General features: G+C 44.5%; 4 protein-coding genes across 5 annotated transcripts; 2 read left to right on the top strand and 2 right to left on the bottom strand.

The window, feature by feature from the left end:
• On the bottom strand, positions 5,663-6,104 carry LOC8054119. The gene is made up of 2 exons (XM_002441900.2): positions 5,807-6,104; positions 5,663-5,688 (listed from the first exon to the last, which is right to left on the bottom strand). Exons 1-2 carry the CDS (start codon positions 6,102-6,104, stop codon positions 5,663-5,665), a joined length of 324 nt encoding a protein of 107 aa, XP_002441945.2.
• LOC8082778 (zinc finger BED domain-containing protein RICESLEEPER 2) lies at positions 37,738-40,321 on the top strand. Its single transcript, XM_002442903.2, has one exon. The coding sequence runs from the start codon at positions 37,749-37,751 to the stop codon at positions 40,035-40,037; it is 2,289 nt and encodes a 762-aa protein (XP_002442948.1). The 5' UTR covers positions 37,738-37,748; the 3' UTR covers positions 40,038-40,321.
• LOC8082777 (probable alpha-galactosidase B) lies at positions 40,540-47,320 on the bottom strand. 2 transcript variants are annotated; one of them, XM_021446460.1, is made up of 14 exons: positions 47,154-47,320; positions 46,104-46,251; positions 45,733-45,990; positions 44,775-44,949; positions 44,577-44,638; positions 44,331-44,494; positions 44,095-44,192; positions 43,402-43,460; positions 43,181-43,315; positions 42,845-43,095; positions 42,629-42,770; positions 42,205-42,286; positions 42,096-42,137; positions 40,540-40,945 (listed from the first exon to the last, which is right to left on the bottom strand). In XM_021446460.1, the coding sequence occupies exons 1-14, from the start codon at positions 47,222-47,224 to the stop codon at positions 40,728-40,730; spliced, it is 1,905 nt and encodes a 634-aa protein (XP_021302135.1). In that variant the 5' UTR covers positions 47,225-47,320; the 3' UTR covers positions 40,540-40,727. The 2 variants fall into 2 exon arrangements, with proteins under 2 accessions (XP_021302135.1, XP_021302136.1); XM_021446461.1 differs by having other exon boundaries at positions 45,733-45,983; positions 47,154-47,295.
• On the top strand, positions 47,223-53,064 carry LOC110437492 (vegetative cell wall protein gp1-like). Its single transcript, XM_021465955.1, has 3 exons — positions 47,223-47,325; positions 52,209-52,823; positions 53,042-53,064. Exons 1-3 carry the CDS (start codon positions 47,223-47,225, stop codon positions 53,062-53,064), a joined length of 741 nt encoding a protein of 246 aa, XP_021321630.1.

Raw genomic sequence — 71,789 nt, 5'->3', positions numbered from 1 at the left:
GTCAACAAATTCTCATTCACAATTGTTTGTTCATTGTTTATCGTTGAGGGTAATATTACATAATCTTATACGGACAAAGCTTTTCTCTGTACATCCGAGCTAAATAAAGTACACGCTAGACAAGTTGCAGGTTCTACTGTCATCAGTGTAACGACCTTGTAAACATCTGGCATGCAGCAACAAGTTCACTAATCTCTCACAGCGAAAGTCCAAACTACAAAACTGCACACCTTATTAGTATTCAAGATAGTAAATTCATCAAATTTCACTTAGCGCACATACCTGCATTGGTATAATGAAGTTTTGCTTCCAAGTTATCTGATGCAATGCTGACTATGGCAAAAAGAAAATTCTAGTTTTACTACCATCACCATCGTTAAAAAAACATGCTTCCTGGTCCATGTGTTGCTCCATTAGCTGTGTTTTGCTACAATGGGAGGGTTAGAAAAAATGCCACTCCAAGGTGCAGAAATAGGAAACAATAATAGATACACACAATCACAGCTATGTCTAACAAAACTTGTTGCACCAGGACCAACAACAGGGCCCAGGGCCATAATAAGGGATACAGATAGTTCATAGGCTTAGTATGGCTCTTGCTAAGTGTGAACTCTGACAGCCTAGCATGGACCCATATGTAGGCCCCAAAGCATGGAAAGTAGTAGACTGCTGATTACCTTGGGTTAATTATGCCAAGAGCAGGAACTATAGATTTCACTACTACACAAAAAATTAACCGAGGCAGGCAAAAATGATTAACCGAGGCGGACAATGCAACCGCCTCGAACGAAAGGTCACACTAAATGAAACCTTTTCCGAGGCGGTTAAAGTGCCCGCCTCGGTTAATCAAACAAAAAACAAAAAAATAGAAAACCCATAGACAGGCCCGACAAGCCCATCAAGTCACCTGCCAAGCCCATCCACGGGCCGTTGTTGTCACTCGTTGCCACTGACAACCTCGCTGGATCCATGAGCACCGAGGCCAGATACGCGAGCCCCGAGACCGCCGACGTGTGACCTAGAGGTGGAGGAATCGTTGGGCGCGTGAGCATCGAGCAGAGCCATGGCCGCCACCGCTGCTGCTCCACGCTGCCAGGATGGTCGAGCCACCCTGCATTGCAGCCGGGAGGCGCTGGGCCGCCCCACGCACGGCCAGGAGGAGCCCCCGCTCCATGGCCGCCCCATGCGCCACCTTGAAGGACCCCCGTGCGTGGGCCTAGGCCATGGCCATCCTCGTGCGCCGCTGAATCCAAAGAGAGTAGGAAAGAAGGGGAGGGGAGGGGAGGCCGGGAGGGGGAGCCGCTGAATCTAGAGAGGAGGGGAGGGGAAGGGGCCGGCGCTGCTGGATCTAATGAGAGAAGGGGAGGGGAAGGGGCCGGCGTTGGTCTGAGGGAGGGAGTGAGAGGGAGAAGAAACCCTTGCTCTACGTTTATATATGATGAGTGATACTGGGCTAAGATGGGCTGCCTGTTGGGCCACTATTTTCTCAAACGGGCCGTATAGCGCGCCCGCCTCGGTTAATAGATTTACGAAGGCGGTTGTTATAAGACAACCGCCTCCTAAAATATACTATTTTTGGAGACGGTTGTCTTAAGGTGACCGCCTTGGTAAATCGATTTTGCGAGGCGGTTTTTTATGACCGTCTCGGTTAATAAGAATCGGTTAATCGGAGACATTATCCGACGCGGTTGAAAAATCTGCCCGCCTCCGAGGCTGTTTTGAAAAATCTGCCCGCCTCCCTTGGTCATGCAAAATATTTTATGTAGTAGTGTTCTCCCAACAAAAGAATAATTGACCATGTTGATTATTCTTTATTGAAATCAAAGTAAAGCTAGGAAGCAACATCAATTCAAACAGCTAGATCATGATATAAACTTCCACATAAATGTCTTAGGGAATTTTTTTCTAACATATGTTTTGGCAGAGATGAAATGCGTTAATCCCAAAAAAAATAACATTACGTGTTATCTAAGTTGAATTTCGCCGATGCATGCTACATACACAATGATATCATTTAGTTCCTTAAACCAAGGGCAGAGCATTGGGGGTGGATCAAGAAGGCTATATAGATGAATTGTGAGGAAGCAGTCTAAAGTAGGAACTATGGCATCAATAGCATCTATAGAAAAATCAGAGGATGTGCAAGTGTGCTACAGTGCAAAGAAAAGTGAACGAATCAAGCTACCACAATCCTGATATTCATTCTTCCAAAGAGAAATCTTGATATGAAATTCCCAAATTAATTATATCAATTAGTATTCCATAATCAAACACAAGTTATCTCTAAGAGTATGTTTATATAATTAGTGCAGCAAACTGATCACACATAAAATTTAATGTGAATAAAAAATCAGCTACACCGTACATGCAACTGAAAGTTTCAGTAAAGTAAAACCTGAAACCTGAGCTTGGTTCATAATACATCTGAAGCACACAACCATCGTTAAAGCAGGGGCTGCAGCAGACAAGGAACTGAACCTATGGTTGGAGGACGCTGCAAACAGAAGACAACAGTAGTCAGCCAATCTCAAGCTTTGCCCAGCAGTTGACACCAAAGATATCTTCCTTTCCTGCAAGTCAAAGTAGAATATTAGCCACCACATCTGAGCGGTGAGGTAAAACCTAGCTGACACATCTCTCCAACTCACATAAATTAGAAATCTAGAAGCAAGGCATTTAATTTCCATAGAACTCGGACAGTGCGGCAAGACTACAACTAATAAACATATATAACCAGATAATATGACAAATCTTTTGTACACATGCCATAAAACTAAAGCCAAAAAATACATCCGGTGAACAACAGGAGCAAAACAAATATAGAAGCACAACCTAGCCAGTATTAGATATATTCTCTACTATGCATGCTATAGAGTAGGGAAACTCATAGTCCACCAGAATATTTTGACTAAACAAAGAGGACATTATATAGTACTAATGTCCAAAGATCCACAGAATCTCACGAACACATCATGAGCTCCTCTACCGCTGACGCATATGAGGCAGCTCGCCGGAGCCGAACGCCATGCCTTTAGATCCACGCCATATTCGAAGCACCTAGATCAGAATCGAGGTAAAGAGAGGATGGATGGATTGAATAGGGATGCATTGCGTGTAGGAGGGATGACACTTACCAAACCAACGAGTTCAAGATGGACACGACATAAATCGGATTTGGTGGAAGCAGTCGTCATCACCATCACGCCAGATCTGGAGGAAGAGGTGTTGATGGGGCCTAGAGGAATGTGAGATGCTGCTTCTCATTGCGAACGGGGAGCCCGGCTGCCTGCCTTTGGGGTGGTGGAGACAAGCGTGTGCGCCGCGGAGGCTCCCTGCTTGTGTGCCAAACATAACTGAGTAATTGGACACATCCACACGCTCTGAGTGGCGGAAGCGAGAAGGGCGAGCATTGGAAAGCACATGGTGCGGCGGCGGTGGGAAGAGAGAAAAAGAGAGGGAGTGGGAAGGAGGCGCAGGGCGCAGCGCCTAGGGCTAGGGACGCTGCTGCAGGGGGCTCTTTGAAAAGCTTTGAAGGGGTTTCTGCAAAATGTGATAACTGTGTAGAAATGATATATTCATTCATATATTGGACGGCGGGTTGATTTCCTAAAGATAGAGGGCTTTTTTGTAAAACATCTAGTGACGCGTGTCACACGCGGAGGAGGAGCCAGCAATGCTTCGAATTCTCTGGTGCCAGCAATCCAGAGCAGTCTTTAATCAACCCTGATGCATGCATCTAGTGTGGGTACACTGATCAATGCTGTAATTTGTTAGGTTCTACGCGCATAGACTTTCTCGGCTTATTGCCAGAGATATATCTCTTCTTTCTCAACGCGTACCTTGACAAGGGCGCCAAAATCACAAACGACATCAACTTCCCCGTAGCCATTGATGCCACGCAGCAGCGCTCGCGAAGAGAGGGGCCATTGTCCTACACACCGACAGCTCTGCAAGAAGGATTTCTTCTTTTTTCTTTTTTTGCGGGGACTGCAAGAAGGATTTCAACAATGCCAACAACAGGTCCTTGCAAACGCAAATCTGGTTGACAAGATTGTCGACAATGACTAAAGGTCCAAGCATGGTGGTAACCACACGACACAACGTGCAGTAGAGTTTATGTTTTTGTTCTGTTGCAACACCATCATATCATATTTGCTATGAGTTAAAATCACTAATAATATGTATCCTAATTAATTTTGTTTGCTTTGACACCAACTTTGTGTTATAAACATTAGTGTTTTTCTACAAAATTTTGTTAAACTTAAAATAGTTTGGCTTAGGACACCTTTATAAGTTTATTAATATTGGGATGAAGGTAGTAACACTACTATACAAAAAAAATTTAGGTGACAGTGCCCAAATATTAGTGGAGACGAGCACAAAATTCAACCGCCTCCTAAAATACTAGGCTATAATTAACGGAGGTGGTTAATTTTATTTACCGAGGCAGTCACATTTGTCCGCCTTGTAAAATCGTAAAATCGATTAATAGAGGCAGGCAACAAAGTAACTGCCTTCTAAAATAGATTTATAGTGGAGGGCCTTCTCCAAAGATCAAGCCATTTTTGGAGTACCCAAGCCAACTCATAGTCCTTCTTAACCCATCTTGGCTCAACAACAACATCCTAGTATATATATCAAATAAAACCTAGCCCATCTCCAATCCCTCACTCATCTCTCTCTCACTCAGCACCTCCCCTCGCTCCCTCAGTGTCTGAAGCACGGTGATCTCCCTCCCGAGCCACGTGCTCCTCTCCCTCCCTCCACTGAGCTGCACACCCCTCTCCCTCCCTCCAGCGACCACTCTCCCTCTTCCCCTCTCTTTGCCCTAGCTGACGCGGGCGGCTGGCCCAGGCGACGTGGACGTGGCTAGCCCCTGCGGGACGAGCTCTAAGTGTAATGCCGAGCGGAGATGATCTAGAGGCCAAGGGGACAAGCTCAAAGCATGGACAGAGGTGGCCCCGGTGGTGCAGACAGAGGCGGTGTGAACGTGTCTCAGTGGTGGCTAGCCCCGGCGGCGTGTTGCTCCCCCACCCGACGGAGGGCTGCTCTCCCTTCCCCACCACCTCTAAATCCAACAGCAGGCATCTTGATTCGGCAGTGGGAGGCCGGATCACGGCGGTGGCGTCTCGATCCAGCAGCAGGAGGCCGGATCCAGGCAGCGGGCATCTTGATCCGGCAGCGGGAGGTCGGATCCCGACGGTGCGTGCAATCTAGGTTCCGGTGAATGGCTGCGGCAACGGCAGTCCATGGATGGGCTCGGCGGGCCTGTTCACGTGTTTTTGTTTTTTATTCTTTCTGTTTGATTTACGAAGACATACAAAGCAACCGCCTCCGTTAATCGACGATTAACCAAGGACATCAATTGGAGGCTGTTGTATTGCCCGTCTCCATTAACCCTTTTTGCCCACCTCCATGATTTATGCAGTAGTGTAAATTATTAATGCAGCCCCACGTTGTATCACATAGAATTCTTCCATAAAAAAAGCAAGACCAAGGAAGCAGTAAGATAAAAGCCAAACATTATCAATTCTCCAACGCTTTTCATACAAAGTACTCGATACACATTATTCTCCTCAACATAGTCCCTCACTCCCTCACATGTTACAAATCTCAAATGCAAGCTTCAGTATAGAGTACCATGCATGTCCAAATGCTCTATTTAGAGGCTTTTAGGAACCGTATAACCTGCAAAAACCAACCAATATACAAAATCAGTCACGCTTGGAGTAGTCATGTACACCATACAACAATAATCCGCATCAACTTGGATAACAGTATGTATATATGCTAAGTGTTAACTTACTCCCGCACTTGTAGCCAGGTGTAAAAGGCTTCTTGCAGTAGTTGGCGACATACACGACCTTCTCCATGCACCACACCTTCTCTACTTCCGGGGTGACCCTTTTGCATAGGCATGGGATGTCTGCCCTCTGCCACACAGCGCAGCATGCCGGCGACGGTTGCAACTTTGGGTTCGCGGGGAACACCTCGAACTTCTTGCACTCTTGCTTCATGGCTTCCGCATCTTTATCACAGTTATCGGCCGATGCTGTCCCTATAATGACAAGGACAAGGAGCAAACCCAAGAGTAGTTTTGCCATGGTTAAAGCTTGTGTTTTATGGTTTAATAGCAAGCCCGGCCTCTCCTTCACCTCCTGATTGAATGTTTCGACAAAGCGAGATGTGTGGTTTAGGTGTGACAGGTGAGAACTTTTAGTGGGGATGGCTAGTGTAACACCCTAGGTGTTAAGCATGCACTTAGTCTCATAAACTCTCTCATAAACATTCTCATCAAGCATGGCATAAGCATAACATCACATGAGCATAGTAGTAATTCAAGTGTGATTTCATGTGCTTAATTTACATGACTTAAATATGATAAAAATAGTATGCTTGCTTCCAAATTTCTTGAAATGACCAAAATAGATTGAAATATGTTTTAGAAGAATTAAGAATAATTTTGTGAAATTTTTGGAGCTATAGAATTTGAGAAATGGATTTAATACAAAAATTCCCAAAATAGATTTATTTAAAAACCTATAACTCATTTTGAGCTGTATTTCAAATTCTATTTGGAATTTGGGATTTCAACTTATAACAAAGTTGTAGAACTTTTTATTTGTAACAACTTTTGTTTTGGGAGCCAAGGGTGAAAAGGGTTTTAAAATAGTCCAAATGAATTTAGAAAAAAAAAAGAAATTGAGAAAACAAATTTAAAAAAATGAAAAAAAAAGAAAGGCGGGCGCTAGCAGGCCGCGGCCTCACTTCTGGCCCACTGGCCGAAGCCGGCTCAGCCCGCCCGCGCTCGCCCCCTTCCCCGCGCTCGCGCCCGCGCCGCGTCCGCGCGCGGACGGCCGAGCCGTGCCGCCGTGGCGAGCCGGCAGAGCTCGACCGCCGCGTGGCGCGCATGCGACGGCTTGGACGCGCCCTGGTCGGCCACCAGGAGCTCCCGGCCGCGTCCGCCTCCGTCCCCGCTGCCAGACGCGCCCCTCTGCTCGCGCTCTCGCCCTCTCTCTCGCTCGCGTGCAGCAGCAGCCGCTCCGCCGCGCGCCATCGCCGCCGATGCTTGGAGCTTCTCTCCCTGCCAGCTCCGGCCTCCTCCCTCTCCTCCGCGAGCGCCAACGGCTCCGCCTCGTCCTTCCGCACCCCGTGCTCGCGCTCAGTCGTGCTCGGTGAGTCTCGCGCGCCCGGTAGAGCTCACCGGAGTGAGTCGGAGCTCCGGCGACCTCTCAGTCCACACGGTTCTCCCTCTCCTCTCCACCATTGCTTGCGTTTTTAGGCGCGTTAGCTCCGCCTTGGCATTGCGCACCCGTTCCAATCGCTAGCGCACGCTCTATCGCCGCGAGGTGGTCGGACCACGGCGAGCAGTGCCGCCGCGTCCGCCATTCTCGACGACGAGGTAGTTCCGGTGCTCGTCAGGCGCCAAAAAGGGCACGCCAGATTCGTCTCGCGTCCGTGAAGCCGGTGTCGCCGGAGACCTCACCGGCGGTGAGATTCTGGCGGGTCTTTGGCCGCGGGAACTCGGGGTGGCCGACAAGTGGGGTCGGGTGACCTACGGGACCCGCCTGTCAGTGGCTCTACGGGTTTGAATCCGGGTGCACTTAGCATTTTGAGTCGATTTTCGTTTTAAAAGGTTTTCCAGAAAATGATTTAAATGGTATAAAATCCATATCTTGAGATATATGGCTCCAAAAATGATGAAGTAAATTTTGGTGTGTTCTATAATTCTAGATCTACCAATTGGTATGATTGCATGTTATGTTTGAACCACTTCTCTGTACAAATATATTTAATCCATGTTTTTGCTGAAAATTGGAAAATGCATAGTAATTAAAATATAACTCAAAAAATATGAAACTTGTTTTATTGGCTCTGCATGGATGATTAGTCTCCGGGAAAAATATGTCACATATTAGTTGCTGTATAAATTAATTTATGATGATTTAAATGATTGCATGGCAGCGGTTTATGATTTTTAATAAATAATTGGATCATGCAATTAATATGGAAATTTTTGTGGGTGTTTCTTTTGTTAACAAGTAATTTATAAAAATATGAAATCTGTTGTTTGACACTTAGTCAACAGTAGGGTATTTATACTTAATTATATTGAGTAGTTTGGAAATTATTGTAGCCCAAACTAAGTGTCCAAATATTATGAAAAATTTATGGTAGGCTTGATGCTTGGCCAGTGATCTACTGTAATTTTTATGGAATTTGTTGATAATCAAAAATATATGCAACTGTTGTAGGTCCAATAATAATTAAAATAAATTATGAATTGTTATGCATAAGTTAAATAGAATAAAGGGGTGTTTGGTGTATCTTTGAAGCATCATGTTAGCTTGTTGGTTAACCATGAAAGCAACTTATAGAAGAGAATGCAATAGATGCTTAATTTAAGTACATGTTCTTGAATGATGTTGACTACCTTATAGAAATAACCACCTGTGTCATCTATGCACCATGTCATGATCATCTGGTATCCACTTGCATAAGCATTGCACCCCGGGCATCTCGCACTCCACTCATGAGCACACATGCATCATACAGGCTCGCAGGAGAACGAGGTGGGACCCGAGGAGCAGGAGGAGACCCAGGAGCAGGAACTTCTGGGAGGACCAGAGCCGGGAGAAGAGCTGCAGGAGTGCCCAGACCACAAGCCGAGCACGTTTGAGAAAGGCAAGCCCCGGAGCATTCTAAGTCTCTCTATTCTCGCTAACTTAATTAGTATATCATGCTTGTTCTACTATGTTGCATTTAAGTGATAGGAATTTTTTGATACCGTTCATGCATACCTACTCCTTGATATCACCATTTGTTTATCTACCTTGTCCTATGTAGATAGGCTCGGAGTCTATGCTTAGCTTGCTTAGTACAGTAGAAGTCATGTGATTTCCTGTCACCTGCGAGATATAGGTGGACACCTTCTTGATTAGCTGTTAATGCTATGAGGAAAAGTAGCCAAGTGTGGGAATGAACTTGAGACCAGGTAGGGTCTTATGGTGGAGTTGACCGTAGTGCCCCTGCCTGTGTCGATTAAGGACCGATCGTTGATGGCCCTCTTGTCATGTTGAACGCATGCCCCACACTTAGCTGGAAGGATAAGTCATTCCGACCGCGAAGCCTGAACACTATCCGGGCCGGGAGTCGAGCCGTCATGCGCTGTATTGGTGATGGTTGAGGAGAACGACGAGGGCGCGACGCGCAACCTTGGTATACCTTGGATACCTCGGTCGCCGAAACGGTCCTCGGGTACTGGCGGTGCCTGCCGAACCCACGATTTGGTCCTGGATAGTGTAATACGGTGATCTGTAGCTCACTTGATCAGTGAGTGTGGTTTGTGTGGGGAATAACTCGCCAGCTGGTCAGAAATCGATTCGAATCGCCATCGCTCCTGGATAGTGAGCACTTGATATGAGCCCTGTCCTCGTAGCAAGGAGTATGGAACACTTGGGTTATGATGATAAATGATTTCTGAATGCTATGATGAGGTACCATCATATCACCACACTTGTTTGAAATAGTACAGGTGCAAATCTAGATGATAGGTAATAATACCTAACCTGAGCTAATTAAAAGAAGAGGGAGTACTGTTAGGATGTACTTCTAGTTGAGTAGTGCTTTTACGTAAAAAGTCTCAGCTACCCCACTATACAGCCTTCATGATTCTTGAAGAGTCTTTATTTTTGGTTTATGACGGGTAAGTCTTGCTGAGTACATTCCCGTACTCAGGGTTCTATTCCCATGTTGTTTTACAGATGGGCAGATGTACTATGGTTATTGCATTCTCTACTTGTACCCAGCAATGGGTGATGACTAGACCAAGGGCGATGGTCACTCTATCTTCTCTTTGCTTTTGTGGGAATGACCGAACTATGGCACTGTATCAGACTAAATGTGTGTGTGTGTTATTTTCAAACTATGAAGCTTCCGCTACTTGAGAACTTGGCTTGTAATAACTTTAAGTAACTCCGATGTATGTGATGAATGTTGCGAACTGGATGTAATTGTGAATGGTGACCGCTGAACTTATTACGATCTTGGCTGTATGTACGATTCGTAGTTTGAAATCCTTCAAGATTTCACGGACTACCGAGATTATATGGACTTAAGCTCGATGGTTCGACTGTGCAAATGGTCACCATTAGGCTTAATCTCTTATAATTTGGGTGGTTCTGTTACAGCTGGCATCGAAGCAAAGTTTAGCGAGTTACTGTTCATAAGTACAAAAAAAAGTACGTTCTAAACTAAACCTAAACTGGTTAAAAAAGTTAACTATACAATTAATGATAATCAAGGTGTTAAAATAAGTTTTTGGAAAAACTACATAGTGTGCCATGGTCATATCCTTTATGCCCAGCTAAGGACTCTAAGGTGGCTAGTTAAGTACTGACTTGGGGGTTATGCATCATATTTCTATTTTCATCGCTCATACGCGTGCAATAGTATGAGTGCCATTCATTTGAGTGGTAATGTATGGATCAATTTTTTCTCTACGCCTCGGTAAGTGGGAGCTGTGAGAGCATCATCAGATACACTGCCAATCTAGGGAAGTGATTTTAGGTGCTGTGCCATGCACACATGTTTGGTGTGCCTAGGAACAGTACCGCATGTTGGGAGATTTCGTCCTGAGAGGCGATGCCGTCACTAGGGCGATGATGTGGGTAGAAACACACCATATGCATGGATGGGGTGTCTATGTATGTGGGGTGTATAGCTTTAAATTCTTGTTTTGCATGTTCATACGGTGGTTGGGCTGAAATGAGTTTTCTGCAGGTACGCTAACCACGTTCTCGCCTAGAACGCTAGTTACGTTATGAGAGAACGTTGTGTGCCACCGTATATACCGATTAGTGTTAACTTTCTTTTTTAAGTTTGTGAGATCGTAAGTTCGTGCATGCATCATGTTCATTCCATATCATTGCTTACTTCCTCCCCTTAATTAAATCTGTCCCAATTTTAATTAAGATAATAAAAGATAATCCTCAGTCTTACCCAAGGTATTCTATTTGCAGCAGATGGCACGCACTAGGCTCACCGCTCGCAAGTCCACTGGTGGGCGGGCCCCTCGCCATCAGTTGGCAGCTAGGAGCTCGCGTCATAAGAGCAAGTTCCAGAAGGAGTTTGGGATTCCCACCTTGCTTTGGAGAGTGCTCAGTTCGATGGGGTATCCCGAAGGAAGGGAACCTCGCTACTATTGGAGCAAGGAGCATCTTGTGACGAGACCCTGGTGGGGATCGAGGCAGTGGTCCCTACCAGTGGAGGTGACCCCGCGTGGGATGGCTGGGTGTACGAGTCCTGAGGTACCATGCCTTTCTAGGGTGCCAGCAGGGCTGCTTTTGCGGTCCTAAGGGATATCATGGAGAGGTTTCCGCAGGAGCTGGCTCACGCCTTCGCTGGGGTGTTTTCTCGGGGTGAACCCTACACTTTGGTGTGGGATCAGTCTGAGGTGAATGCTCTAGAGAGGAGTGCGGATGAGGATCAGCACAGTGACAGCGCAGCTAAGAGTGCTATGTTCGCCTTGATGAAGACCTATGGGGGTCTAGAGCATTGTTTGGGACGCCTGTCTGGGTCTCTTCTCATAGTTCAGGATGAGAAGCGCCAGCTACAGCGTGAGTTTGACAGTGAGGTTGAGAGGCTGCAGGTAGAGTTGGCCCGTGTGACTCTCGAGAGGGACCAGGCAGTCCAGAAGAACAGTGAGCTGAGTCAGGATCTGCTCGCCGTGAGGGAGCAGAGGGACAGGGTGACCACCGCTCACAGCAACTGCGAGCGCATGCTAGTTCATGTGCTTGGTCAGAAGAATGAAGCCTGGCACGAGGAGGACGCTTTGAGGACCCGACAGCTAGAGCTTGAGCAGCAGCTAGCTAATGCTGAGGAGTACAATGAGAACCTACATGAGGAGATCCACCAGCTGCATAACCAGCTCCACCCTCACCACCTGCCTGGAGCAGCTGAGTTAGATTCTGAGGATGAGATGGATGAGGACCCAGAGATGGAGGCAGCCGCTAGTGGAAATGAGGACGAGGAAGGCTCTGGCATGGACAGCGACCATAGAGAGTAGATGTTAGGGCTCTAGAGCTAGTCTTTCTTCTTTTGCTGTTGTTGGTGCATGGCATGTCATGTAATATGTGGGTCTTGGATGTGTAAAACTTTATGTGATGACGCTGAAAGTCCAGTGTATGTATGCTAGCAATTTTGGATGTATGCGAACCTTGTTGCTCAAATGTTAAGTAATCCGTTAGTGATGTTGTGTGTGGATGATGAATTGTTGTGCCTCTGCTTATTGTGCGAATTTATTTTCCTTAGTAAATTCAGTACGGCATAATTCTACATATATCTACCCGTTGATAGCAACTCCTAACGACTGTTTATCATTGACGCATGCAGATGGTGCAAACACGTGGCGGGGGTAACAGTAACCCCGGTCTTGGAGTAGGTTCCTCCGGAGGTGGGACTCACAGGAATGAGGAAAGAGTACCATCACCGCCACCACCACCACCTCCTCCATACACTGCGGACGTGTTTTTCACACAGTTTCTGGGGAGCCAACGCAACATGGAGCAGATGCAGCACAACATGGAAGAAGCCCTGCGCAATATCGCTGACAACACCCGCCGTGGGGACAACCAGGGCAGCCGTGAAGTAAATCAGTACAACTCTTTCAAGGACTTCATGGATACTAAACCACCGGTCTTTAAGGAGGCCTTGGAACCGCTCGAGGCAGATGAGTGGATTAACACCATGGAGCAAAAGTTTTGTCTCCTTCGAATGACCGAAGAGCTTAAGGCTGAGTACGTAGCACATCAGTTGCAGGGGCCTGCTGGGATTTGCTGGTCCCATCATCATACCACCTACCTAGAGGGGACCCCGATCACCTGGAACCGCTTCACCACCGCCTTTCGGGGAAATTATATTCCTCCGGGTGTGGTGGAAATGAAGGTTGGAGAGTTCATGAGGCTGTCCCAGGGAACAAAGTCTGTGAAAGAGTATCTGCACGCTTTCAACAATCTCACTCATTACGCTCCCGAGTTCGTGAACACGGAGGCCAAGAAGATCGCTAGTTTCCAGAGAGGCTTGAGCCCAAAGATGCTGAAGACCATGGGTACGGGAACCCGGGCTACCTTCAATGCCTACATCAGTGACTGTCTGACCCAGGAGAACAATAATAACAACTATAGTGCATCCAAGTCTCGCAAGAGGGCTTTTGAAGTCGGATCGTCTCAGTCCAGGGCACCAGTGGCAGGACATCAGCAGTATCGTCCTCCTGCCCCAGGTGCTAGGTTCCGACCGCCGCAGAGAAGGAACACAGGGCATCCAACGCAGCAGAAGCCGTACAAGGTTGCAATAGCTCCCGCCAAGCCAAAGGCAATTCAAGCTGCAGCACCTGCTGCCAACAACATGACCAAGGGGCCATGCTACAACTGCCACAAGATGGGACATTTTGCTAAAGAATGTCCCTACCCCAAGAAGCAGCAGACAACCTACCCAGCCCGAGTGCACCATACCTCGATAGAGGAGATCCCGGAAGGCACTACAAGAGATGGGTGGCTTTTTGACGTATTTAGCATGACAAAGTCCATAATGTCATTATATTATCTATTTTATGACATTATATTTTAGACACCTTGACTTAATGACAAAAAAAATGTATGTCACAACAAATGTCATATAACTAATCCAATTTCATCTAGTGACGATATTTGATATGTCATAAGGTCTATTTATATGTCACAACATCTAGTGACTATATTTGATATGTCATAAGGTATATCTATATGTCACAAAATATTTATTGAATTATTTTTAGATAATTTACAAAGAACATTGCCACGTCACTAATACGAATTCTGTGACGTGTCTCTTTAGAGCCTAGTCAGTCTATGATTGGATAATATTTGTCAAATACAAACGAAAGTGCTACAGTATCTAAAGCCAAAAATTTTACCCAACTAACACTACAAGAAATACATGGCTTTTTAACGTTTTTAGTATGACAATTGTAAGAATGTTACTATATCATCAATTTTGTGACATTATATGTTAGGCATAGTGACTTAGTGACAATTAAAAGTTGTATGTCAAAAAAAATTCTAAGTTTTGTCAAAAAAATTCTATAATTTTCAATTGTTCAAATATAGTTGGATGGAGAAACGACCAATATTACTATGCAGACCATGGCCCAAATCGGCCCATCTAAAAACCCTAGACTATATAACCCATTCCTCTCTCTCCCTATCTTCCATCTCCCTTACCCTCCCTCAGCCGCACAACTCTCTCTCTCTCTGCCCTTATCCCCAGCACAAAATGGACGCCACCACCGCCGCAGCTGCGAGGCGCCTCCTCCTCCCGCTCCGCGCCGGGCCCCCGGCGGCGACACGGTCCGAGGAGGAGAGTCCGTGCCGCCCCGGCGCGCGCGTCCCTGGACAGCGCCGCGGTCCTGCTCGACGCCGCGGCCGCGGTGGCCGCCGGCGGGACAGGGTACTCGCAGGCGAGCTACTACACGTCGATGGGGCTGTTCGTTCTCTCCGTGTCGGGGCTGTGGTCCCTCATCAAGCGCTCCGTCAAGTCCAAGGTCTCGGATCCATCCCTGTGCCCCTCTCCCCTCTTCCGTTTTCCGTTGCTGCTTGCCTCCGTCTTTGTTCGCCCCCGCATGCGCGCACCGCACCCACGTCTTGGTGCGCTGTGCTCGTGCCAGACTTGCTGGTGCCTGCTTGCTGATCTGAATTGGGTAACTCTGGCTCCTGGATGAGCTTATCTTGTGTCTCGGCGAGCGTACACACGGGTTTGATCTCCCTATTTTCCGAATGCCTGGTATAACTGAATGGCTCTCTGGCAGATGGCGCTTTGTTGCAACCCTGCTGCACCTGGGATTATGGTAGCTTCTGTTGCTACCAAACTGACATGCTAAAGAATGACAATGAGAATGACAAGAGAGGGGCGTCGCTATATGGAATGTTGTATGCACACTGTTCGCTATCATTCTTATTCTATATTTTTTCAGTGAATTTGTGAATATGTTGATTGTTATTCAGTAGTGTGAATCTGTTCCTAGTGTGCATATATGTCTCATCATTTATGTTTCTGCACTAGCAACACAATGGTATATACAGAAATGGTATTCATAGTTGATCATAGATTAATATGAGCATTAAATAATTTATAGACAACCAAATAGACAGCCTCTGTCTATGGGTTGTATGAGTTGTCTATTTAACTGTCTCTATTGTAAATTCCAAGAATATATAGGCAGCAACTGTCTATAGATTGTACGTAAGCCTTTGTGTATTATGATATTCAAATACTTTGCACATTATGTGAGCAAGTGTGTTACCTGACTCTACATTTCTTTGATCCTGTTTAAAGAATTTGGAATTATGTCAATTCTGGCTCTGTTATTTTAAGGTCAGGCATATTTTATAGTCTATAGCTGATGCCTGCATCAGGCAAGAATAGAAGGAATATGTTGATTTTACAGCTAATTGGCAGTCCTGCTATTGTTCTCATTATATCTAACTCTAGATATTCTCTCTACAGACTAGAACTGACAAGAAGTATGGTGGACTGAGTTTATCATATGAAGATGTTGGGTCAAGTTCTTGCAGTCACAGGTAAATTTTCTCATTGTTAGCCTTATTAACATGCTATGCATGGTTGTAAACAAACGAGTTTTCAGAACATAGTGGTCATGCCCATCTTCAGTCAGTGTATCTTCTAGGGTAACCTTTTAATTTGGTAACCTTTTAACTTAATTCGGTAACCTTTTAACTTCTATCACAAATCTAAAATTTGAACTTACAACAATATTGACAAGCAACATTTTCTTCTACTGAAATAATTTCTTGTCTTGTCTTAGTAAAGAATCAAGACATTTTCTTAGTAAAGAATTAAGACCTTTTCTTAAGCTATAGCTGAATATTCCTTGCTGCTGTCTTTTTGCTTGCTTCTGGTAGGGAGAAATTATTAATGTGTTGCCTGGCATATTATTCAGCTAGACAGCCAACTGTAGAAGAATGAAGTTAGATCAACATAGTTACAATTTAGTTACAATTTTTGAATTGAATAAGGCACCTGATGAGGGTACAAGTTGTCAATGTTTTGATCAGCTATCCTGGTGCCATGGTTGCAGGTTTATGTTAAGAGCACGTTTTTTACTCACTCCATCTACAAGCCTCAAGTAACCCTTCTTCATTGACCAACTATTTCTACTGTTTATTGGCTTTTCTATATAGTTAGGATACAATGGTTCACAAATGTTGTATAGTCTCAATGTCAGATAAATGGACAATATTTTAAAATTATAACCAGGGAGCTTGTTTCACGGTACATCCTAGTTGTAGTATTATCTTTGTGGATAGATTTGTTTCGTTAACTGTTATATGTTGACCAGGGAGCTTGGTTTTGTCCAATAGATATGCATGAACCTAGAGCTAACTCTAATATTTATATCTTTGACTAATTTGGCTACCATTTGCTTCTTTCAGATTGGTTAATAGTGTGGTATGGAGGATGTCTCAGTAAAGTGAAAAGCCTCAGTAATGTTTAGGGGTAGCTACAGCTCTTTTTGTTAGCTTGATGAATATTCAAGATGTTGAAATGGCTATGTTCTTTGTCATTTTGGACATGTGACTTAGATGTAGCGTGATGTATGTTGCTACCTGGATGTATGAGTTTGACAATATAATTTTTTCCAACCTGGGATTTTGTCAAGATTGTGTAATTGTTGAGTGAGTGGGCTGAAAAACAATTGCGGGCTCTAGCAAGCCAAATTTAATTTGTGACGTTTTTCTCCATCCTGCCATGTCAGCAATTCATCCTACGTGGCATTGCCTATATGGCAAGGCTAGGATTTAATGACAGTAAACTAGTGTCATAAGATTATATGACACTGAAATCACACGTCATAAACTTATGACATTTAGCAAAACAGATGTCATAAAATCATTTTGTGACAGTGGCTTTTGACATTACAGTTTATGTCACCTTGATGTCATAAAACTCAATTTGTGACATAAATTGCATATATTATGACATAATAGAATGTCAAAAAGCCACACACTTCTTGTAGTGAGGAGAACCAGTAACAGCTGGTATGTTTCCTGTCAACCAACATCTTGCAGTTGTTTTGATTGATTCTGGATCATCGCATTCATTCATGAGCCAAGCATTTGCACAAAAGCATGACCAAGCAGTTACAGATCTCGGTTATGGCTATCGCATCAGCTCAGCAGGGGCAGATGTGTTGACAAATAGAGTGGTCCGAGGGGCAACCCTGGATATAAGTAACCGGGTGTTTCGAGTAAATCTGGTAGTCATGCCTGGGTTAGTTTTGGATGTTATCTTGGGCATGAACTGGATGAAGGAGTGGGATGCTGTCATAGATGTTGGGAAAAGGGTGTTATCTCTTAGAGAACCTCAGGGTAGTGGCTCCTTTCAAGTACCTCTGCCCCGTCGATTTGACTTTGCTAGCATCTCTTGTGCTACGCAAGTGGTTCCTTTGCCACAAATCCCAGTGGTCTTTCAGTCCCTGATGTTTTTCCTGAGGAATTGCCAGGACTTCCCCCGGATAGGGAAGTAGAGTTTGCAATAGAGTTGATACCAGGTACAGCACCAATCTCTAGAAGGCCGTACCGGATGCCGCCTAATGAGCTCGCTGAATTGAAGAATCAACTAAAGGAGTTGCTGGATAAAGGTTTTATCCAGCCTCGTTCATCAGAATGGGGTTGTCCAGCGTTATTTGTGAAAAAGAAGGATCAATCGCTGCGCATGCGCGTGGACTATCGTCCCCTTAATGCGGTAACGATGAAGAATAAGTATCCTTTGTCGCGGATTGATATCTTATTTGACCAGTTGTCCAAGGCAAAAGTGTTCTCTAAGATAGATTTGAGGTCCGGGTATCATCAAATCAAGATCCGTCCGCAAGATACACCGAAGACTGCTTTTTCCACCAGATACGGATTGTATGAGTATCTTGTCATGTCCTTGGGGTTGACAAATGCTCCTGCGTACTTTATGTATCTGATGAACTCAGTCTTCATGCCCGAGTTAGACAAGTTTGTTGTGGTGTTCATCGACGACATTCTAGTCTATTCAGAGAATGAACAAGATCACGTCGAGCATCTGAGAGTCGTGCTAACACGACTACGAGAGCATCAGTTGTATGCAAAGTTCAGCAAGTGCGAGTTCTGGCTGAATAAAGTTCCTTTCCTCGGGCACATTCTGTCAGAAGAAGGGATTGCTGTGGATCCGTCAAAGGTACAGGAAGTTATGGACTGGAAGGCACCAACTTCTGTCTCAGAAGTACGAAGCTTTCTTGGTCTAGCCGGGTATTATCGTCGTTTCATACCCGACTTCTCCAAGATTGCTAAGCCAATGACCAGTTTGCTACAAAAGGATCATAAGTTTGTATGGACGGAAGGGTGTGAAGTAGCCTTCCACACCTTGCGAAAGTTGCTGACCACCGCTCCCGTGCTGGCACAACCAAATATCGAGAAGCCTTTTGATGTGTTCTGCGACGCATCGAAAAGTGGTTTAGGATGTGTGCTGATGCAAGAAGGCAGAGTTATAGCTTATGCTTCGCGGCAGTTGAGAAAGCATGAAGTCAACTATCCGACTCACGACCTCAAGCTAGCAGCAGTAGTACACGCCCTGAAGATCTGGAGGCACTATTTGCTGGGAAATAAGTGTCATATCTACACAGATCATAAAAGTCTAAAGTACATCTTCACTCAGTCTGAACTGAATATGAGGCAGCGAAGATGGTTAGAGTTGATCAAGGATTACGATCTGGAGGTCCACTATCACCCAGGCAAGGCTAATGTAGTAGCAGACACTTTAAGACGTAAACCACACTATCAAGAGGTTCAATCCTTGTTTGAAGATGGTTTAAATCTCATGCATCCTGAAGTCTTATGTCACATACAGCTCAGTTGTTCGCTGGAAAGTCAAGTCATCAAAGGTCAAAAAATAGATAAGGGTATTTCTCACATCAAAGAGAAGATCAAATACGACCCAAAGACTCAGTTTCGAGTTGATGAAAAAGGTGTATTGTGGTTTCAGCACCAGTTGGTAGTTCCGAAGAATCGGGAACTAAAGAATCGCATCATGGATGAAGCGCATCTCTCAAAACTTTCTATCCATCCTGGCAGCAGTAAGATGTATCAAGATCTGCGGTCTCACTTTTGGTGGACCAAAATGAAGAAAGAGATAGCAGCATATGTGGACCGTTGTGACATGTGTTGCAGAGTCAAAGCTATACACATGAAACCTGCAGGGCTGTTGCAACCGTTATCGGTTCCAGAGTGGAAGTGGGAAGAGGTCAGTATGGACTTCATCACAGGTCTGCTGACTACATGAAAGGGGAATGACTCGATTTGGGTAATCATAGATCGATTGACCAAGTCGGCTCATTTCATTCCTGTTAAGACTCGTTACAGACCTCCCGAGTATGCTGATTTGTATCTAGCTGAGATTGTCAAGTTGCATGGTATTCCCAAGACCATCATATCAGATAGAGGACCGCAGTTCACCGCTCATTTTTGGGAGCGAATGCATAAGAGTTTGGGGACTAGTCTGATAAGAAGCACAGCGTATCGTCCCCAAACCTCGGGTCAAACGGAAAGACTCAATCAAGTGCTCGAAGATATGCTGAGAGCTTGTGTGTTATCTTCAAAGGGATCTTGGGAATCATGGTTACCTTTGGCTGAATTCTCGTACAACAATAGCTATCAAGAGAGTATCAAGATGGCTTCGTTCGAAGCTTTGTATGGTCGGAAGTGCAGGACTCCGTTAAACTGGGTCGAACCTGGTGAAAGGAGATACTATGGTATCGACTTCGTGAACGAAGCTAAGAAGAAGGTGCAAATCATACAACAACATATGAGAGCGGCACAATCACGGCAAAAGAGTTATGCCGACAAGAGAAGAAGGCCACTCGAGTTTAATGTGGGTGACTATGTTTACCTCAAGGTTACGCCAATGAAGAAGGTTCAGCGTTTCCGAGTTAGAAGCAAGCTTGCACCTAGATATGTGGGGTCGTATCAGATACTAGAACGGAAGGGCCCTGTGGCCTACAAGATTCAGTTAGCTGAGGAGTTGAGCTCAATCTTTCTAGTTTTTCATGTGTCCCAGCTGAGGAAATGCTTGAAAGTACCCGAACAGAGGATCGAACCTCGAGGAATCAAGATAAAGGCAGATTTGAAATATAAAGAACCGGTAGGTATCGTAGATACCAAGGAGCAGGTAACCCGGAATAGAGTTGTCAAGACTTACAAGGTGGTGTGGAGTCATCACGATGATAGAGATGTACCTGGGAAACCGAGAGTTACCTAAAAACTGTTTACCCAAAATTTCATAAGAAGTGGTTAGTAACCCAAAATCTCGGGACGAGATTTCCCTAAGGGGGGAAGGGCTGTAACACCCTAGGTGTTAAGCATGCACTTAGTCTCATAAACTCTCTCATAAGCATTCTCATCAAGCATGGCATAAGTATAACATCACATGAGCATAGTAGTAATTCAAGTGTGATTTCATGTGCTTAATTTACATGACTTAAATATGATAAAAATAGTATGCTTGCTTCCAAATTTCTTGAAATGACCAAAATAGATTGAAATATATTTTAAAAGAATTAAGAATAATTTTGTGAAATTTTTGGAGCTATAGAATTTGAGAAATGGATTTAATACAAAAATTCTCAAAATGGATTTATTTAAAAACCTATAACTAGTTTTGAGCTGTACTTCAAATTCTATTTGGAATTTGGGATTTCAACTTAAAACAATGTTGTAGAACTTTTTATTTGTGACAACTTTTGTTTTGGGAGCCAAGGGTGAAAAGGGTTTTGAAATAGTCCAAATGAATTTAGAAAAAAAGGAATTGAGAAAAGAAATTCAAAAAAAATGGAAAAAAAAAAGAGAGGGGGGCGCTAGCACGCCGCGGCCTCACTTCTAGCCCACTAGCCGAAGCCGGCCCAGCCCGCCTGCGCTCGCCCCCTTCCCCGCGCTCGCGCCCGCGCTGCGTCTGCGTGCGGACGGCCGCGCCGTGCCGCCGTGGCGAGCCGGCAGAGCTCGGTCGCCGCGTGGCGCGCATGCGACGGCTTGGACGCGCCCTGGTCGGCCACTAGGAGATCCTGGCCGCGTCCGTCTCCGTCCCCGCTGCCAGACGCGTCCCTCTGCTCGCGCTGTCGCCCTCTCTCTCGCTCGCGCGCAGCAGCAGCCGCTCCGCCGCGCGCCATCGCCGCCGACGCTCGGAGCTTCTCTCCCTGCCAGCTCCGGCCTCCTCCCTCCCATCCGCGACCGCCAACGGCTCCGCCTCGTCCTTCCGCACCCCGTGCTCGCGCTCGGTGAGTCTCGCGCGCCCGATAGAGCTCACCGGAGTGAGTCGGAGCTCCGGCGACCTCTCGGTCCGCACGGTTCTCCCTCTCCTCTCTGCCATTGCATGCGTTTTTAGGCGCGTTAGCTCCGCCTTGGCATTGCGCACCCGTTCCAGTCGCTAGCGCAGGCTCTATCGCCACGAGGTGGCCGGACCACGGCGAGCAGCGCCGCCGCGTCCACCATTCTCGACGACAAGGTAGTTCCAAAGCTCGTCAGGGGCCAAAAAGGGCCAGATTCGTCTCACGTCCGTGAAGCCGTAGGACCTCTCGGTGTCGCCGGAGACCTCACCGGCGGTGAGATTCCGGCGGGTCTTTGGCCGCGGGAACTCGGGGTGGCCGACGTGGGGTCGGCGGACCTACGGGACCCGCCTGTCAATGGCTCTGCGGGTTTGAATCCGGGTGCTCTTAGCATTTTTAGTCGATTTTCGTTTTAAAAGGTTTTCCAGAAAATGATTTAAATGGTATAAAATCCATATCTTGAGATATATGAATCCAAAAATGATGAAGTAAATTTTGGTGTGTTCTATAATTCTAGATCTACCAATTGGTATGATTGCATGTTATGTTTGAACCACTTCTCTGTACAAATATATTTAATCCATATTTTTGCTGAAAATTGGAAAATGCATAGTAATTAAAATATAACTCACAAAAATATGAAACTTGTTTTATTGGCTCTGCATGGATGATTAGTGTCTGGGAAAAATATTTCACATATTAGTTGCTGTATAAATTAATTTATGATGATTTAAATGATTGCATGGCAGCGGTTTATGATTTTTCATAAATAACTGGATCATTCAATTAATCTGGAAATTTTTGTGGGTGTTTCTTATGTTAACAAGTAATTTATAAAAATATAAAATCTGTTGTTTGACACATAGTCAATAGTAGAGTATTTATACTTAATTATATTGAGTAGTTTGGCAATTATTGTAGCCCAAACTAAGTGTCCAAATATTATGAAAAATTTATGGTAGGCTTTATGCTTGGCTAGTGATCTACTGTAATTTTTATGGAATTTGTTGATAATCAAAAATATATGCTACTGTTGTAGGTCCAATAATAATTAAAATAAATTATGAATTGTTATGCATAAGTTAAATAGAATGAAGGGGTGTTTGGTGTATCTTTGAAGCATCATGTTAGCTTGTTGGTTAACCATGAAAGCAACTTATAGAAGAGAATGCAATAGATGCTTAATTTAAGTATATGTTCTTGGATGATGTTGACTACCTTGTAGAAATAACCACCTGTGTCATCTATACACCATGTCATGATCATCTGGTACCCACTTGCATAAGCATTGCACCCCAGGCATCTCGCACTCCACTCATGAGCACACATGCATCATACAGGCTCGCAGGAGAACGAGGTGGGACCCGAGGAGCAGGAGGAGACCCAGGAGCAGGAACTTCTGGGAGGACCAGAGCCGGGAGAAGAGCTGCAGGAGTGCCCAGACCACAAGCCGAGCACGTTTGAGAAAGGCAAGCCCCGGAGCATTCTAAGTCTCCCTATTCTCGCTAACTTAATTAGTATATCATGCTTGTTCTACTATGTTGCATTTAAGTGATAGGAATTTTTTGATACCGTTCATGCATACTTACTCCTTGATATCACCACTTGTTTATCTACCTTGTCCTATGTAGATAGGCTTGGAGTCTATGCTTAGCTTGCTTAGTACGGTAGAAGTCGTGTGATTTCCTGTCACCTGCGAGATATAGGTAGACACCTTCTTGATTAGCTGTTAATGCTATGAGGAAAAGTAGCCAAGTGTGGGAATGAACTTGAAACCGGGCAGGGTCTTATGGTGGAGTTGACCGTAGTGCCCCTGCCTGTGTCGATTAAGGACCGATCGTTGACGGCCCTCTTGTCTTGTTGAACGCATGCCCCACACTTAGCTGGAAGGATAAGTCATTCCGACCGTGAAGCCTGAACACTATCCGGGCCGGGAGTCGAGCTGCCATGCGCTGTATTGGTGATGGTTGAGGAGAACGACGAGGGCGCGACGCGCAACCTTGGTATACCTTGGATACCTCGGTCGTCGGAACGGTCCTCGGGTACTGGCGGTGCCTGCCGAACCCACGATTTGGTCCTGGATAGTGTAATACGGTGATCTGTAGCTCACTTGATCAGTGAGTGTGGTTTGTGTGGGAAATAACTCGCCAGCTGGTCAGAAATCGATTCGAATCGCCATCGCTCCTGGATAGTGAGCACTTGACAGGAGCCCTGTCCTCGTAGTAAGAACTATGGAACACTTGGGTTATGATGATAAATGATTTATGAATGCTATGATGAGGTACCATCATATCACCACACTTGTTTGAAATAGTACAGGTGCAAATCTAGATGATAGGTAATAATACCTAACCTGAGCTAATTAAAAGAAGAGGGAGTACTGTTAGGATGTACTTCTAGTTGAGTAGTACTTTTACGCAAAAAGTCTCAGCTACCCCACTATACAGCCTTCATGATCCTTGAAGAGTCTTTATTTTTGGTTTATGACGGGTAAGTCTAGCTGAGTACATTCCCATACTCAGGGTTCTATTCCCATATTGTTTTGCAGATGGGCAGATGTACTATGGTTATTGCATTCTCTGCTTGTACCTAGCCATGGGTGATGACTAGACCAAGGACGATGGTCACTCTACCTTCTCTTTGCTTTTGTGGGAATAACCGAACTATGGCACTGTATCAGACTAAATGTGTGTGTGTTATTTTCAAACTATGAAGCTTCTGCTACTTGAGAACTTGGCTTGTAATAACTTTAAGTAACTCCAATGTATGTGATGAATGTTGCCAACTGGATGTAATTGTGAATGGTGACCGCTGAACTTATTACGATCTTGGCTGTATGTACGATTCGTGGTTTGAAATCCTTCGAGATTTCACGGACTATCGGGATTATATGGGCTTAAGCTCGATGGTTCGACTGTGCAAATGGTCACCATTAGGCTTAATCTCTTATAATTTGGGCGGTTCTGTTACAGCTAGGCTTTATATATAGGTATAGACGTCGATGAAGATGCCAATGGGCCAAATATAAAGTTGGCAATGATATGTGGATCGTCTATCTGTAGAGGATGCAACTATGTCATGCATGCAAGAGCACTAGGTAATTCATATAATATTTAATTGTATTATATAATTTCTATTAGATAGATAATACGTTGTATGTCTGTTGGAGATAATATGCTTAGTCCTCATGCATCTAAGAGATATTGGACTCTATATAATAGGTGCAGCATATAGTTAACTTTATTATATAATTTCTATTAGATAGATAATACGTTGCGTGTCTGTAGAGATATATTGCTTACTCCTCATGCATATATATATAGGATATATTGAATTCTATCCACTAGGGGCTGCACATAGTATTTAATTGTATTATTAAACTTCTATAAGATACATGGGTGCTGGAGATATTATGCTATGTCCTTATGCATCTAGGAGATAAGACATTATATCTATTGGGTATTACATATAGTATTCAATTGTATTATATAATTTCTATTAGATAGATGATACGTTGCATGTCTGTTAGAGATATATTGCTTACTCCTCATGCATATAGGAGATATTGAATTCTATCCCCTAGGGACTACATATAGTATTTAATTGTAGGCAACGGATCTAGTGCAAACTCATCTCTCGTGCAAACTGTGCATACTCTAATCTGGACCGTAGGATGTTGATCCTAGGGGGCACATGAGAGAGGTGGAAGGAGGGATTTGTAAAAGTATGATTAAGAGCGGGCGGTTAAATGCAAAATTACCCAATCTCTCTGCGCCCCTTGGATCAACATCCTATGGTCCAGATTAGAGTTTGCACACTTTGCACGGGAGATGAGTTTGCACTAGATCTGTTGCCTTAATTGTATTATTAAACTTCTATTGGATAAATAATATGTGTGCTAGAGGTATAATGCTATGTCCTTATGCATCTAGGAGACAAGATATTATATAGTAATTGTATTATATACAATTTTCCAACATTCTTCGAAACTCTAAAATTTGCCTTATTTCGAGTTTGTCTGGCCTCTAATTAAGGGCTTTTAGGCACAAGATACTAGATTTTCTGTGGTGGTCCCTAGAGTTGATGGAAAAGAGCATAGGGACCACACAAACTGGAATCAAACATGAGCTACACCAGCAACAACATCATGTCCAATGACAAAAACTTAACATGGCAGACTCTAAACCTTAATTAAGCCACATATATGGCACAAGATGGTTGTAGGATGATAGGGGAAAACAAATGTTTTGGTGGACTAGGGGATGAAGGTAAAAACACTAATACGAGGGTATGACCTAATGCTTCAATACCACTTGGTGGAAACAGAGTTCTATATCTTGCGTCGTGTGGGAACAAATGTTGATTTGGGAGACTTGACACAACAATCAGGCTTCAGATCATAAAATCCAAACCCTACAACATTAGTAGTACATCTACCCTAGTTATACCATGTCACTACCTGGTTAACCTTGCCTAGCTAGAAGGCTAATCCCTACATACGAATATAGAATTAACACAAGAAAGAATCAAAAGAACATTGTATGATGAAGAATAGTAGATATATGAATAAGCACTAGAAATTAGGGTCTCAATAACTAATGAATTGTGACCATTCACAGGAGGACTAATGTATGAAAAACACCAAACCCAAACATGGGAAGTGAATACTAATTATAAGGTCTTTCGAGCATGCATACTTCTTGCACTCAACCCTAATCGTAGGCTCAGACATGATACATGACTCAATGGACCAAAAGACATCTCAACACCAGGATAGATTCTGGATTTAGAGTTATTTCATTGATTTCCTTTGATTATGATGAGTTTTTGTTGAGACAAATGAATTACAAATCCTATGTCCTTAGCTTCATATACACATGGAGAACAACGATAATTGAATCCATATGTGTCTTGGGTGATGATTTTAGCATAGGCTGATGAGGGAGGAAGCGAGCTGGACTCGGCCTCAACTAGGACTTGCCTCTATCTTGACATGGTCTCCCTGACTAGTCTTTTCCGCTTCCATGCCTCTCCCCAAGTAATTCATGATCCTCTCCTATATTCCTAAGAATGATAACATTTTCCACATACCACTTGTACATTGTGGTGTGACACCCCCATTGCTAGCCTTGCCCTGGTCAACAGGCACAACACCGTCGCCCACTCCTCCTTTGATTAGGTCACACATGCAGCATAATAGAATATGACAAATCCCTCCACAAGAGGATCAGGGGCTCCCAAGCCTGCTCCTTAGCCCCTTAAGCCAAACACCTTCATGAGCAAGAAAGTCTCAAGAAGGCTCACCTATTGGAGGCTGGTCCAAGCCGATAACCCCTGACGGTTAGAGCATCAAAACAGAGTAGAAGGACGGTGCCCAAGGCTCCTTTGACTCCACAACAATGACATAGCTTCCTAGACTCCAGTTTATAAGGGGAGGTCAGATCCTACGAAGAGGAAAGATTGAAACATAATATAATAGAGTTTTCTAGACCACTCTGAGCTCTACACTGAGGGCAGAGCAACCCAAGAGGAGTGACCGAGTGCTCCTTCCCCCAGTTTTCTTCTCCATCATTAGGAAAGCGACCTCACCACCAACGAGCCATAGGATAACACTGATTGATCCCTTTCAAATCTCTTACACACTCCTATTGTAGCCCTCCCATTTTGGTGCTCGTACCAAGATATGTCATTGTGTATTCTCTATGTTTTTTAGTCCACCCGAGCCACCAGAGACCCACACTTAGTGACACCCAATTAACAACATTGCTTGTCGCAGTTTCTACCCCATGACACTAGATCCTGTTGATTCTAAAGATGTTGAGATTTAGCACAAAAGGTGTCCTAAAAGAGTTTTGTTAATTTATAAATGTCCTAAGGATATATATTTTTGACGATTTTATGCACTATTGTGTACTAGAATGTTATCATGGAGAGGAGTCGATTGGTTTGTTTATTAATATTCTAAAGATCTTGATTTAGTATTTCACTGGTATTGTTCATTATCTACAAAAGGCATTTAAAGGTCAGGTGGAAAATGATGGGTTTAATGATTGGACATGTATTAGTAGTTGACTTGGAGAACATGAATTAACTACAAGTTGTGTAATATGTCTAGTAGGTAGATTTGATGATAGATTACAGGACAATCAAACTATTGATAAACTAGAGTTTGACGGGTGCAAAGCCCAAGACAAAGCAACATTGGCAATGCATCAAACCTTGAGAAGAACATGCATCGAACCAAATGGTCCCACTATTCATTGGGTAGAAAGGTGAAGGAAGTGTCAGACCCTATTATTAGCATAGACATCAAACCTTTGCAGCTAGTGTCTCGTCAGTTCCAGAATGCTCCTGAGAGTTGAGTTGCGAGTTAGACCTAATCTGACGTTACGACCTCGGACCCAAGCATGCATTCATGCCCCCCGATGGTCAGCCAACGGCTCTCTCTGACACAGGAGACATTGTGAGAGTCAGAGCCAAACCTAATGGTCCGATAGGAGACACTGTGAGAGTCAAAGCCAAACCATCTGTAGGGTCAGAGTCTTGAGGGAATTTGGATAGTTCCTTTGTACATGGTTGTGGTGCTTGGGTACAACAATTGAGGGGGTAGGCAGTAGGTGGTGATAGCCATATCTGTCACTTATAATCCCCCATGTTCAGGTATAGTGTAGGAGTTCATAAAGGCCTCTCACGATTATTGCCAGACTAGTGTCCATCTGCATTCTTAGGGCTTAGTCTTAACCGTGTATTTGTATGGTCATTTGCTAATCTTAGCATGACAACTTTAGGAAATGTCTGCTGCCATTTAGAAAATTTCTTTTATTCTTTATTCTTTCATTTCTCTTTTATCCTTGATATTGGCTTGTGTCTATGTCACACTATCCCAATATTTATCCTAGCTTACCCCTATTATGAACATTGGTCTATTATATCATATTATCTTATTCATGTCCCTACTAGAGACTTTTACACCATGCCTTCCTTTTGGAAAAAATATAAATTCATATAATGGTATATCTATGTCCTTGCGGATTATTTCCGTATGTGTTATGAAATACCAATAGTGTGCACCGTGTTTAGTGCTCGGTAGGGCCCAACTGCATTTATGATGTGGCCATCACTGTGTACTAGAGGGAACAAGGCATATAGCATTTCAACCAGAAGATTATAGTGAAGATGGAAGTGAGTGGTCCAAGAGAGGCTTGCCAGAAGGCACATCGAAGACCCACTGGTGGATGGGAAGGACTGAGGCTATCCATAGAGTTACCCGACCTGGAGCTTGGCCCTTGCAAGGGCATCCTAGTTAGGGTTAGGGGTATGTCAGGCCCTTATTTTAGGGTCCACTGTGCATCACGTATTATTTCCTAGATCAGTAGCTGATATCGAACAAGATTGATATCAAAAACCATACTTTTATTAATAATAGGAAAAATATGTTACAAAGTTTATATCTACATAGCTTGGGCCAATGTCCTTGTGATATACATCAGAGTTCTAACACAGTGATCCTACGTTCCATTCCTACAGGCAACTTGGAGTGTGGACAAAAACCTTATCCCTAAACTCATTCTTATATCTTTATCGTAGTGATCCACAAGTAGCTCCTTTGCATATTCATACATCTTCATCCGCATGCGTACTCCTATTGTCCCATCCTAGCGTAGCTTTGATAGCTCCATCCTCATATGTGCTCTGACAGCTTCTCTCCTAAAATCATGGAATGGAGGGGGATCGAGTACATAAAGTACTCAGCAAGCCCTAACTTTAAGGTAAAGTGAGGTGGATGGCAGAGGCTATACGTGGAGGTGTTTGATGATGGTGAAAGTGTTTATGTTGGAAGTGGAGTTACATATATAAACATGTGAGTGTGGGCCCTAGGAGAGTATTACCCCTTCTCGCCAGCTCCCGGAGTTTATAAATTGTAACTTATTAGATTAGTTGATTACAACTTACCATAGTATCACAATTTCATTACACATAAAAGCATCTAATCATTTGAGACCTCATCCCGGTGATTGCCGATTTCAAGGACATGGCTATTCGAATAGATTTAATACACTCTACAGAGGTTGTACACCTTTCCCCACATGGTAAGCATAGCCGACACCAGAGCCAGTGGTGCAACAAGCTCACTGAGGTCTCGTACCCGGACGGAATGACCTTAGATATCCATACAATACTACCACGACCTACTTAGGGGTCGGATACACACAAAGGTTGGATGATCACACATCATCCAATTTTAGGGGATGATCACATAGCATCCGAATTCAATAAACAGTGCTCGCATAAGGCACAACAATAATTTTACATGGAACACATAGCAACCATGCTGACCAGACCATTGTCCTCTCTTGATAGTCTGTTGCCACTCCGGCCTCCTAGTAGTAGTTGTATTTCCACCTAACAGGGTGTGAGACCAAGTCTGCCCATACAGACATGTGGATATATGAAAATTCTGGCTAGGTGAGATGGCAAATGAACCGATCCTTACATGACCGAAGCGAGTATCTCCCACAGGAACCCTCACTAGGTGATCTTGCCAAGGTAGTCCACACCACGTGAAATACCTCCACTCGCTCCCGTCGGAGACAAGTTTTAGTTCACCAGATTGTATCTGATTAACAACATGGTTCATGTTCTCAAGCTCATCCATATTTTTAAGGGCTTATGGAATATCATAAAGATTTGTATCATATATTACACGTACTCATATTATATATTATAAGAGCTTGCAACATATCACAAGTATTCATGTAATATCACATAGCTCATTTCGTGACACAATATCTCATATTACTCATACTCATATACATATAAAAGAATGGTGTAGTTAATATAAATTAGGTTTATTAAAGAAGGGTGGTAGGTGTTGTGGCGGAAATAGTACAACATGGTGGTGGTGTAAAAATGGGGAGTTAGGGTGGATGTGGCACCATATATGGAGGAAAAAGGGGTAGATGGGTGTTAGGACTTGCCTCCGCTCGCTGGCGATTATATTCTTATTTTGAGATTCTGATTCCTATGCTTCTTGTTTCTTCGTCCTTGTGTAATTCTGCTTTTGGGTTCCATCACCTTCTCTCCGATTTATCTGCCCTACGTTGTCTAGCATTGACAATCAAGCAAGGAAAACACCCCAACAGGTGGAACAAACAGGCATAATCGACCAAAGGAAGAGAAAAGGGTCCTAGATGGGTTGATCCTATTGGATGACAGATTGTTATCTAGGTGAGTTCACATGTATGCGTTAGTAGGTGGGTGCAACTATGGGTTAGTGTTAATAAAAGAAACGTAAGACAAGCATAACTAGAATTTAAATGGGCACCAAAAATTATGAAAAAGGATATGGGTGTGCAGGGTTTCATTTTAGAAGATTTTTAGTGGAAGAATCAAGGGGTTCAGATGTGGGATGGTGGACATATGGATCATCATAGCTTTATTAAAGAAAGGGGTACGGCAAGGATATTGGAAATTATTTCAGGAATTTTAGACGGTGGAGAAGGCGTGGGAGAGGTCTGCGTAGACTTTGGAGCTGGTATTTCTAGGAATTTTCTGGGATTTTTCTAGAAAATTAAAGGGAAATGGGTTTCCTCAGTTTCTCATACATATCTCCTAGGTGCGCTCACTATTTTCTACTCAGCATAGTTGCTGGCATGCACCTTGTGTCTATCGAACATTTGCTTTGCATGGTACTGTTCCGTGATCCCGCTCGTGCACTGTGTTGTGAGCTTGCCTTGTTTTCATTGGTTGCCATTCATGGGATGGCGTGGCCAGCTCCCATTGGCTGGGGGATGTGGCTTGACAGGTAGATGACCTCAGTTGATTTTGCGTCGACATGTCTGTGTCTTTCCGTGCCGTCGAGGGAGGAGAGAGGGAGCAGATCACGGCGGACGGACAGTGGACCTTCTGTGGCAACGACGGTAGTCGACCGGGACGGAGCTCTGGTGTGGCAGCATAGAGCGTCGGCGCGACGGCAGCATCCTCCCGTTCGCGTCCTCTGTCTTTAAGGGTGGCTCTGAGCAGCCGTGACGGTGGAGCAGAGAGCAGAGCGAAGCGCGGTGTCATGCTCCGGTGGAGTTCTCGTCTGTGCGGTCCTTAGCGGTTCAAGGCGAGGGTGGCTCCAGCGATGCTTGGCGAGAAGATCGAGGCACGATGCCGGCGGTGGCGTCGCGTACTGGTGTAGCAGCAGCTCCGGCGTTGCTTTCGTGTGTTGGCGTCCCCAGCGTGGTGGTGCCTGCCTTCGGCGGCTTCGCGTACGGCAAGGGCAAGGACCCTGTGGACTGTGGTAAGCGAGCTCAAGCTCTGCTCATCGACACTGATGGAGCCAGCAGCCGGAGAGAAGCAAAGCTTGTCCTCGTCCTCAAGTTGCCTGCGCTCGAGCTTGACGGAGGTGACTAGCCATGGTGCATCGCCGGCTTTTATAGCCATGGGTAAGGCGGTGGGGAGACAGCCGATATTTCCCGGCCAGGGAGATTTTTGCCGGCATGCATGATCTGCAGCACAGCAATGTCAGTCAACATGCGCATGCTTGACTCAAGCTGGCCTTTACTGGAGCATGGCAGATTGGCAGCAGCACAGCATATATATGGCAGCAGCACAGCGTGTAAGCAGGTGTGGAGGCATATGCTTCTATTGCTGGGAAGGACACGCCACGAAGAAGACGACATCTGAGCATTCGGGAGTTGACGCGGGCTCACGCCGGCAGTGCTCGGATATTTTCTGGCCATTGAGATTTTTACCAGCATCCGTTGAAGAGTTACAGTGCATGGTAGGCAGCTGCTGGAAGAAAATGGGGTTTGGAATTTAAAGAAAATAATGAGATTTGGGAATACAAGGAAAACAATTTGGTGCCGCAAATAAATTCTAGAAAAACACACAAACAACACACGAACACTCATAATGCATATGCTGAATTTTAATGCAAGGTTTTTTGGAAAAACACTTTCAATAAAATGATTTCAAGGGAAATAAACTAATCAAGTTTTAATTTGTTGTAAACTTCCAAAAGTTTAAATTTTTAGTGAATTTTATCGTGATAAAAAACAAAGGGTGTCATATAGGGTCCAACAAGGAATAGGGGAAACTGCTTGCGCGCTTCTTGATATCTCGGTAAAAATATCAGAGTCATCGACAGGAGTTTGCATTTCTATCTCAGTTAAGCTTTTGCTTTACATTGCTACCTTGGTTGTGTTATTTGCCTTTCCTACCTTAGTTGTTGGCTAGTTGGTAGGATTGGAATGTAGGTTGCATAATCCTTTTGCGGTAGAGATATCAACACACCTAGCAGAATCATAGTTGCACATTTAGATAGTTTACTTATTACATGCGTTTCTCTAAGGTTGGAAATTAGGGGGCATAGTTAGAGAAAGACGTCATGATCCCTTCATTATTGATAAAGGTACTAAGGGACAACCTGATGAGAAAAGGAGCCATTTTTCCACTTATCCCCATACTACTACTCCATGGCCAGTTGGCAACTAACCAAGGATATATATGAAAAGAAGTAAAAAGAATAAATTGGCTCACTAAAATATGGGTCCCATATGTCATGATATAAAAAGGAATAGGTGAATGGGATATATAGCAGAAGAACGGCCTAAGGTAGAGCATCTCTAATAGTTTCCCTACCTAACCTATCAAAAGTCATTTTTACCTGTTCTCCTATCAAGTATATTTTTCCTTTTTTTATTTCCCAAGTCCTTCTCCATCTCCTTCAGATTTGGTGTAATATGTTTTCACCCTATGTGTTATTTGAGATAAAGAAACTGTTGGGAGAGAATATATAAATGCTGTGAAAATAGGAGAAACAAATGAATTTAGAACAACTCTTAGAGATGCTCTTAGTTTAAGCCCATTGGTTCTACATTATAAAATCTCCTTTGGTTGGGCATCTTAATCTTCTTTTTTCCTTTTGTAAAAGCCAAAAGCCAATCGAAAGGGTGAAAAATCATAGCCGCTTTAGACCAAAAGCTATTTTTACTCTAGTACAAAACTCAAAGCATGTCAACCCCCTTCTTTCAGCTGCTTTAATTTGGGGTAAAAATTTACCCACCTGCCACTGGTTTTGTGCGTATTGGTTCGTTTCTTTCTTTTCCTTCCCATCTACGTCGTCTTCCTATCTCGACTTTGTGAGGTCTTTCCATGGCCGGTGTGACTTCCCCTCCCATCCCTCAACTCCAATATCGACGGCTGTTCCCAGTGGCGGACGGACGGGGGGCTGCCCCCCCGTGGGCCGAAATTGTTTGGAGCGGATCTGCAGCCCGGCCCAAAAATTGTTAACCTAAAAAAAAACTCGACGCGTCTCGCATCCAGCTCCCATCACGCACGGCCGCGCCCTCGCTCGCATCCCGCAGCCGCGCCCTCGCTCGCATCCCGCACGCCCGCTGCCCCGCTCTACTGCCGCCGCCGCCGCCATTGCTGGCTTGCTGCCTGGCTCTTCCTCTGCCCCTCCCCTCTCCGCGCGGACGCCACCGGCCACCGCTGGTTCGCTGCTCCACGCCTCCACGGACCGCGCCGCCGCCGCCCGCCGGGACAGCGAGGCCGCGAGGGAGGACAGCCAGCAGCCGGCCAGCCAACGGCCACCGGCTAGGCCAGGCGCGGGGCGCCCACCAGTGCGGCCAGGCGGCGAGCCAGTGGCCAGCGCCAGCCGCTAGAGCCAGGCAGGCAGCCAGCCAGCCCTACTGCCCTAGGGTTAGAGTAGGGATTGTGCAAGCAAGGTGAGAAGATCCCTCTGTTTTTTTTTCATTACTGAATACTGACTAGATTTAGATTCAAGCAATTACTGATTTACTGATTGGTTTGAATTTATAGAATGAAAAAATATTGAGCAGGATTTCTTTGTATCTATTGAAGATGACAAAATTTTGGAGCGCTTTTAGGGCATAAGAAATCATAAGATAAACTTGCCACGCAAGGTCCCAAGGTGCGTATTGTTTTAATACTTTTCTTTTTGCTTGTTATCTTGATTATTGAAGAAGTGTATGATATTTGCAAATTATGTAGCATTGAGGGTGGCGGTTCAAGTCGTATTGGTTCAAGTGGTGTCAATTCTTAAGCTGAAAGACTCCTTGTATTTGGTACTTTTCTATCCTTAATTCTATGTATCTTTGACTTCAACTACTTTGAATCCATATCAAATTATCAATTTCTGTGTTTACCGAGCAAAACGTTCGTCTTGTTCTTTAGCCCCCCCTTGGTCCGTTTCTGGATCGCCAGCTCCAACACTAGCGGCGGTGGAGGAGCTACCATGGGCGGCGTCCTCTACCTCGACCGCGACATTGGCGGAGCCTCATGGCCACATCTCACAACCACGCACCTCTGCAACCTTGATCGTGGCGGTGGCCCGCCACGCTCCGATGGCGGCCCCGGCGGAGCGGCTTTCCTCACGCAGACATCCCCACCCTAAGTCCCTAACCGGTGCATGGTGCACCTCCCTATGGCGGTGCAAGCTCCCTGCGCAGCTTTGCCCCTAACCTCCACTCGATCGTATGCCCCCATGCATCCTCGGGGCAACGCAGCTCCGGCCTTGGCTCCGGCGGTCGAGGGCGCGGCCGGCCCTGGCCCCGATGGGGACGAGCGCTACCCCTGTGGCGGCGAGCGGCGGATGCAGGCAGCCCTAGCCCCAGCCAGACGCCCATTTCGAGCAAGCACGGGAGCTGCCCCATGCGCGATGCAGTCCCTGCTCGGGTGCTGGCGGTAGCGAGCAGATACGGCCAACCCCAGCCCTAGCCGGCGGCCCCTTCGCTGCGCTAGTGGTAGCGCTCGAGCAGACTTATAACTATCTCCGAGATACATATATACTTGTAATAACCCTATATGTATTTCTCATATTTATCGTTCTAAATTGTAGAAGCCTTTTTGGATAATCATTTCGTCTACAAACCATTTATCTAGACAAAGCGTATATTTAAATAAATGGTACAACCTATAGCCTTGAAAATCAAAATTGAACTATGATTTAAGATGGGTATAGTAGCTATATAAATAAACTATAGTTTTAAAAGTATCGTAGGCCTTGTTCAGTTCCGAATTTTTTTTATTTTATATACTATAGTATTTTTATTTTTATTTGACAAATATTGTCCAATCATGGACTAACTAGGCTCAAAAAATTCATCTCGTAATTTATAGACAAACTGTATAATTAGTTTTTATTTTTATTTATATATATATATATATATATATACATATATATATATATATATATATATATTTTGTAAGATTTCATGTGGCTGAGAATCTTTAAGTGAACTAAGGTATTATACGACATGACGGAGGGGCATTTATTTATGGTTAGTTATGGACAGTCTGGGCTTGGCCGGTTTAGCTCCGTATAAAAGCGCATAAACTCCTACCGTAAAGGATACATATATATATATATACGGAAACAAAAGGAAAAAAAAAAGGTTTCCAAAACCAAGAACGGGTCCGGAAGCCCACCTGTCAGCGGGAAGTGGAGCGAACCACGCCCTCTCTCTCCGTCATGGGCTGGGACACGAAACGAGCCCATAAAAGCCTCCGCGTCCCCGCCGCGTTCTTCTGCCCACGGAGTGGACTCAAAGGACGACGAACACGATCTAGGGTTTGTTCCTTGCTGGGCCGAGGCGAGCCGCGATCCGATCCAGTAGTAGCCCCCCCGCCGCGCCGGCTGGTTTCCTGGACCTCACCTCGTCCCCCCCTTCTCCTTCCACTGCAAGGTAACCCACCGCACCCAACTGCAAGCCCTCTCCCTCCCCACCTCGTGTGTTCCTCTTCCTCCGCGCGGATTGATTGCTGGGTCTGGGGGGTGTTTGCAGTGATCGTTGCCTTGGATTGGGCCTTCCTTAAACTGTATGGAGGGCGGGTAGATCGATCGTCGATGGTGTGTGAGTTGGATGGGGTTTTCTGTGCTTGATGATTGCATTGGTTGGTACCTGCTGGTCCGAATCGCTGTATCGTCTGTCCGTAGTGTGTGTGTGTGTGTTTGTTGCAGTGGTAGGAAGCTGTTCGATGATCGTCGTAGCTCGCTGGACCCTGAGGTTTTTCGTTTCGATTGGTTTCCAGTTTATGATTTTCGCCTGCTATAATCAACGACGCCATGTGGTCGGAGAACATCAGCATCATCATCAGATGAAACAGTATGCGATTTGTTCTCGAACCAAAAAAGCATGCAATGATTTTCTTTTTTTTTAGTATGGTGTTTTCTGGACTTGTGTTTAATCTGTGTCGTGTGAACTTACTGCCAGTCTGGTTCCTCTGCGTGTTCAACAAGTGTGAGTTGTTATTGTCACGGCACGTGGTTAGAGTTCTTATTCTCAATGCTCTGTGTCTACTCAACAACTAAACAATGTTATATGTGCTTGGCATAGAAGCGATGGACACTAACTAAATAATGGCATATGTGCTTGGCATAGAAGCAATGGACAGTATATGGGGGATGGCGATATGCTTTCTGCTCGCAGTTCCATTTTTTTTTTCCTACATCGTCCTCTTTTGTTGGCAAGTACATTACTTCCCGACTAGAAATTCTGTCATATTTAAATACTCCCTCAATTCTAAATTATAAGTCATTACAAGAATCTTGGAGAGTCAAAGCATCTAAGATGTGATCAAAATTATAAAGAAAACTAAAAAGATTTGTGACATCAAATAGGTATATACTATGAAAATATAATTAATGAATAATCTAATAAAAATTTAGGCCTTGTTTAATTGTGAAAACTTTTTGGATTTCGCTACTGTAGCACTTTCGTTTGTATTTGGTAAATATTGTTCAATTATGTACTAACTTGGCTCAAAAAATTCGCCTCACGATTTACAGTATCTACATTTAGTACTCCATGCATGTGCCGCAAGATTCGATGCGACACGGAATCTTAAAAACTTTTTAGATTTTGATGGGAACTAAACAATGCCTTAGTTGGCATCATAAATGTTATTACTTTATCATATAAATTGTCAAACTTGTGATGCTTTGACTTTCCAAGATTCTTGAAATGAATTATAATTTGGAATGGAGGGAGTAGCTAGCTTACAAAAATGAATTTGTGATTTGGATCCACTTCCTTGAACCATTGTTAGTTCATACAACGACTGAGTGCTGTGGTACTGATTCTCTCATACAAAAACGTGATGTAAATATGTAATGGCTGAATGTATATTCAACTTATATTGTGCAAATCGCTTAATGAAATACATGCAGCGCATGTTCTCGAAAAAACTTATATTGTGCAAATATCTGTGACGTTTTCACTAGATAGATATTGCATTTTACTTATAGCTTCTTTAACCCGTTGTCTGTGTTCTAGTTTGACTACATTATATCTGACTTGATCGTATTTCTTCCAACCATTTTAGCTATTATTCTCAGCAAAGCATGGGTGATCCAAACAGCAATGACTCTTCCTTGGTGCATGGCACTGAGACAGTGTTCGAAGACTACGAGATTTTCCCTGGTGGCAATGAGATGGTTGATGTCTGTGATGCGATTATCAGTGACAAGATGGGTCATGATGCCGAAATGATCCTTGGTTACAAGATGGTCGACAACATCCATGATAACAAGATGGTTCACAGCAACCAGATTGTCCCTGTTGGTAGCAAGGTGGATCCTGGTGGTGAGATGGTCCCCTATGACCAAACAGTCCTCCATTGTAATCAGACGGTTCAAGGTAGTGAGATAGCTAGTGGCAATGTTACCACTGGGGTGAAACCACAAACCTCATCAAAACGCCGAAGAAAGACGTCCATGGTCTGGGAACATTTCACTACCGAAGATTCTGAGGGATGCACACGAGCTTGCTGCAAGCATTGTAACGGCATATTTGCATACAGTTCTGGATCAAAAATGTCAGGCACTAGCCATCTGAAGAGGCACATTACCCAGGGTCATTGCCCTGAGATTAAAGTTCAAGAACCTGCAGCAGGAGGGACAGAAAATTATTTTCAGGGTACTGTAGAGAAGCCTTCTAAGAGGCGGCGCCGCACTTGTACTGGTTATGCAAATGCTCGATTCAATCCAGACAGCAGTAAATCATACCTGGCGAAGATGATCATTCTGCATGACTACCCTCTGCTAATTGTTCAACAGCCAACCTTCATATCCTTTGTTGAGGGCCTGCAGCCTAGTTTCAAGGTGGTGAATACAGACGCAATGGAGGCAGAGGTTTATGCAGTTTATCTGAAGGAAAGAGAGAGCGTGCTGAAGCAAGTCGGAAATATTCCTGGAAGGATAAATCTCACAGTACAGTCTTGGACCACTAGCCAAACTCTTGGATATGTTTCCCTTGCAGGGCAATTCATTGATTCTGAGTGGAAGCTGCACCGAAGAATGCTCAACTTTGTGATGGTCCCTTGGCCTGGTTGTTCAGAGAATGCAGTTTCTGAAGCTATCAGCAGAAGCCTTCCTCAGTGGAACATGACTGACAAACTCTTCACCGTTACTGGAGATTATGAGTCCTCCTCACATGATATCTACAGTTTGAATTTGAGAGAGGAACTCTCCAGAAAGAATATTCCGATGCTTGGGGGGCAATTTTTGGTTGTGAGGTGCTATGCCCATATACTGAATGCAGCTGCAAGTGATGTCACTGCTTCAGTTCAAAGTGCCATCTACAAAATCCGTGAAAGTATAAAGTTCATAAAATCCTGTGTTAGCCATGAGGAGATGTTTGCTCACATCATTTTGCAACTGCAAATTCCTAGTAACCAGACCCTATGTCTAGACTTTAAAGCCCAGTGGAACACCACCTATCTTATGCTGCTGGCAGCTCTGGATTATAAGCAGGCATTCACCATGCTGGAGAAATGTAACGATAACTACAATCAAGCACCTTCGGCAGTGGACTGGGAGAAAGTCGAGGTTGCTTGCAGGTATCTGAAGCTGTTGTACGACTCTGCAAACAGCATTATGGCAACAGAAGATCCAACTTCAAACATATTTTTCCATGAGGCTTGGACAATTCAGAGAGAGATTTCAAATGCCACAGATGATCAAGATTCTATTTCCGGTACAATCACAAAAGGCATGCATGAGATATTTGACAAGTATTGGAGAGATTGCAATGTTGTGCTGGCCATTGCTGTTGTGATGGATCCCCGTTTCAAAATGAAGATTGTTGAGTTCAGTTACTCCAAAATCTATGGTCTGATGAAGGGCTCTAAGTATGTCAAGTTGGTGGATGATGCTGTACATGAGCTCTACAAAGAGTATGTTAGACAGCCACTTCCGTCGACGCCAGCCCATGTTGAGCAAGAGGTCACTGGCGCTCTGCCTGACAATAAGAACAACATTCCAACAGATCCTACTTCCACTGGCAATCTACTGTCAGGCTTCGACACGTACCTTTCAGAGGTAGCCCTGAGCCAGATCTCAAAGTCAGAGCTAGATCAGTACTTGGAAGAAGCCCTGGTCCCACGCATGCTGGAGTTTGACATTCTGATGTGGTGGAAGGTTAATGCCGTCAGGTACCCAACACTCTCGAGGATGGCCCAAGATGTCCTTGCAATACCGGTGTCCACCGTTGGTCGTGGCAGCTCCGTGTTCGCAGCTGGGACGGAAGCCAAGATGCTTGACGACTACCAGAGCTCACTGCACCCTGAAACCTTGGAGGCACTGTTCTGCGCAAAAGATTGGTTACAGCATTCCTCTCCTGCTGCTCCATAGACACCCAGTCTTGTGTCGGTGAAGAAGTGAAGACGAAGAGGGTTTCCATGTAGTTCTACTGTTCTAGTGGTAGCTGATCTTTGCATGTCGAAGTAGCAGGCTTCCATATAAGATGGTCGTTAGGAATGTTTTAGCGGTGGGTTAATATCGTTGGCTGAATGCACAGGCATTCCCTTGACTCGGTGAATTTAATTAGTTGCCGGTGGTGTAGTGCTTTTAATTTTCTGTGTTCGTGGCCTGGTGCCATTCTTTGCATTTGTTCTGTTACGAGCTTCAGGTTTCCATATCCATTCCTCTCTGGCGTACATAACAAAAGGATCGCAACATTCAGGGATGCTGCTGCTTGTAAAATCTGCTCGTCCCGTCCCATCCCTGCCTAGTAGTGCTATGTTTATCTGTCTGTTAATTAGGATCACCAGGTATTATGAATACCTTAACTTTGTACCACTAAATAGAAGTCACCGAGTCCATTAGGACATAAAGCAAAAAAAAAAAAAAAAGATCAGTTAAACATCATTTTCTCCCCATGTTTCTTTTGTTATTCATTCAGTCAAATCCAGCAGCCATCTAGTTAATGGTTTATCAACGTATCCATTCCACCTCTGCCTACAAGTAAAGGATCAATAGAAATGGAGCTGACAGCAAATTATCACTGCGAACTTCTCGAACTACTGGCCCAGTACTGCAATCTCAACATGTGATTTCGAACACCATGGAGCCATGCGAATTAACCACTGCTGAAATCTCTTCCTTCACAGGACCGAAATTCTTTCCGCTCCAAACTTCAGTGCAGCTGCATAGCTCTTTTTTCAAAAAAGTTCTTCTGAGAACCTTTCCAAGATCTGATATTTGTACGGTCATCTTCCTGCTCACGGAGTCGAGGTTGAAGAACGCAAGATAGATTTCTCCTGCACCATGGAAGACAGCTCAGACAAAATATATTTTCTCACGCATTACCCAAAAATAGAAACAAGATGTCAAGATGAGACGGTCATCATTTGAAGCTGAAACCATCTCGATAGGGAATACAAAATACACATCAGACTGCTAAATTTGGAGATTCAAATATTTCGTGACTTCTATTTACTGTTAAATTTAAAGGTACGTAGATCTGTTAGGTTTATGTATGTACAAAACAGAGGAAGAAGAGTTCAACGTATCTGAAATATGAAAAGGAGTTAGAAAACTATCAGTAAAGTAGTATATAAAAAGACTCGACCAGGGGGAGAGACGTCCCCCTGATATTCATCTCAAGAAGATGGTGCCGTGACTCGAACCCGGCTGGCTCAGCCAAGCTTCTTTGGCGTGTTGAACTGACCAGTTGCACCATGAGAGTGTTGGTAGTAAAGTAGTATATTCCTTGTGATGAAAATAATAAAGCACAAAAGCTTATCCACATCGTCTAATATGTACAAAGAAAGTTCTGTCCCCATACCATCCAGGCCCTCAAGGGTTTGTCTGCCTAGAAATGGGTTAATAGTTGATCATAACCCTGATATTCAGGCATATTTGTAAAAAGAAGTACAGGAACAGCTATGGTGGTCTACTGGTCATGTGTCTGGTTGAAACTTTGGACTTACAGGATTGGTGAGTTGGAAATCAGTCATATTCCGGGGAAGAACTACCTCTAGCGCTAGGCACATAGAGACTATAATATGACTTCTCCCCTTACAGTTCAAACTATGAAAATCAGTTCCTGCATTCTCTGTTCAAAAATTAAAATATGGTTTCCAGGCAACCTCGGTCTCTATTATCCACTCTTGCAATATCTCTATCCTGCAGTCTTGGTATGATTTGTGTGTCATGTGGTCAGTCTAAGAATATCATAGTCTACCAATAAGACCTTTTGTTATCCTCGCCCCAAAAAAAAAGACCTTTTGTTAACACAGAAGAAGCACATGTACCACATGGAAATATTGTAATTGTGGTTGCAAGTTTTCATATATCGCAGAGGAGCCAATTAAAAGAGTTGTGTATGTTACTAATCGACGTATATTTAGATTTCTCACAAGAGTAAACTAATTTACAGGATGCCTGTAGGATACTTGGATAACTAACCTTTACTTCCAGTTGCAACCCATGCACGACCTCCACTGGTACCTACATTTCATAGGAAACTGTAGTGATATCAAGTAATTCAAAACAAACAAAGTTATGTAATATATACCTCCTTCGTCCCTTGATTCCACTTTGGCACATAATCCTGAATAGCTGCTCACAAGATTTCCATTCGCATTTAACTCCCACATCTGCATTCATCATTCATGTGTAACAAATGCCATAAGTTCAGTTGCCAAACAGGATAGTTACTAGTTGAAATAAAGTGAATTGCCCATCTTTCCCTAATAGCTTAAGCTTTGGGGTTGAAATGGCCGAAACCAGAGGTCTCAAATAAACAATAATTGTTGCTCCCTCCTATTCCATGTCTGAGGCATGACTGCATGAGGAAGCTTTTGGGTTCAACTAGATAGTACTCACTCCCAGAAATTCATAACTAGTAATGTGTTTGGTTTTGTGTGCAGTAAGTAACACTTCATGGAATATTCTCTTTGAAAAGATTGGGAAGGTGGTGGTGACAGTAGAGGTCTTACCTGTTTTGCATGCCACCTGCATGCAGAGAACATAGGAAACCTGATCTCTGAGGCAGTCCGCCTTTGACCAGCAGATGCATCCAAACAAGTATCATCAGTGTTTGTAACTGAAATATGAAACTTGGAAAGGTGTTCCTTCTTCCTACAATGTATAAAATGTGTTAATACAAATCATTGAGTGAGCACTTCTCTGTTTATTAATAGGGTGGATCTTACGATGGAAGCAGACGTTTTGTTTTTCCCAGGCAAAATGAGACATTTTTATCATTCAGTATTTCATAGTTCCTGCATATATGATCTGGTTTCCCATCTTGTGGAAACATATACCATCCATTAGCTGCATCGTCACTGCAAGTAGTGAGACTGACAAACATGCCATCATTCTTGGTAAGGTGAACAGGATAAGGAGACCTAAAGTGACCAGGATGTTCTTCATTTGATGTCCTTTCACTGTACACATAATGGAACTGAAAATATCTACAGGTCAGTTTACAACTCATTTGTGCTTACAAAGCAGACACCATTCTAATCGGAAGTCTCCAATGCAGGTACCTCCATGTTATTTCTACTATAGTGGTTTATCTTCAACAAAGCAGGATTAGTAATTATGTTTAATGTACTATCGTCAAGATTCCTCAAATCTCCTCCATACATGAGAGGTGATTTAGCCATTGACCAAAGTGCCATCTGTAAGGTCATGTCAAAGAAAAAGGAGTTCATTACTATACAAAAAAAGATACAGAACACTTAAATTTGAAGTGATCATCAACAACCTGTGATTTTTGTTCATCAAGAGTAAGGTTACATTTCCTGTGAGGGCCCTGATTTACACCTGCATTAATAGAAGAAAAAAGAGTCTGTCTCTGATACACCTGCATATATATTATCTCATTCAAGATATTCTTGGAAAAAGAACAAGGGAATGAAAAGAAAAACAGAGATAAGATATATGATGTACTCAAACCATTCAAGAAAACTTTCAAGAAGATGAGTTAAATGTAGCTGAATAAATTAATACACCCACACCTGCTACCAACTGAGCTAGACCAGTTTCCCTCTTTGGCTAAAATAAACTAATACCATTCTATTAAAGAGAATAATTAATGCCATAAAAGTGTAAATTTTCCACATTTCCTATGCAGACTTCAGATATTTCATACACCAACCCCAATTACTAAAAAGTACCAAGCTGGGACAGACATTGTCCACAGTGCCTTAATGGAATTTTTGTTGCCACAAAGAATATATTTGAACGATGGAAAGGATAGCATGCATTCATATTGTTTGCTACTTTGACTTTGAAATTTACTCTGTTTACTGATACAAAAATTTACTAACATGCATTTAGTAGAAAATTATGATTCATTTTCTCCTGAATATTGTGAATTTGCTTCATTGTTAAAAGTCACTAGAGCCAGATAACAATCAAGATTAGTTTTATTTCTTAACATAGAGTTAAATCATACTTGGATCAGTAAGCCATCCAAATGGAAGCATGTCCAAGTCTGGCCAAGATCTTCCTCGCAACCCGGTGGCCCCAATCTTCTTAGCAGCAGCGAAGGAACTGCATACAATATGCAAAGGGAAATAAAATAATAAATAAGTTTTTCTTTACTACACAACATACGTATACAAGGTATGAAAACTAGTGAGTATACATGCAATGAAACAGAACAAAAAAGAAAATATCTGTTCGATTTACCTCGACACACCAAAATGTGAGCTCACATCCTTCCAGTTGTCCCAATCATCTCCAGTTATCCTATACATGTTAACATGATCACTAATATTCTCAGCTAATGCTGGAGTAACTTCAGTTCCTGGTGAGATTGACAGGATGATCGGACGATCAATTTCTTGCAATAGCTGCAATATAGGAATTAGCTGATTCCAGAAGTGTTCTGATTTCAATGAACTAGTGTAATTAATTATAAATAGGGAGTTATACCTCTGAAATAGTGATGATCTCTTCTGGGCTATAATCTGTGCCGAAGATACAATCGACCTTTACTGCAAACAAAACAGAATGGTCAGTATGAAAGAATTTATTCAATCCTTAGTTTTGGCAGCAGATGGAAAGGTTCAACTAAGAGTTGAGATATATGTATGCTATCCACAGAACCATGAACCTAAAGAATAAGCATACCAAAATCAACACCCCAATCAGCATACTGTCGATAAAGAGATCTTAAGAAGGCCCGTCCAGCTCCAATATCCGTATTAACACTCATAAATCCATGTGTCATCCATGCACAAGTTCTGTGACTGAGGCCTATGTCACGTGCTGTCCACTGACGGCCATCCTCTAGATACGGCCTTCCCTGAAAAGAATCACAAGAGACCATTCTAAGAGTTCAAACTAGAGTACAGCAACTTCTATCTGCATTTCAGTATGGCTATGTGTGCTGTCCTGTTTCCAAGAGTCATTTGTTCAATTGTAGATAGAAGTTCAAATTTCACAGAAAAAACACAGTTTTTGTTTGTCAAACATGCAGGAGAGCTGCACATATTTGTATTAAGAAGAAAAAAGGGGTAATAACCCTTACAACACACACACCCACACACTCAAGAATCTAGAAAGCACAGTGGCTAAGTCATTCAAAACATCAGATAATATGAAACCACAGAAATATCATATGGTATAGATAATTAAAAAAATACTATGGGAAAGAACATTTCACACAAGATTAAAGAATAATGGAACAGATAAGTAAATCAGAAATTTGTTGGTGCCCAGGGGAACCAGTATTCTGATGAGCAAAGATACAGTTTATCCAACATTTTGCAATGTTTCAAAAACACCTCAAGAAAGGATAATGTTTCAGACACAATTTATCCAACACATAAGATAATCCTGTAAAATTAAATTTTAAAATCATCTTTCATCTCGATATTCAAAAAGGATTAAGAATGGTTCTTGTGTATACAAGTTAACTTTAACAATGATTATTGGTTTTTGGGTATACAACATGATGTTAACAAGGATTAATAGCAGAGTTGGACAACCCTGACAGAATGAATGTAACAAGACTTCCCAAAGTAAAATGCTAATATTAAAAACTTTTAGTTGCCATGTACTAGCATATTAAAAGGAAGAACTGTACCGTCTTAATGTCCAAGATAGGTGTGTTTGCATTAACAGCCTGCACACTTATCCCTTTCATCAAATGGATGCCAAATTTCAAGCCCATTCCATGAACCTTACTGGCAATTTGACTGAACCCTTTATCAACTCTAGATGATGGAAACCTTTGAAGGTCCGGAAAAGGTCGACCCCATTCATCAATGTTGTCAAACCCATATGAATCTGTGTATGCACCTTCAACATATTTCCGGTACCAGAGGAAATCAATAACTGCATACTATCCATAGAGACAGAACAAAACGTTAAACGAGTCGTCACGATTTTACTGGATCGCATTTCTTATGTTTTTATCTATCACCATTCACCAAATTAAAGAGTTAGGGGAATAACCTGATATCCATGTGGGAGTAACTTCTCTGCCATGATCTGTGCATTTTGCAGGTATGCATTTTCGTCTACAGTCCATGAAAAAGAATCATACGAGTTCCACCCTCTTGGAGGTAACACGGCATGTTCTTCATTTGCCTCGGAAGTACCCCTGAAATTTACACAAACGAATAAATCAAAGTAATAGTCAGTTTTCTTTTGTTTTGGTTACAGTAGATCAAATCTTGAAGCTCTGTAAGTAAATTTCTTCATTATACAGAACCTAACTGTAGTTTTTTTTCTACTTTGAGAGTAGCATTGCATCATATTCATAAATGCTTGATTGAGATTAAGTTAGGAAAGAAAAACAGTGTTGGACACGAACCAATGTATGTATATTCATCAAGCTGATTTTGTGCACGGGTCTAAAACTACTACACAGCAATATCCATGACGCATCAATTTGGCTAGCAAAAGGGTTCTCATCTACTTGAGCAAAATTCTGTCGGTTTCTACTCCAGTCCGAGTGTCCGCGTTGTTCACTCTACAATTACGGGGGATATTAGAGTACAGTATATGGTAAGAATCAGGAACAATCTAAAGTTGTTATGATAGGGTAAGATTAGTTTTCTCTATAAATGCTTGAGATGCAACCATGTACTGTAAAGCAGGCACACGAGGCTCAACACAGATCATCATATTCATATCCTCGATTCCTCATACAAATCAGGCTACTCAGTGACTGGGAAATGTCTCTCAAAATATCGTGACACAATTCATTGGTCTAGAGATTTCAAACATTTAGCTAAAAATAACTCAGTCTTACAACAGTCTTGCTAGTAATAAGATACAAAATAGCCAAAAAAAAAACCCTCCTGTTCGTTAAAAAAAAGAAAAAAAAAAGATTCAAGATAACACAACTCCAACGAATCAATTAACTGAATCGCTGGAGCGAAAGTCGCGGCAGCATGTTCGCGAACTAACCGGAGTCGTCGCTGCAACCAAACAGAAAAGAAAATCCACCCAAAGTGCATAAAGTAGAAGCACAACAACTGGCAAGAAGTGCGCACTGACCAGAACAAGAGGAGGAGGAAGTGGAGGGCGCAGTGACGCCTCCATGGCGAAGGGGAGGTAGCCCCGCCCATGGCCTTCCCGCCGCTGGCCACCGGACAGGACTCGCCGCCTCTGGGATGTGGCTGTACTGCTGTGACGGGAGCAGAGCAGAGCTGGGGAGGGAGAGAGAGAGGTAGAGAGCAGGCGGCACTTTTAGGCCTTGTTTAGTTCGTAAAAATTTTCAAGATTCCCTGTCACATCGAATCTTTGGTCACATGCATGGAGCATTAAATATAAATAAAAATAAAAACTAATTGTACAATTTACCTATAATTTGTGAGATAAATCTTTTGAGCCTAGATACTCTTTGTTTGGACAATGTTTGTCAAATAAAAACAAAAGTGCTACGGTAGCCAAAAACGAAAATTTTTGCGAACTAAACAAGGCCTTATTGGAGTGGCACTGGGTTGTTGGGGAGTGCGTCTGCTGTGGCTGTGCGGCGTGTCGACTCCCGAGGAGGTCACGGTCACGGGTGCATCTTTTCGGCGGCACGCCGGTTCTACCTGTTGGCAGGCTGACACGACGAGGGCTCGAGGCCCGCCTGATGATTACTGATGATGATGAGACGCTGAAACCGGTTTCTTTCGGCGTTAGGGCCACTCTCAAGAAACCGTTTTCAAAAAAATCCGCTGACAGAGCATCAATAAAACGAATAATAAAACCTCTACAATGCAAGAGTTTCACCTTAATGTTTCCTAGGCTGGGCAAAACATTTAATTACTGCAAAATGATTGGATCACATGCAAAATGGTGAAACAATTTTGTCCTCAGTGTGAATTTCATCCTGTTTCACCGCGTGGGAAACAATGCCAGCGGAGTTTCACCATGGTGAAACTACTTCTTTCTCTCTCCTCTTCATTTCATGCAAAAAGTGCAGTTTTGCTGACATGGTGCTCTAATAAATGTGCATGACATCCTCGTGAAACCCCCATTGAGACTGGCCTTAGGCCTTGTTTAGTTTCCACCAAAAACCAAAAAAATTTCAAAATTCCCCATCACATCGAATTTTGCAGCACATACATGAAGCATTAAATATAAACGAAAATAAAAACTAATTACACAGTTTGTCTGTAAATCACGAGACGAATCTTTTGATCCTAGTTAGTCCATGATTGAATAATATTTACCACAAACAAACAAAAATGCTACAGTAGTAAAATCCAAAAACATTTCATCTAAACAAGGCCTTACTTTATTTATATTTGACATTTAAAAATTATAAATAAATTATATAATTAGTTATTTGTTTTATCTATATCTAGTGTTTTATATATATATATATATATATATATATATATAATATTTGATGTGATAGGAAATGCGAAAAACTTAACATAATATTTTAGAATTAGACAAGGCCTTGGTTGGGTTTAGAAGATTCTATCCGCGGATACGGTATTATATTCGACTGGTGGATACGAGTAGTCGGACTACAAAAATATGGTTATGGGTGGATAAAATTTTTTACGTGTTAGGATAAGTAATTTATGCGGATAGATATTTACTTTAAGTGTGTTTTACTCATCTAGTCTCAATATCAACGGAACAGATTAAAATTAAGTACACCAAAAGTTATAAAAATAAATATATAATAAAGTAAATACTAATAGTTTTGTGTGAAATCACTACGGGAGACAGACGTTTTGCCGAGTGTCAAAAACACTCGGCAAAGGCCCAAATACACTCGGCAAAGCCTTTGCCGAGTGCCACACTCGGCAAAGAGCACACGGCAAAATTCTGGCCGGCAAAGGGTCTTTGCCGAGTGTTTTTTATCGGGCACTCGGCAAAGGCTTTGCCGAGTGCCGACACTCGGCAGAGAAAAAATTAAAAAAAAGCCAAAAAAATAGAAAAAAAAATTGTTTTTTTGTGGTAGGGCTACCATTAGCTAGAAGTACACCAAAAGTTATAAAATAAATATATGATAAAGTAAATACTAATAGTTTTGTGCGAAATTACTACGGGAGACAGACGCTTTGCCGAGTGTCAAAAACACTCGGCAAAGGCTCAAATACACTCGGCAAAGCCTTTGCCGAGTGCCACACTCGGCAAAAAGCACACGACAAAATTCTGGCCGGCAAAGGGGTCTTTGCCGAGCGTTTTTTATCGGGCAATCGGCAAAGGCTTTACCGAGTGCCGACACTCGGCAAAGAAAAAAATAAAAAAAAGCCAAAAAATAGAAAAAAAATTGTTTTTTTTGGGTAGGGCTACCATTAGCTAGAAGTACACCAAAAGTTATAAAAATAAATATATAATAAAGTAAATACTAATAGTTTTGTGTAAAATTACTACGGGAGACAGACCGCTTTGCCGAGTGTCAAAAACACTCGGCAAAGGCTCAAATACACTCGGCAAAGCCTTTGCCGAGTGCCACACTCGGCAAAAAGCACACGACAATTCTGGCCGGCAAAGGGGTCTTTGCCGAGCGTTTTTTATCGGGCAATCGGCAAAGGCTTTGCCGAGTGCCGACACTCGGCAAAGAAAAAAATAAAAAAAAAGCCAAAAAATAGAAAAAGAAATTGTTTTTTTTGGGGGTTGGGCTACCATTAGAGCACCCGCTAGCTGCACCCTCCTCCATCTCCTTTTCAGCTTTTTTCTACAAAATCAGCAAATATGCCACAACCAGGATTTGAACCCACAACCTTGAGGTCACAGAGCTCCCTCCTTCACCACTACACTACACCATCAAATATGATTACATTACGTTTTGGTTCTTCATATATCATACTAAATCACATGTAAATTGATTATTTGAGCCTCTAAACGATTTCAAATCAAAAAGTTGTCAACTAGAAAGTTTCATAACCTTTTGAGATCTATAATTTTCATTTAGAAAGTTTCTCCATCCGAGGTCGTTTACAAAATTTGAATTTCAAATTTGAGAAATTTAAACATAATTTTTGCATGACAACAAGATTTCAAATCAAAAAGTTATCAACTACAAAGTTTCATAACTTTTCGAGACCTACAAAGTTTATTTAGTCAGTTTTTTCATCCGAGGTAATTTCAGAAAATCAAAATTAAAAATTTTCAAATAAAGACTCAGTTTTAAATGATAAGGTAAACTCAAATGAAAAAATTGTCAACTATAAAATTTCATAACTTGTCAAAATCTATAAAGTTTATTTTGGTTGTTTCATCATTTGCTCATCTGACACGGTAATTCTAATATTTTTTATAAATCTTATATATCTCTTTTGTAGTTCTAGGAACTATAAGAGAGAGATATAAAATTTATGAACAAACTTATTTTCATTATGCCAAATGAAGAAATGGTCAAAATAAAGATTATAGATCTTGAGACGTTATACAACTTTGTAGTTCCAAACTTTTTGATTTGAATTTGTTTAGGGCTTCAAATTTTGATTTGAAATTTTCTTTGCCGAGTGTTTCTTTTTTTGCACTCGGCAAATAGGGTCTTTGCCGAGTGTCAAAAAAACACTCGGGGCGAGTGTAAAAAAACACTCGGCCTTCTTTGCCGAGTGTTTTTTTGACACTCGGCAAAGTCACTACCGGAAACAGTAAATTCGCCGAGAGCCGAATCTTCGCCGAGGGAAGGATATCGGGCTGTCGGCGAAGAGATAGTTCGCCGAGCGCTCCGCTCGGCAAAGAAACGCTGTCGGTGAAGCCACTCTTCGCCGAGAGCACACCGCTCGGCACAGAGGAACGCTCGGCAAAAAGGATTTCGCCGACGGTCGAGCGCTCGGTAAAGACCGGCTGTCGGCAAAGGATGACGCCGTGGTCTGAAACTTCCCTCGGCTGTTTTCTTCGCCGAGAGCTACAGGGGGCGCTCGGCGAATATGCATATTTCGCCGAGCGCTTTGTCGGGCCGCTCAGCAAAGGACCCCTTCGCCGAGCGCTTTATGCTGCGCTCGGCGAACTAATTTTTAATTTTTTTTCCTTTTGCCCTGAGATTTTTTTGTTACTTTTCCCACTTATATTTGGTCACAATAATGAAAGTAGAGCCATTTTTATTAAATATAGCTATATTTCTTGCATTTCTTTCGTTTCCTTGAATTTTTCCGATAATTGCATATATGAACTACATGTGCATGAAATAATAGGTTTTTATGCACGGTAAGTTGACGTTGTTGTTATTTAGTGTCAAATATGGCCGTGTGGATGTACAGGCCCGATCTCTCGCACCTGGTGTTGACGGAACACAAGTTCAAAGTCGTGGGTGAAATGTTTTTAAATTTTATAAAATACAAATGAATTCCAAATCTCATGAAACTTGGTGTGGTGTCTTGATATCACATGCGGAGGCCGTGGTAAAAATTTGAGAAGTTTTGGTGCACGACATCATGCAACATGTTCACAAACCATGTGATCATAAGTTGGATCTCTAGGTTTGTGAACATGTTGCGAGGTGCCGTGTACGAAACCTTCTCAAATTTTTATCATAGGCTCCACATGTGATATCGTGACACCCCACCAAGTTTCATGATTTTTTGAATTCATTTTCAATTTATATTATTTAAAAAAGATTGACAGGCGAATGTGAAGTCGTGTTCCGTCAATCCAAGGTGCGAGAGTTCGGGCCTCTTCTTGCACACGGTCTTATTTCACACTAAATAACAACAATGTCAACTTCCTGTGCATAAAAACTCATTATTTCATGCACCTATAGTTCAAACATGCATTTATCGGAAATAATCAACGAAACGAAACAAATGCAAAAAAAAAAGATATATGTACCAAAAATAGCTCAACTTTCATTATTGTAACCAAATATAAGTGGGAAAACTAACAAAAAAAACTCAGGCCAAAATAAAAGAAAATTAAAAATTAGTTCGCCGAGCGCAGCATAAAGCGCTCGGCGAAGGGGTCCTTTGCCGACAGCTCTATTAATGGCGCTCGGCGAAGCGAGTTTGCCGAGAGGTAAATGCTGCGCTCGGCGAACCCTTTGCAGATTCAAAAAAAATTGAACCACCCTTCGCCGAGCGCTCCCTGATCTGGCGCTCGGCGAAGGCCCTGACCGCCCTTATCCGAATGTTTCTGTGTGTGTGCCACACACAGACACCGCCGCCGCCGCCTCCTCAGCTCGCCGGCTCCGCCCCCACAGCGCCGCCCGGCCGCCGCGTCCGCCGCCGCAGCTGCACCGCACCTCACCTCGCCGCCAGGGCCTCCCCGTCCAGCCCACTGCCGCCTCCCTCGCCCTCACCTCGCCGCCAGCGCGCGCCGCCGCCTCCCCGTCCTCCCTCGCCGCCGCCTCCCCGCCCCCCTCGCCGCGCGCGCCCCGCGGGCTCGCCGCGCCCCGCGGGGGCTCCCCGTCCTCCCTCGTCGCCGCCTCCCCGACCCCCCCTCGCCGCGCGCGCCCCGCGGGCTCGCCGGCCTCCCTCGCAGCCGCCTCCCCGACCCCCCTCGCCGCGCGCGCCCTGCTCCCTCCCTCCCACCCCCCTCGCCGCGCGCGCCCTGCTCCCTCCCTCCCTGACCTCGCCCTTATCCCTGCGGCCGCGCACGCCCTGCCGCGCTGGCCTCGTCCGCTGCCCTCACCGCCGGCCGTGTCCGCTGCGCGCCCTCGCCGCCCGCCTAGTGCGCGCCCGCGCCGCTGGCCTCGTCCGCTGCCCGATCCGCCGGCCGTGTCCTCGTCCGCTGGCCTCGTCCGCTCCGAGCAGGAAGAGGATTGGACAAGTAGGGCAGGAGGACGAGAGGGAGAAGGAGAAGACCACTGAAGCCCTCGACGAAGGTATAATCCGCATGGATGCTAGTTTGATAATCCGTATGGTGATATATGTCGGCGGTTAACTCGATGTGGTGATATATGCTTGATAGATGTGATATATGCTTGATAGATGTGATATATGCTTGGTAAATGTGGATGTCGGCCATCGTGCCGTTGTTTCTTGCAGGTTATGGATACTTCTACGTATAGGGGGGTGCTGCCGAAATTTTGAATTAATAGTGTATGTTTTCATTTTGTAGTGAGACGCGCCGAGGAGGCGAGTCGGGGAGTTCCTGCCTGCACCACGTCACCTCGACACTCCACCGCCACCTAAGGTACAGCCCGTCCTGGTCTCACCTCACAAAACCCCGTTAGGCGTCACCCGTTCGGAAGAGATATGGTTATCGGTATGCACATGTTTGCATATCGATAACCTTATCTGTTTCGAATTGTCCACGTTTTTGGACAGCCCTTATATGCGTAGATGTGTTAGTCTCCTTGTTCTGCTCTGATCCGTGATGAAGTTTCGGCACCACCTCCCACTTGTTCTTCGGATACACACTCTCCCTTCCGGGACGTGTATCTGAAGAACAGCGGGGAGGTGCTGTCAAAATTTCGTCTCGGATCGGCGCGGAGCATGGAGACTAATCCATCTGCGCATATACGGGTGGGTTTAGGACCTATCCTTACCTATTAGAGAGTAGAAACACCATGTAGATGCATTTGAGGCTTAAGTTACTTGTCTTAGTGTATATTAGAGGATGGAAGACCGTCAGTGGATGTACACACAATAGAGAAGTATGAGAGATTTTGATGAGACATGGGTGTTCAAGACAAATGAATTCTTGGAGCATGCATTTGGCCCGGCTGCTAGAGGAGAGATTCTAGTCAGGTGTCCCTGTAGCTACTGTGACAACAGAAAAAGGTTAACTAAGGACAAAATGGGCAGACATCTTGTTAAGCATGGATTCACGCCGGGCTATACCCGGTGGATCTACCATGGTGAAAGTCATCGTATGAGAGAGGAGGTGGTGAGAGCACGGGTGGAGGCTTTTGATGGTGATGGCGGGGTAGCAGACATGATAGATGACTATCACCAAGCAGAGTTTGCTGAAGGACGTACGACGGAAGAGATGGAGGCATTTGCAAAGGCCTTCGAGGACATGTTTGCTTCGGCACAAAAACCCCTTCATAATGGGACCACGGTTTCTCAACTGGATGCCGTTGGACGTGTAATGGGGTTCAAGTCCCAGTTTAACCTGAGTCGAGATGCCTACGATGGGATGTTGGCTCTATTTGGCAGCATGCTTCCGGAGTCCCACATTCTACCGAAGAACATGTACGAGTCACAGAAACTGCTTGGTGCATTAAAGATGCCTTATGAGCAAATACATTGTTGTGAGAATGGTTGTGTCCTATTTAGGGGAGATCACATGGCGGCAAATTATTGTCCAAAGTGTAAGAGAAGTAGGTACATAGAGGTAGACTCCAGTGATGGTCAGAAGAGGCAGCTTACAATACCGGTGAAAGTGTTACGGTATCTTCCGTTCATACCAAGGCTCCAAAGGCTATTCATGTCATCTGAGAGTGCGAAACAGATGACATGGCACAAACAAGGCACTAGGTACAATCCTGACAAGATGGTACATCCCGCCGATGGTGAAGCATGGACCCACTTTGATGACATTCACCGTGAAAAGGCTAGAGAGGCTCGTAATGTACGTGTCGCTTTTGCAACAGATGGGTTCAATCCGTTTGGGATGATGGCTGCCCCGTACACTTGCTGGCCCATATCTGTTATCCCCCTCAATCTCCCACCCGGTGTCCTCTTTCAACGTCATACCATATTTTTGTCGTCGATAATCCCCGGACACCCTGGTAATAAAATGGGTGTGTACATGGAACCTCTAGTGGACGAATTGATGACAGCTTGGAATGAAGGGGTTTTGACGTACGACCGAGCGACAAGGTCAAACTTCATAATGCATGTCTGGTACCACTACTCCCTCCATGACTTCTTGGCATATGGGTCATTCTGCGGGTGGTGTGTTCATGGGAAGTTTGCATGCCCAGTATGCAAGGAAGTTTTGAGGTTCATTTGGTTGCAGAAGGGTGGCAAGTATGCATGCTTCGACCAACATCAAGTGTTTCTGGATCCTGATCATCCTTTCAGACAGGACATCAAGAATTTCATCAAAGGTGTGGTAGTGACAGATCCCAAGCCAGCCTTAATGACCGGTGCCGAGGTTCGTGCACAGCTTGACTCTCTAGAGTGGAATGAGAATACAAATAAATTTGAGGGATATGGTGAGCATCATATGTGGACTCATAAGTCTGGCTTAGAGAGGCTCCCCTATTATGATGACCTACTCTTGCCACATAACATTGATGTCATGCACACCGAAAAGAATATCGCTGAGGCAATTTGGGGAACACTCATGGACACTGAAAAGTCTAAGGACAACACCAAGGCAAGATTGGACTTGCAAACTTTATGTGATAGACCAAAGCTGCATATGCAACCTCCTACATCCGGGAAGAATTGGAAAAAGCCTAAGGCCGAGTACGTGTTGGCTAGGGATGAAAGGAGGGAAGTACTCGAATGGATCCAAACGTTAATGTTTCCTGACGGATATGCAGCGAATCTGAAGAGGGGAGTGAACTTGTCTACTATGCGAGTGTTAGGGATGAAGAGCCATGATTATCACGTATGGATGGAGCGGCTTCTTCCGGTGATGGTTCGAGGTTATGTCCCTGAAAATGTTTGGCAAGTGCTGGCGGAGTTGAGCTTTTTCTTTCGCCAGCTTTGTGCCAAAGAGGTATCTCGACAAGTCATTAAGAATTTGGAAAAAGTGGCACCTGTGTTGCTTTGTAAGATGGAAAAGATATTTCCACCCGGGTTTTTCACTCCGATGCAGCATTTGATCTTGCACCTCCCGTATGAGGCTCGAATGGGGGGCCCTGTCACGTTTCGTTGGTGTTATCCAGTCGAGAGAGGCCTGAAGATTCTTCGCAAAAAATGTAGAAATAAAGCCAAAATCGAGGCTTCAGTTGCAGAGGCATGCATTTTGGAGGAGGTGTCCAACTTCACAACAACATACTACTCTGAGAACCTTCCTAGCGTCCATAATCCACCACCTCGATACAATGCTAGTGAAGGTGAGTCGAACCTTAGCCTTTTTCGAGGCCAACTCGGAAGTGCAAGCGGATCGACCTCTAAGATGTTGACAAATGATGAGTGGCGCAATATCATGTTGTATGTGTTGACGAACCTTAACGAGGTTCAAACATACATTGGGCAATTTATTCGTCAATTCTGGAATGAACCAAGGAGGGAGCCTACCGCCCAAGAGTGTGATATTCTAGTTTCACAAGGTGCGGGAGAAGGAAGGCCCAATTTCATTTCTTGGTTTAAACAAAAGGTAATGTACAGATTAGCTCGTACTTAGCTCGATATTGAGCTTGTACTTGCTTTTGCTAACCTATGTTGCTTTTGCAGGCCCAAACCGATTTGTCTATGAGTGACGAATTGAGACAGGTTGCAGGCGGTTTTGACCCACGGGTCAAGTCATACACCGGTTATGATGTCAATGGATATCGCTTTCACACATCAAGCTACGAGCAGACTCGACCCAATCGAAAGACCACAAATAGCGGAGTTTTTACTCAGGGAACTGATGAACTCGACTATTATGGAAAAGTGGAAGAAATATACGAACTTTCATTTCATGGTGCCAAACCCCTTCAGCCCGTTATATTCAAATGCCATTGGTTTGATCCTAGAGTCACGAGACAGACCCCTCAACTTGGGCTAGTGGAAATTCGACAGGATTCCGTCTATACACAAGACGATGTATACATCGTGTCTCAACAAGCCACACGGGTTTATTATACTCCATACCCGTGCAAAAAAGTGAGAAATCTTTTGGGTTGGTATATGGTGCACAAGATATCTCCGCGTGCTAAACTACCTGTCCCAAATGACGAAGATTACAACTTTAACCCAAACACATATGCCAGAGAGTTCTTTCAAGAAGATGGGCTGCAAGGGACCCTCGTGGTAGACATAACCCAACCGATGGGAATGGAAGATGAGATGCAAGCTGTGGTTGTTGACGAGGATGCGGGAGATGAGGTGCAAGACCAGAGGGACCTAGAAATGCTAAATCGATTAAGTTTAGAAAATGACAACTCAGAGAATATTCCTGTGGTTTCCGACGAACCGTTCGACATGGTTGATAGTGATGATGAGTCTTATAATCCAGCTAATCCAGATCCTGAAGAATATTTCTAGTACATGTAATACTATGTAACTCATTTTGCATCTATGTAATTATGTTTTATTCATTTTGCTATTATGTTATTTCTAATACAATATTTGTTTGTTGTTTGTAACTGCAGGTGATCGAAGGAAGATGCCGGGTGGCGGGCGACAAAGGTCGTTGCACACGCTGTACCGGGCTTCAGCTCCTTCGGCGGACGAGGACGTGGACCTGTCGGGAGGGCGGCCGCCGAGGAGGGGGAGGAGCACCCGAAGGGCCAGGGGGGCAGGGAGGCAGCCTGTTCCTCCTCCTAGTCCTACTCCTGCTCCTCCTCCCCCCCAGGACGACGAGGGGGGTCAGGACCCCGACCAGGACACCCAACAGGACACCCACGAGGGAGGCGGGCAGGACCCCGACCAGGACACCCACGAGGGAGGCGGGCAGGACGACGACCTGGACACCCAGGGGTGCGGGGCCGACGTGGGGGAGGGGTCCGGTGCCTCTGGTTTTGGTCCACAGCAGCGGCCCTACTTGAGAGGCCCCTCGAGCCTCCCGCGGTTCGCGGTAGCTGAGGATCGACGGCCGACGATCCGCCCTCTAGGGGCCAAGTAAGTTTACTTCCAAACTAATTCGTATGCTATGTTTACAATATTACTTACAAATTATAATATTTGTTTTTAATAGTTTTTGCAGGAACTGGGTGTTTGTGCAGGGGCAAGGGCGTCCCGTGAACCACATCCTGGGTCTTCTGGTTCGCAACAACTACCCTGGCCTAGTGCAGCTGGCTAGTGTGAGGGAGCCGACCTACACGTTTGACCACTACGCCGCGGCCTCTGACCCCCAGTATGGCAACAAGGCCCAGCGGGTGAGGGGTGAGCTCTTGGTAAGTCTTCTTGGAACTAAGTCACATCCATGCATTGTATTGTAATTGAAATCATTAATGCCTTCTTTGCCTATTTATGTGTGTAGAACTGAACTACTACAAATTCGAGGAGGGAACGCAGGCGGCGGCGGAGTTGGTGGTCACCAAATCCTGCAAGAAACTAGTCGTGCAATTGCACCATGAGGGGCGTCTCCAGTGCATAGTGAACTGGCACCGCGCCATCCTTGGAGAGAAGATCACCAAGGAAGACGCTAGGACCATGCAGCTGACCCGGGACGAGTACATACAGGTCGCCATCGAACCTTTCCATGGATTCGTTTTTATAATGAGTTACTATGATTTGATCTTACCTTGGTGTTTGTGTTTGTTCATGTGCAGATGATCCTACCTTGGTGTCAGGCCTTCCCTGATTGTTGGGAGAGGATCGTGGACAAGTGGCTATCTGAGGATTGGGCCGCGCAGCACCAGGAGGCACGCGGCCGACGCATGATGATGACAGGTGTCTCGCACCACCAAGGCAGCCGCAACCTCGCCGCCTACGCCCAAGCATATGTATGAGAACTCATTTTTTATGCTAACCCTTAAGTCTGCATTACTTGTAACCTTCTTGATGTCTTCCTTGCAGGCAGCTGCACACCCAGGCCAGGAGGTGAACGAGTTCACGGCCTACGCCATGGCCCACAAGGGGAAGGCCTCGTCCTCTGTCTCCTACAACCCGAGCGACCCGCCCGAGGTGTACACCAACGCGAGTGTGCACTCCCGTCTCTCTGAGTACACGGAGGCGGGAAGGTCGGTCCATGGGCCAGAGTGGGATCCGACCAGGAACGAGCTCGACACCGAGCTCGTGATGAGGCTAGGCGGAGGCAAGAAGCACGGACGGTACTGGATTGCGGACTCCGTCATCGACACCGCCTCCACTCCCACTCTCTCCCAGATCCGAGCAGCTAGCACGGACGACAGCGTCCCCATACGCCAACGGACGACTCCTTCACAGCAGCGTGTCGAGGCACTCGAGGTTATTTCTGTTCCATTCTTTGTACATACATACGTACCGACCTATACTGACATCTACTCTGTAGGCACGAGTGTTGGCAGCGGATCAGCGATCCATGGACATCGAGGCCCAGCTAGCTGCCGAGAGGGCCGAGCGGGCAGTCCAGGATAGGCGGGTGGCGCAGTTGATCCAGATCGTCGCCAGGATGGGCCATCACTGTGGGGTATCGGTGGATGATCTGCTCGCCGAACCTACTCCTTCGCCGACACCGCAGCCGTCTCAGCCTCAGCACCAGCTCCACTTAGGCACTCCTGTGAGTAACATGGTTCATGTCATCTCAATTCCGGTTCTGTTTGGATTATCTCACGATCAATCTCCTACTTCGTGCAGCCTCAGTCCGTGGGTTCTAATAACCCGAACCAGCAGCAGCCTGGTACAGGCAATCCTTCACCGTCGTCGTGGCCAGCGTGGACGCACTAAGTAGGTCCTTCTCTTGCCTTTGTGATGGACTTTATGTCGTGATGGACGTGTCGACCTTATGTTTCTGTTGAACTTATGGTTGTGATGATGAACTTATGTATGTATATCACTTGTCGTCGTGGACTTATGTATGTGAACTTATGGTTGTGATGAACTTATGCCCATGGTGAACTTATGTATGATATTCATGTGATGTTGATGTGTATGTGATGATTTATGTGATATTTGTTGACGGTGGATATACCATAGAAATCCACATACAAAACACCGTCAACATGCCTCGGTTGCAAGAGGAAACGACATGACATGAACATATTTTATCCATAACTAGTTCCACTTGTACTCTTAGCTTGTTTATGCAGGAACAACAAATTCAAGACATTATTTGACAAAGCCAACATCAGAATCATCAAGAGGAGATCGAGGGGACAACAGGTGACACCCTGGGCCCACAGGGAGGGGGTCGCCCGACCCCTCTTTGGTGGGACCCAGGTGTGCCACCTAGTCCACCGACATAAGGGACCCCTGTGGACACTGCTGGTGGGCCCAGAGGCCCAGAAGTGGGGTCGCCCGACCCCACATCAAAGGCGGTTCCAGGGTCGGTGGCCTCCCACCGACCTTCCCCACATGTCCCACATGTTGATTTGCCCCTGCCGTTGATCAAATGGCGGTTGTGAGGTCGGTTTGATCCAAGGGTGGAGAGAAGATGTCACGCGGATCGATGACGTGGCGATGGAGTAACCCCTACTCCATCTCCCTCTATAAAAGGCAGCCTCCATCCTTCATTTCAAGTGTGCAATTCCAAGGCCAAGTGCATTACAAGTTCCAAGCATACAAGTAGAGTAGTAGTTAGTCTAGAGTGGGAGTTAGAGTCGAGTCGAGCGAAGCTCGGGGTCTCCGGAGTCGTCTTCTGGAGAGTCTGGTATAGCTCTTGTACCTTTCTACTTTTGTAAGACTTTCCTTTTATTAATATATTATTCTTACTTTACTTTACTGAGTTCTTACTTAGTGCAAGTCTTTTAGTCTTGTTGTGCATTTACTTTAGTAATATAGTTGTCTTAGTGAAGTTAGTGACCTGTAACCACTCCTGTGTGTGCATCATCGTCCTATCTTGTATAGGAGCTCTAGCTAGCTGCAACTAGTTAGCGTTGTAGGATTAAGTGTGAGCGTGGTGCTCATACTTAAGATTACCTTTGATTACCGCTGGCTTGAACGGAAAGTAGGAGCGCACTCCCTAGTAGGTGACAGATCGTGGGCGGCATTAGGTTCTCCTCACGTACAGGCTAGTTCTTAAAAGGTAAGGCGTCCATAAGCCCAATAGTCGCTTTCGGTAAGGGGTTAGGTGAAAAACCTTCTAAGCGTCTTACCAGCTCGGCTATCCCTCGCACACAGTTAGTAAGGCTCTAGCGTAGTTAAGACAATTATCTATTAAAGTAAGTCACAGAAGTCAAGTTAGATACATAGGAGTCCTTTACTCACTCGTTGTCCTCCCACCTAGCTAACTCTACCATTTACCTTTAGCATAGGACCTTGGATTCACCACTACCCTTCCTATTCGTTATTTACCACCCTTATTCACTAGTTGATACTAGATAACTCAAGGAATCTCATTCCCCTTTTTGTTAAACACACTTAGCCGCTTTCCCTTGGGAAAATATAAATTACGATACCTTGGAATACTCCTTGGTGAAGTGCTACAGCGGTACATTCTGTGCGCTTGCGGAATTATCCAATAGTAAATAGAGTTACCCTACCAGGGCACTTCTGGCGCCGTCGCCGATATCCGGTGGTTGCGTTAAGAAGTGTCAACAAGCATTTCTGGCGCCGTTGCTTGGGAGAGCGTCTGTCTAAGAGTTTTAACAAAAAGAGAATCCAGAGTTTGCTAGTTATCAAGTAGTGATAGGGATAACCCATCACTTGTCTTGTCTTCCTTTATTGTGAAGCCTGACAGTGTATGAGCGGTTTCCAATTGCCGTCAAACTTCGTTGAAGATCCTGAGCAACTGTTGAGGAGAACTAGACGTCGTCAAGTTCCACCTCAAAGGTTCATCTCGAACCTGAATCCGTTAGAGGAAGGAGTATCTGCACCGGTTATCAAAGAAGCTATGGCCCAGAAGACCATCTCTGAGTACTCTGCGCCGTCGGCTGACAATGTCGCCACGGGTCCGCAGCTTAACTTAGGGGATGCGACTTTTGAGTTGAAGCCTGCGCTTATCAATATGGTGCAAGCTAATCCCTTCTGTGGAAAGCCACACGAGGATGCCAATGCCCATCTCCAACACTTCTTGGAGGTGTGCGGCACCTTCACCATCAAGAATGTCGCCGCAGACGCCATCCGTCTTCGCCTCTTCCCATTCTCGTTATTGGGGAAGGCGAAGCAATGGTTCTACGCCAACAAGGGTGAAGTGACCACGTGGGAGAGGTGCGCCAATGCATTTCTCAAGAAGTTCTTTCCGATGGGCAAGACCAGCGCCCTTCGTGGAAAGATTTCCAGCTTCCAACAGCAAGCGGATGAGACGATTCCCGAAGCATGGGAACGTCTGCAGGAGTACATTCGCGCCTGTCCTCATCATGGGATAGAGGAGTGGCTCCTAATCCAAGGTTTCTACCATGGCCTGACCGGTTTGGCCCGTAGTCACCTTGATGCTGCCGCTAGAGGAGCATTCTTGCAACACAATGTCAAGGATGCCAAGGACCTCATTGAAAAGATGGTTATAAACCAAGGATGGAATGAGGAACGCCTCCAACCCAAGAGAAGAGGTGTCCATGCCTTGAATGAGGTGGACATGCTCTCTGCTAAGATGGACCCCTTAACGAAGAAGATGGAAGAAAGTTCCAAGCAAGAGACCATTCAACCTTACGCCACTGCACGAGCCATTGAATCTGATTCATGGTGCGAAGTGTGCGGAGGAGATGATCATTCGGGAAACAATTGTCCCGAAACAAAGGAGGAAGTGAGCTTCATCAACAACAACAACAATGGGTACCGGCCCCAACAACAGCAATGGAACTCGCGCCCCTTCTACCAAGGTAATCAAGGTAATGGTTACAATCAAAATTTCAATAATTCTTTTGGTAACCAACCTTCTCTTAGAGATCTTGTCTTAGGCCAATCTAAAATCAATGATAGCATTAACAAGAAAATGATGGCTAATGATAAGATCCTTGAAAACTTAAGTGAAAAGTTGGATAGCTTTAACTCTGCTATGAAAAATCAGTTGAGCTTTAACAAAATGCTAGAAACACAATTAGCTCAATTAGCAGCAGCTGTCCCATCCTTCGAGCAAGGTAAGATCCCAGGGAAACCTGAGGACCCAATTGAAGGAGTTAAACTAGTTACTACGAGGTTCGGTAAGCCTCCGGTACAATCCAACTGGAGCTATCTTCTGGATTCGCCCTTCATCACCAAGAAGGACGACCCAGGCCTGCCGACCATCACCTGTGAGATCGGACCGCAAATCTTCCACAACGCCTTCTGCGACCTTGGATCGGGTGTCAACATCATGGCCAAGGTAACTTATGATAATTTGCTAGGGGGGCCTTTGCACCCCACATTTGTTCGTTTGCAGATGGCAGATCAGACGATCAGGTTCCCTGAGGGGTTGGCAAGGGACATACTGGTAAAGGTCCAAGACGACTACGTCCCTGCCGACTTCATCATTTTGGATATGGGATCCAATAATGATGTCTCGATCATCTTGGGAAGGCCATTCCTCAACACGGTCAATGCAGTCATCTATGTGGGGTCCGGCCAGATTCACCTCCAATTCCCAGGATGGAAGGTAAAATGTCCATTCAATGGTTATAAAGCTAACATGCAGGTGAAGGACAAAGAACCTCCGACTAAGCCTCACCACATCCGACGCCGAAGGGACAAGAGAGGTAATTCGGCCAAAAGGGCCGAAAAGAAAGAAGAGGAACCCGCTGAACCAAAAATCAATACCAAGCAAGTATGGCGGGAGAAAGAGGTGCAATCAAGGTCCACGTCTCCGGGACCATCTGATGCACCCGAAGGATGAACAAGATGGAGAGGTCCTGCTCTACGGACCTAAAACATGGAGCCCTTGCTGATAAGGTAAATCAGTAGTTATCCCATATTTATTTTCTGCATTTCAATTTCTACTATTCACTTTTCAATTGCATTCTTACTTTGAATTTTGCATATCTTATTTCGACAAAATGTTTAGCCATAATAAATAAAATCTTGAGAATAACTTGTCATAAAAATTTGAGCTGCTGGAGCTCCCAAAGGGGGGTCGCCCGACCCCACCTTGGGGCCCACTTCACCACATTTCAACCTTGCTAGTCATAGAGGTTCCAACCCAGCACTTGGATGCTCTGGGAGCTCCAATGTGGGGGTCGGCCGACCCCCATATTGGCCCCACTTGCCTCCTGCTGGCCACCATTTGAATCACAATGGAGTCCTATGCTTGTAACACTAGCTAAAGTTTGAAAAAGAGTGGTCCCTTGATCCTTTACTTTAGTCATAAGATGCTCCTTTCATCTTTGATTCATTTGGGACCACTCCACTAGCTTAAATTCTGCAAAGTGGTCACCTAGGCATGCTTGAGTGCTCCCATGGTCCATAGGAATCACTTTAGACATGTCTCCACTTTTGCCATTCATCTTTTACCTTTCACAAAGCACTAAAACAGGGAATCTCAGAAACAATTTGAAAACTTTTGGTCCACACCTAGCCTTTACTTTTCCGGACAATCAATGACACAATGTTTAAAGTGGAGGAGGGGCTAGGATGGGGGTCGGCCGACCCCCATTTTGGACCATCTCTGCAAAATCTTGAAAGCATGCAGAATGGTTCCCTGTATAAAGCTAAACTCAAATTCAAAGTGCTTCTAGGGGGGGTCGGCCGACCCCTATATTGTGGGTCCACTACTTGCCCTTCTCCCCCTATAAATACCACAGCATTGTGAGCTCAACTCCACACCCAAAACCACCAGAACCATTTCGAGCTCACAATCCTTTCTCTTCTCTCTTTGTTACAAGCCATTTCTCAAGTTTAGTTTAGAAATAGTCATCAAAACAAAAACCCAAAAAGATTCCCCTTGCATAGTAGTAGTAGTAGGAGCTTGGTTTGCCTCACTTGTGTAGGAGGATGAAGAAGCATATCTTCGGCAAGTTCAAGAAAGCAAAGGGTGAGAGCTCTTCTCAAGGCTCTCACCATGCTCATGGAAGGGAGGAAGAAGAAGGTTACCATGGGATGGTACCCTACGAGCCTCCATCAAGGATGAGAGAGCCCGAGAGCGGCCTCATGTTAAGCCAAGAAGAGTTGCAAAGGTACTACATCATCCGAGAGGGTCTCTTCCTACACACTAGCATCATCGATCCGGACCTTTTGGCCCGCACAGGTATGGATGTTGAATTCGATAAGGTGTTTAGAGCAATTGGTTGGAGTAGTTTTTTGGCAAGTGCCTGAATTTCGAAAAGAATTGCTTGCTAAGGAATTTCTATGCACCCTAAAACTCACAAATAATGGAATATCTTTTCGCATGTGTGAGCAAGAACATCAATTAAATTGGAGTTTTCTAAACACTGCTTTAGGGTGTGAACATGAATGTGAACTTGATCTAGATCATGCCACTAGAATGTTCGATAAATTTAGATTCTGGAAAGCAATTTCTGGCTCTAATGATTGTTCAAATCCTACTCCCATTGAAATCCATAATCCAACCTTGCGCTTTCTTCACTTCTGGATCATGTGCACTCTATATCCTGGCATGGGAACTGATACTTTAATTGATGATGAACTTAAAATTCTCTATGCCATGGTTAGTAAAATCAAGGTCTCCCCTGTGAAACTGCTAGTGAACTATTGGCTTAACTCTATTGAGTATGGGAAGCCCATCTATTTCACATCCTTTATTACTCGAATAGCCGATACTTTTGGATTACTTGAATCACATTATTTTGAAGACATTGGCTATGTTAGAGGAGTGGTAGATGAGAACTTCTTTATCAATGCTAACATGCTCATAAGAGATCCAAATGGTGAACTTAAAATGATTTATCCGGGCTATACAACCGAAATTCCTCTCCCATGTGCGAGGCGCCGGTTGTATGGGGTCCGCACACTTACCATTAGACTAGCCCGAGTGGCAAGTCCAGATGTTGCAGGGACACGCAGGGTGACAAGAAGGATGATGCAAGCCGCCCAGATGGAGCAAGGAGGATCCTCGCACCATGACGTTGAAGAGGGCGATGAAGCGATGTCAGTGGATGCTTCAGACTCCATGGGTCTACCTCCACAACGCACTCCACGCCCAAGGGACAGGGCTAGGCGTCACCAGCCCACAGGTATGGACAGTCTCATTAATGACATGGGCGAATTGCAGATTGGGCAAGAAGCAACATTGCAACTGGCGTTACAAAACGGCCAACATATCCGAAGTGTGCGAGAGGAAGACGCACAACGCTGGGCCGGATGGTACCAGAATTTCCCGCCACCACAGTGAGCGAAGATCTAGCTTGGGGGAGATCCTCTCCCCCACTAAGGTAAGTATTCTATCCTATTTATTTTCATGCATTTTATCATTCTTACTTAAAAAAAAAATAAATATTTATTAGCATTTCCCTTTAGCATATATGCTTCATGTATGTTTATATCCCTCATGGAAATTATGACTAGTTGCTTGTTAATGTTTCTCTAGTGCCTAGTATACAACTTAGTATTTCTCTAAGTATGGATCACTTAGCTCACTTAAACTGCCATGAACCTAAAAACTTTGTGGGTTGCAAGTGCTAGAACTAAGTCTAAGTTGTTGTGGGACATGAGATAGTAAGACAAGAGCTACTATAATATTTTTCTAAGCATGCATGATTATCAGAGATTTATTCTTAAAATGATCAAAACCTTAATTGTTCCTCAATGGTGATGAATTCCTACCACAGCCATATCTACTTTACATAATTGCAACCTTTCCACATAAGCTATTTGCTTTGTGTTGAGTGTCGTCAAGTCTTGTTGACCCTTGTTAAGAGACTTTTCATGCTCCTAAGATCAAGATCACGTACACACCACATATATATATGCTGCTTCTACACTGGAAGTACGCAACCACATGTATTTCGCATCCACTAAATAGGTTGCTCCATACTCTAAATGTTAGAACATCTCTCTAAGCATTATTTGGTAAATGAGACATCAAAAGGGCTAGGCAAAATGAAATAAAAAGATGGACATGTGCAAGTCCACAGAAAAAGAAAATTGAGCACATGAAAGCTCATATATAAAAAAAAGAAGAAAAAAATGCTAGCCATGTCTCAATACATAGAGAGTCTATCAAATAAAGGAGCAACCTAGTCCACCATATATCACACTTGCACATCTTGATCTGGGAGTATGACACTTCTCTTCAAGGATCCGAGCTTTGACTTCGCAATACATGCAAAGTAAGTATGCTATCTCCTTTCATCCCTACCTTGAACTCCACATAAGCCTTTTAGAAATAGGATGAAATAGAGAAGGCAACTCTTACCATATGCCTTGGTGAGGAATCATACACCATTTGAGTGACATGAGAGAACCATAAGAGGAACATTTAAGCTTTCTTTTGAAAATATCACAAAACCTCTGATATGAAACTTGCTAAGAATGAGAAAGTTAGTGCTCAAGTCAAACTGTTCTGTCTCTCAACCACCTAAGACAAAGGAAAAGCCATAAGCCCCATAAGGGACTAAGGTAATAGGGGTAAGTTTACATAGCTAAATTTTTCATGCAAAGAGAAGAACTTTGTTGTACACATGGTACTCTTGAAATGTGAACATAGTAACAATACCTGATCCACCGAGGCTAAGTTTGATTGTTTGCTCGGGACGAGCAAAGGTTAAGCTTGGGGGAGCTTGTTGACGGTGGATATACCATAGAAATCCACATACAAAACACCGTCAACATGCCTCGGTTGCAAGAGGAAACGACATGACATGAACATATTTTATCCATAACTAGTTCCACTTGTACTCTTAGCTTGTTTATGCAGGAACAACAAATTCAAGACATTATTTGACAAAGCCAACATCAGAATCATCAAGAGGAGATCGAGGGGACAACAGGTGACACCCTGGGCCCACAGGGAGGGGGTCGCCCGACCCCTCTTTGGTGGGACCCAGGTGTGCCACCTAGTCCACCGACATAAGGGACCCCTGTGGACACTGCTGGTGGGCCCAGAGGCCCAGAAGTGGGGTCGCCCGACCCCACATCAAAGGCGGTTCCAGGGTCGGTGGCCTCCCACCGACCTTCCCCACATGTCCCACATGTTGATTTGCCCCTGCCGTTGATCAAATGGCGGTTGTGAGGTCGGTTTGATCCAAGGGTGGAGAGAAGATGTCACGCGGATCGATGACGTGGCGATGGAGTAACCCCTACTCCATCTCCCTCTATAAAAGGCAGCCTCCATCCTTCATTTCAAGTGTGCAATTCCAAGGCCAAGTGCATTACAAGTTCCAAGCATACAAGTAGAGTAGTAGTTAGTCTAGAGTGGGAGTTAGAGTCGAGTCGAGCGAAGCTCGGGGTCTCCGGAGTCGTCTTCTGGAGAGTCTGGTATAGCTCTTGTACCTTTCTACTTTTGTAAGACTTTCCTTTTATTAATATATTATTCTTACTTTACTTTACTGAGTTCTTACTTAGTGCAAGTCTTTTAGTCTTGTTGTGCATTTACTTTAGTAATATAGTTGTCTTAGTGAAGTTAGTGACCTGTAACCACTCCTGTGTGTGCATCATCGTCCTATCTTGTATAGGAGCTCTAGCTAGCTGCAACTAGTTAGCGTTGTAGGATTAAGTGTGAGCGTGGTGCTCATACTTAAGATTACCTTTGATTACCGCTGGCTTGAACGGAAAGTAGGAGCGCACTCCCTAGTAGGTGACAGATCGTGGGCGGCATTAGGTTCTCCTCACGTACAGGCTAGTTCTTAAAAGGTAAGGCGTCCATAAGCCCAATAGTCGCTTTCGGTAAGGGGTTAGGTGAAAAACCTTCTAAGCGTCTTACCAGCTCGGCTATCCCTCGCACACAGTTAGTAAGGCTCTAGCGTAGTTAAGACAATTATCTATTAAAGTAAGTCACAGAAGTCAAGTTAGATACATAGGAGTCCTTTACTCACTCGTTGTCCTCCCACCTAGCTAACTCTACCATTTACCTTTAGCATAGGACCTTGGATTCACCACTACCCTTCCTATTCGTTATTTACCACCCTTATTCACTAGTTGATACTAGATAACTCAAGGAATCTCATTCCCCTTTTTGTTAAACACACTTAGCCGCTTTTCCTTGGGAAAATATAAATTACGATACCTTGGAATACTCCTTGGTGAAGTGCTACAGCGGTACATTCTGTGCGCTTGCGGAATTATCCAATAGTAAATAGAGTTACCCTACCAGGGCACTTCTGGCGCCGTCGCCGATATCCCGTGGTTGCGTTAAGAAGTGTCAACAATATTTCAGTGGTTATGATGATATATATGATGTGGGGTATATATATATGGTTTCTATGCATTGGTGATGTCCAAAAAGGAAGAAAACAATTCAAAAAAAAACTGTTCCCAGCTTCGCCGAGCGCACCGCTCGGCAAAGGGCATGTTCGCCGAGCGCTATGGCCGTTGCGCTCGGCAAAGCTGGAGGCAGCACAACGGCCAAATCTCCCAGGTTCCCAGCTTCGCCGAGCGCAACGGCCATAGCGCTCGGCGAAGGCGATCGGTTCGCCGAGAGGAATTTAAGGCTGTCGGCGAAGAGTTTTGGCAGAGAAAAAAAGAAAATAAAAAAAACCCGGAGGTTCGCCGAGCGTTGCCGGTGGCCGTCGGCGAAGCAGCCGTCACCGTGAACCAGCGCCGTGACGGCGTCAAAGTGTCGCCGAGTGGGGGCTTGACCCTCGGCGAACGTTCGCCGACAGCCCGTGATCCGGCTCTCGGCGAAGAGCGTCTACGCCGACAGCAAATTCCCCGAGCGAGCTTCGCCGATGGTCACGCTCGGCGAAGCTTTCGCCGACGGTTTTGGGCGCTTCGCCGACGGTTTTTGACGCTCGGCGAATTAGCAGTATCCAGTAGTGAGTACCCTCTTTGCCGAGTGTTTTTTTTGCCGAGTGCCCGAAAAAAAACACTCGGTAAACCATTAGACACTCGGCAAAGAGCCGGATTCCGGTAGTGAATTCAGTATAAAAAAAATCGGAAAATGTAAATGTACCTGTTTTCTGAGAAAACAAAAACTCTGTTATTCTTCTATCAACATCCAGTTAATTATATTTCGAAGTAATGCATGGTATTCTCCTGTAGTAACCATTCACACTATCAAGGACAGACTCCAATTAATTATATTTGTTGACGAAGAGAGATGAACAGGCCGTATTGGTTTCTGAAATCTGTTCGCCGGCCGGTCGGCAGCTGAGCACAGACGACACAGAAGCAAAATAATGCAATTGCACAGCACCATACGTATAGAGATGAAGACGAAGGTAGCAGACAAAGCGACTAGTAAGTATAAGCAAGTCTGATCAGAAATGGTAGATTGGATGATACGTAGACGACGACGACGACGACATCATATTCCTGGCAAGGGCTGATGAATACGTAGACATGTGGTATGGCGTTGTCGTGCTGCAAATAGGAGGGGGAGAGGACTTACTCCTTTCATGCAGATTCGATCCATCCATCCACACAATCTGCTGGACATAAAACATTTTCAACCGCCTCTATTAATACCTAGATTTACCGAGGCAATAAAAAATCTTTTCATAAAATCTATTAGCCGAGGCATGCAATATAACAGAATCGTCTCGGTTAATACCTATGAACTGAGGTGGCAAGTTATAAGGTCCGTCTCAAAAAAGGACGAGGCCCAGCTAGCCCATGCAAGACCCGGTAACCCATTTAACTCATTTCACTTCCTCTCCTTCAACCTCTCCCTCCTCAGCAGATCGAGCGGCACCTTCTCCCCCGTGGCCCTCCTCCTTTCCTACTCGACCGCAACACTCCTCTCTCATATGCTCCCTCCCCCACTCCGCTCTCCTTCCCCAACTCTCTCTCTCTCTCTCTCTGCGGCTCCGAGCTCTAGCGGCAGCGATTGCGCGCCCTAGTGGCGGGTGTCGCGTGCTACGCGGTGGGGGTCACATGACCCAGCATCGTGCACTGCGAGCTCTGATGGCAGAGGCCTACAACGGATCCACATGTGCCGACGGCTGATTGAGTGGATCCATGAGCTTCGGCGGCAGCTCCGACGCCTATTCACTTCTCCCTCACCCAATACCCGACGCCTGCTCCCTATGACAGTGCTCCTCCCTTTTTTGCGTCGACGGCGACGTGGAGGCCGGATCTAGTGGTGGGGAGGCTAGATCTAGCTTCCCCATGGCGACGCTCCTTCTCCTCCCCTTTCAGCTCCGACGGTAGAGTGGAGGCCGGATCACGACAGCTCTCCTTCTCACGGACTTAGAAAGAAGCAGTCATGGCTGCCCCTGGCGACGGTGGCACGCAGGGGCTGTAGAGCCAGTACCAAATCCAGTTAGAGCTGGATCTAGGTTATTTCAATTTTTTTTATCTGAATTACTGTGGCAAGCAAGAAACCACCTCGGAAAATATCACATTTATCGTGACCTTCTCATCAAGGTGGTTGCAAAAACCGCATCAGTTAATTGTTTTTGCCCGCCTCAGTAAAAGAATGTTGTAGTAGTGTTGCAACCTAAAAAATAAGAACAATAATACTCATCCTCTAAATTCCGAAAGTTTCAAAATATATTTTTTGCTTTCTGAAGTTGCAACGGGTCTCATCCAAGTTCAGATGGACGTTTACCCCAACTTGTTATCCTACGTAGCATGGATCTGACATATGGGACCCATATGTCAACGACAAATCTCTATATTAAATAATCACACTCTTTTAATATGACCTTGAATGAAGATGGTTTTTATATGAAAACTTTAGCTTTCGATGAATTCCAAAATTTTCTAGTTTTAATTTTTTTTTTCATTTGAGACTGTTAAAATGCTCAAAAAATTATATAAAGTTTGAGCAGTATATTAATCGTGCTCTTGGGCTTATCGTATTAGAAAAAATATGGTGTTAGATAAATAGATTTTAGAAATAAAAATTGTAACTCTTGCTGACACTAGTACATTGGCACACTATACAGGTGGTTGGTAACATATTTCTACAGGCGTTTTTCGGATCCGCCTGCGCTGGAGGTCAGTAGAAATCGTCCATTTCCACAGAGCCGCAAGTAGAAACCTTTTACACAGGCGGCTCTCTTAGAGAACCGCCTGTGTAAATGTTCATTTACACAGGCGGTTTCCTAAGAGAGCCGCCTGTGTAAACCTATTAAAA

The sequence above is a fragment of the Sorghum bicolor genome, chromosome 8 (genome assembly GCF_000003195.3).
Source record: "Sorghum bicolor cultivar BTx623 chromosome 8, Sorghum_bicolor_NCBIv3, whole genome shotgun sequence".
Classification (NCBI taxonomy): domain Eukaryota; kingdom Viridiplantae; phylum Streptophyta; class Magnoliopsida; order Poales; family Poaceae; genus Sorghum; species Sorghum bicolor.
Note: the sequence above shows the minus strand (reverse complement) of the source record. Positions and strands in the feature narration are given on the sequence as shown.

Excerpts from the sequence above, each read along its gene's own strand:
- LOC8082777 (XM_021446460.1), bottom strand. The coding sequence starts at position 47,224 with ATGGGCGGGGCTACCTCCCCTTCGCCATGGAGGCGTCACTGCGCCCTC. Across the intron at positions 43,316-43,401 it reads TTGATGAACAAAAATCACAG|ATGGCACTTTGGTCAATGGC; the intron begins GTTGTTGATGAT and ends ATGACCTTACAG. Across the intron at positions 42,138-42,204 it reads GGAATCAAGGGACGAAGGAG|GTACCAGTGGAGGTCGTGCA; the intron begins GTATATATTACA and ends TATGAAATGTAG.
- LOC110437492 (XM_021465955.1), top strand. The coding sequence starts at position 47,223 with ATGGCCTTCCCGCCGCTGGCCACCGGACAGGACTCGCCGCCTCTGGGA. Across the intron at positions 47,326-52,208 it reads CTGGGGAGGGAGAGAGAGAG|ACACCGCCGCCGCCGCCTCC; the intron begins GTAGAGAGCAGG and ends TGCCACACACAG. Across the intron at positions 52,824-53,041 it reads GCAGGAAGAGGATTGGACAA|GTTATGGATACTTCTACGTA; the intron begins GTAGGGCAGGAG and ends TGTTTCTTGCAG.
- LOC8054119 (XM_002441900.2), bottom strand. The coding sequence starts at position 6,104 with ATGGCAAAACTACTCTTGGGTTTGCTCCTTGTCCTTGTCATTATAGGG. Across the intron at positions 5,689-5,806 it reads ACCTGGCTACAAGTGCGGGA|GTTATACGGTTCCTAAAAGC; the intron begins GTAAGTTAACAC and ends TGGTTTTTGCAG.
- LOC8082778 (XM_002442903.2), top strand. The coding sequence starts at position 37,749 with ATGGGTGATCCAAACAGCAATGACTCTTCCTTGGTGCATGGCACTGAG.